Raw genomic sequence first — 72089 nt, 5'->3', positions numbered from 1 at the left:
TAACAGAATACTCCATTCGACTGAATGTACAGCAATGCATGCAACCATATGACCTGTCTTTGTAATACAGTGGACCCCCGGTTAACGATATTTTTTCACTCCATAAGTATGTTCAGGTGCCAGTACTGACCGAATTTATTCCCATAAGGAATATTGTGAAGTAGATTATTCCTTTCAGACCCCCAAACATACACGTACAAACGCACTTACATAAATACACTTACATAATTGGTCGCATTTGGAGGTAATCGTTATGTGGGGGTCCACTGTACATGTACTCATTTGTGCTTTATTGTTATCTGTTTACAATAATGTTTTATCACTGATTACATCATTGCTTAGTTAATCTTAAGTTAATTTTAAGCCAGCCCATAATGCTATGCATACAAGTGGCTTTGGCATGCTGCTCTTACCTGTATTTTTTTGTACCTCTGTATGTATGCTCAAATTACTAAATAAATAAATAAATAAGCTTACCACTCTAAGTTACTGCTTTATAGTTGTTTGTGTGTTTGATAAGGGCGCCTAAAGCCCTGTCTGTTTATAGTCCATTTTATTGTCCAACGAATCCGTTTGAAACCAGTCAAGGGTTCGGAACCAGTCGGATCTGATCAGCGGATCACTTATTAAAACATATCTGGTTGGCACCTAAACTCAGTACCTGACCAGCCAGGCTGTGGTTCGTACGTCGGGTTGCATGCATCCAGCAGTAACAGCCTGATTGATCAGGCCTTGATCCACCATGAGGCTTAGTCACAGACCCGGCCGCCGGGGTGTTGACCCCTGAAACCCTCTCCAGGTATACTCCAGGTAAAATACTTAACTACTTGACAGTACACAACCCTCTCTAGAATTTTGGATATTACACTGAGTATACTAACAAGCCTACAGTTGCTGACATCAGATCTACTATTTTTCTTTTATTTATTTATTTATTTATTTATTTATTTAGTAATTTAAGCATACATACAGAGGTACAAAAAATACAGGTAAGAGCAGCATGCCAAAGCCACTTATATGCATAGCATTACGGGCTGGCTTAAAATTAACTTAAGATTAACTAAGCAATGATGAAATCAGTGATAAAACATTATTGTAAACAGATAACTATAAAGCACAAATGAGTATTACAAAGACAGGTCATATGGTTGCTTGCATTGCTGAAGATAGGAGTAACTCTGGCCTCCTTGAACCCCTCTGGTACAGTATTAGTGGTGATGGATGTTACGTTGGTTTGTCCCTTATTACTTTGATTGTAAGGTTCTCACTACATGTTCTAGTGTGGGGGGTAGCTTTTACTTAATGGCCTTATTTGTCTAGGGGTAATACTTACATCATGGCTGATCATCTTGAGTGTCTCTGATACCCTTTCACCAGCCCTCTTCACAGGTTATGTAAACTACTACTATAAAAATATAACTGTATTCTCAATAGATATGTACAGAATATACAATCACAGCCTCCATTTTCAAAACAAAATCTACACACTCCATGCCTGTGCTCCACATGGTGTGTTGCAACAACTCTTGTCCTTCACTCTTCCTGACATAACTCTGGGCTAACCAGTGTTTTGACACACTTTAGTCACCCTGGGTATGGTGGCCAAAACTTAAATTATAAAAACTCACCCCTGGAGCACACATGATGCCCCAAAAGATAGGAGAAGGACCCAGAGATCCTGCCAGGTTGAAGGTCAGCCACAGAGAGAGAGAGTCAGTGAGAGGGAGAGAGAGAGAGCCTGGCTAAGCTCCTCCCACCAAAACAAAAGACTGTTGCCAAGCACACTTCTCCAGTTACCACAATTCTACCACCTCTTAACTTTACTTTTACAAAAAGAAATACAACTTTATAAACTACTTATTTAAATTGTGTGTTTATGTGTCTATAGTATAACCTATTATATTGAGAAAAATAGGTTTGACCCAGCTGCCTCTCAGTCATAAGGTTGATCAGTCCTTCTGACATTTAGAGCAAAGTCCCCATCAATTCAATATAATTAGGTATTATTATAGTAACTGTTACTTATAAATACATGTTGGGTCCTATAGCCCCATAACACCCCCACCTCCAGACGAAGTCTCACAAAAGCTAGCCGTGTCCCTCAGGATACGGCTAGTAAAAAGTATATTGCTTAAGTCTGAAGGCGGTAAACAAGACTACTAGAAATGCTACATATTTCCTAGCACCATAACTACTCTTCTCTTTACAATTTTAGTGGCTTTTAAACAATACACATTACAATGCAAAATTTTGCACACAATGCCCACTGTGAAAGCCCGCACCAACAGGCCTATGCCTCTGCTACGGTAATCCAGCAAGCAACTGGTACTCCAGGGTGGCATCTTCCTGATCAGGAGACGAGAGTAGAGCCAAACCCAGAGCAGTCAGGTGTACACCAGGCAGGAAACTTCACAAAACATGTCAAGGTGTCTCTCACTTGGTGGCCGAACCAAACAGTGAGACTTCCAGTCAACACTCACGATCCTTAACATGGTCAGGCACTCAAGCCCATCTTCCGAGGTCCCACTCCACACAGATCCTCCAAACTTATGAAGAGGAGGCTGACATAGAATATGGAGGGGTCCAGGGGACCACAAAGGCAAACCGTCGGGCCGTTTTGTATATAGAGCACACCAAGACACAACATCACATACCTTCCTGAACGTCTCATGTTACCGAAGGTTGTCAACCACTGCCTCAACTCACATTTAAGTACACCCTGACCCTCGTCACACTTTTGGCTCTGACTCGACTCCTTCACAGTCAGATGGCTGGTAGAGAGTACTCAGGCTCGCTGAGAGTTCACCACTGCAAAAACAACAAGGTCAGCACAAGACAAACACTATGTACAAAGTACGCACCATGCATCTACATGAAACATCTAGAGAGAGCATCAGCAACCACATTCTCTGAGCCTTTTATATATTTAACTTTCAAATTAAAAGGCTGTAGGAACAAAGCCCATTCTAAGAGTCTGATTTTAGTCACTATACACAGGAACAGGATGAAGAGATCCTGAGACATGTACAAATGCTGAATAGCCAGCCCCAAAATGAAAATTCTTTCCTGTGGTAAAATGTTGACATTTAAATTTAGAAGGTTGCTCATTGATAGTAACAGTTCTGCAACCTCTCGCAGTGCAACAACAACACCAAAGACATCTCTTTGCACCCAGGTTGGATACATTAAGTTTACACAGATACCATCACGTTCCATCTCACACACAAATTTTAAGCACACAATGAACACAATTTGCATTACACACATTAAAATGGTACTGGAACACAGACCATGGAAATCACATCTTCCATGTTTTAGCTTATTTAAAATGTTTGCATCTTTTAGTGCATAAGTATCAATCTTTCTAACCCTGTAAACCTTAGTTGTTAAATGTACTTTGTGGTAGTCAGTGTTTATGCCCAGGGTGCCATCTAATTTGGGAACCATGAAGCATGGGAATGCCCACTGACTCTCACTAAGCACTACAAACTGGCGTTGGAAGAATTTCACTTCTTCCTCCATCTCCAATTTTTCATACAGATTTTTCCCACACAAAAATTGTTGAATTGGCTCAGTTTCCTTAACAATTTCCTCATGGAGTTTCAATTTTTCCCCATTACTGACATCCCAAACTTTTATAAAGTTCCAAGGTGGCTGAGCCAACTCTCCAACATTTTTCTCATTAAAACCAAGCATGCATTTCCCAAAATCTTTTACACACATGTTATTTCTTAAATACACTTTTGGTATTTCATACAGATTATTGTTTTGCAGCCCTTTACATTCCATTAAAACATTGGTCTCTCTGAATTTTTGACATAACTTCAAACCTTTTGACCGGTTACTGTGTACATTATACTCATTCTTTTTCTGCTCAGGGGTGTGGGTTTTATATCTAACCCCTGGGAACTTCCCCCACAACATGTTCAGCTCACAGCAACTTGCCATACAGATTTTCACATGAATTGGCTCCAGTATCAGCACTTCCCCTCCAGCCTCCAGAGTATTATGGTTCACATTATGGTCCCACATCATCATCCTGGTCTGGTTGATGGGCATGTTCACTGGTACCATCCACCTCATACGAGCCAAACAGTATCTGAAACTGAGAAAAAGCTCCGAGGGGGGAGCATCACCATCCTCCCCAAGCCAATAGCTCAGAAATTCCAGAGTGCTTCCCCACTCAGCAAATACAAAGAAAGGGATCCTCTCATCCCAGTTGTTAGTATTGTCTATACCATAGGCTTGCATCATTGTCTTGAGGGCTTGATGTAATTTCTCTATTTCCCCTTGAGATGGAGGGTGATAGGCCATTGCAAAGTTAGGCTCTACTTTTAATTCCTTCAAAACATTTCTAAAAGACTTTGAGGTAAAGTTAGGCCCCTGGTCTTTTTGCACTGCTTGTGGAAAACCAACATGAAAAAAGAACTTCACCAAAGCCCTTAAGACTACATGAGCTGTTATCTTATGCAGAGGGACTGCTTCCAGGTACCTGGTAGTGGAGCAAATATTTGTGAGCAAATAATCATTTCCCAGTTTGGTCCTTGGGAATGGACCAAGTACATCTACTACCAGCTTGCTGAAGGGTTCACCTGGTGCTGAAATAGAATGAAGGGGAACAGGTTTAATACTTCGACTAGGTTTCCCTATAAACTGAGAGACATGATAGGTCTCAATATACTCTCTGACAGTCTCCCACAGCTGAGACCAGAAGAAATGCCTGGAAACCCTGGATACTGTTTTAGCAATACCTAGGTGTCCACCTAGAGGTGTGTCATGCACTAAGCTAAGAACATGGTTTCTATAAGGCTCAGGCACCACGACCTGGTGACAAAAACTTGGCTCTCCTTCTACTGGTACTGCAACCGAAGGTGCCTTCTTCATGAGTATACCTTTCCTGAAATAGAAGCATTTATTTAAACATAAAGATTCCTCCTCAGTCACAGCCGAGGCTCTGATCGACTTAAGTGTGTCATCACACCCCTGTGCAGCAATTAACTGCATCATAGTAGGCCCAATCTCCCTCACACTACTTCCTTGATCTCTGCACTGATTAGGCTCAACTCGGGTTGTGGTATCCTTTTCTTTAGTTGATTGCAGTTCAACCTCAGAAAATAGAGTTTCCAAACCTAAGTCCTCACCATCCTCATGAGAAATATAAGGATTACCCTTGGTATCCTGGTCACGAGACATACTTCTTGTGATGGCACCAACAGGGAAAAGGTCTGGCAGGGTCTCCCTAGCCTTCTTCTCCCAAACTTTGGGGCCTGGTTGCCCCCATACTAGTGGTTCTTCACTGTCTAACAAGCCCATCACATTATTCCCTAATAAGAGGTCGACCCCTTCGAAGGGAATTTCATCTGAGATACCTACAGGGAGATAGCCAACTTGGTATGTAGATTCTACCCATAATTTGTGTACCGGTGTCCTTATGGTTGAACCCGCAATACCCTTCAACAATATATCTACCCCAGTATAGGTATCCTTAGACACTGGTAGCACTCCAGCACGTAGCAAAGAGTAGGTGCTACATCCATCTCTCAAGGACAATATGTTCTCAACTCTGCCTACATTCTTTTGCAAACCAACTGTGGACCTACTAGAAAATATACACATCCTGGGGTCTAGATCCAAAGGTTCCTCCTCACCTTGCCTTGAAGACCTAATGCAGGCAACTGGATGTATCTCTGCAGTTAGAGTCCTCTGGGGTGGTTCCTCCCTTTCCTGATCTCGCCGCCTTGACCAGCAAAACTTTTGTGTGTGTCCAGTTTTGTTACAGTAATAACAGATAAAACTCTTAAAGGTATTTTTACCATTTGGTGTAGGACTGGTACTGTTTACTCGAGGATCTGAAACATCTGATTGTCTAAGTAAACTTTGAACTCCAGCTGACTTACCTTTTCCTTCTATTTTAGAGGGCACCTCAGCCTTCATTTGTCCCTGAAAATTCTTGTCCCACTTACCTTTATGACCATAGGACTTGGAATAAGGTTTAGAATGAGTGGGGAAATTTTCAGGAGCATGACTGTTTTTACTTACCAATTCCCTGCGAGCCAAGAATCGGTCACCTAGATCCAGTGCTTCTGAAAGATTTTCTGGGTTTTTGTCCTCCAAATATTCTCTGAGGTCAACAGGGATTGTATTGTACAATTCCTCATGAACCATTAGATCTACTAATTTGTTATAGTCTTTATTAACTCCTTTAGAACAAACCCATTTCTTAAAAAGGAACAGTTTCTCATTCCCAAACTCAGTTAAGGTCTGCCCATCCTGAAATTTTTGATTCCTGAACTTTTGTCTATATTTCTCAGGTATCATTTGGTAGGCAAGCAATACTTCCTCTTTAATCTTATCATAATCAGAAAAATCTTGCCCCTCCAGAGTCTCTACTCTTTGGAATCCTTTACCTACAAGTTGTGTGCGAACTAGGGTAGCCCACTTCTGTTTGGGCCATCCTTGCTCCAAAGCAGTCTTCTCAAAAAAAGAAAAATACCTATCTGGGTCACTCTCTGTAAACTTAGGGACAAAATTTGCAGCTTTAGTTATGTTAAAGTACTGCTCAGGCTCTTGTTCTGAACCTCCTAACCTTTGACGTTCTTTCTCCTTAGCTTTCATTAATTTCATTTCAGCCTCTAGTACAGCTAATTTCAGTCTCATTCTCTCCATTTCCATATCACCTGGAGTAGGTGATTCCTCATCTTCACTATTAACAGGCATGTTTACTGATGAATTATTACCTTCTTCCCTGAAGCCTAAAAAATCTGAAGACTCATCTTCTGACATAGTTTTTATCTTTAAACACTTGCTTCCCTCTTACAGTATCAGTGGACAAAGTTTTCCCACAGGCACATAAAATAACACAAATTGAATGTAAACTATGCACATAGCACTTACCATAACCACAACAAAAAATGTGTTACTCAACCTTTCTCCCACCTTAGGAGAAAAACAACCTGTAAACTAATATATGAAAACAACACTTCCACTGACACCACCTAGGTAAATCTTCTACCAGAAACATGCAACTGTTATTACCCCATACCAGCACATATAGTTCAAAGAATGTTTTGAGTTATTTTAGCAGTCAAATAACTATCCCGGTCAAGCTCCCATGTTACGTTGGTTTGTCCCTTATTACTTTGATAGTAAGGTTCTCACTACATGTTCTAGTGTGGGGTAGCTTTTACTTAATGGCCTTATTTGTCTAGGGGTAATACTTACATCATGGCTGATCATCTTGAGTGTCTCTGATACCCTTTCACCAGCCCTCTTCACAGGTTATGTAAACTACTACTATAAAAATATAACTGTATTCTCAATAGATATGTACAGAATATACAATCACAGCCTCCATTTTCAAAACAAAATCTACACACTCCATGCCTGTGCTCCACATGGTGTGTTGCAACAACTCTTGTCCTTCACTCTTCCTGACATAACTCTGGGCTAACCAGTGTTTTGACACACTTTAGTCACCCTGGGTATGGTGGCCAAAACTTAAATTATAAAAACTCACCCCTGGAGCACACATGATGCCCCAAAAGATAGGAGAAGGACCCAGAGATCCTGCCAGGTTGAAGGTCAGCCACAGAGAGAGAGAGTCAGTGAGAGGGAGAGAGAGAGAGAGAGCCTGGCTAAGCTCCTCCCACCAAAACAAAAGACTGTTGCCAAGCACAATTCTCCAGTTACCACAATTCTACCACCTCTTAATTTTACTTTTACAAAAAGAAATACAACTTTATAAACTACTTATTTAAATTGTGTGTTTATGTGTCTATAGTATAACCTATTATATTGAGAAAAATAGGTTTGACCCAGCTGCCTCTCAGTCATAAGGTTGATCAGTCCTTCTGACATTTAGAGCAAAGTCCCCATCAATTCAATATAATTAGGTATTCCAGAGTAACTGTTACTTATAAATACATGTTGGGTCCTATAGCCCCATAACAATGGACAAATTTAGTATGTGAGCAATGGGGATTGGCAATACAGAGGCACCATCTTTTAGGAGCTTAGTTTAGTTTAATATGTTTATTATGCACCCCATACCCATCCTGTGGGGCAGTAGTCAAAAGATTACAGAGGTACATAATTGGTCCAGGGACTGAACTCCAAAATTTTGATAGCTGAGCAAGTTACAAAGGTAATGAACTAGATCTGGTCACAATCGTGACCAAGTACAAAGGTAATGAACTCCAGGTAGAGATGGTCACAATCATGACAAGTTTCAAAGGTAATGAATGGTGAACACATGATTACAATCATGAACAATTTTCAGAGTAATGATCAGTTAACATTGTAGGGAATTCATCTATGGTCAACAGACGTTGCTAGGTGCCTGTCCCTCCTCGGCAGGACAGCCAGACAGCCATTGCAAACAGCAGCAGGTTGCTAACCAGAACTTCCAAATCCTTTTCACAATCAGTAGTATTAAGATCTACATTTAGTTTATATGTCGCATGGTTATGTTCTACATAATTTATTACTTCATGAATTTCACTAGTATTTTCCTGGGTAAAAACTGAAAGTAGGTATTGAAAATTTCACACATATCCTTATTACTGTCAGTGATTTGACCAGAGTTACTCTTAAGTGGGCCTATCTTATCCTTAATCTTACTTCTGTATACCTGAAAGAACCCTTTTGGGTTAGTCTTCGAATCCCTTGCGACCTTAGCCTCATAATCCCTTTTTGCTTTTCTTATTCCTTTCTTTATTTCTCTCTTTAATTGAATATATTGATTTCGTGACTGTCCATCCCCTCTTTTGATGCACCTACACGTATATATATGCCTCTCTTTTGGCCAATGAGATGTTTTAATCCATTGTTCATCCATTTGGGATCATTTTTGTTAGATTTAATTTCCCTACTCAGAACAAAAGTTGTCTGGGCAGCTAGAAGTATGCTCTGAAAAACGTCATATTGGCAACCAAGACCACCTACCTGACCCATAGTCAGGACATCCCAATTTAGCCCACCCAGATAATTTTTCAGTCCCATGAAATCAGCCAATCGAAAATCTGGGACAGATACTTGATTGCAGTTATCTGGGTAATTCCAGGATATATTGAAACTAACTGATTTGTGATCACTTTCCCCAAGCTCATCATTAACCTCAAGATTATTGATTAGTGACTCTTTTTTTGGCAAGAACCAAGTCAAGCAGATTGTTTCCTCTAGTTGGTTCTGTCACAAACTGTTTTAAAAAGCAATCCTGAACCGTATCAAAAAAGTCACTAGACTCAAGATTTCCTGTCATACTGTTCCAATCAATTTGTCTAAAGTTAAAATCTCCCATTAACACAACATTTTCATATCTAGATGCCTTATGAATTTCGTCCCATAACAGCTTACTGCACTCCCTATGAAGGTTTGGGGGCCTATAAATTACACCCAAAATTAATTTGTCACGACCCTCAAAAAACTGTAGCCAAACAGATTCTGTGTTCAATGTTTCTAATCTTATGTCTAAGACAACAATTTAAATTTTCTCTGACACACATCGCCACTCCGCCACCCTTCCTGTTGACCCTATCAGTGTGGAATAGTTTATAACCCTGTATGTTGCATTCAGAAGGCATTTCTCTATCTTTCAGGTTGAACCAGGTCTCTGTTATACCAATAATGTCTATATTACCTACACTTGCAAGTAATCTTAGCTCGTCTCTCTTATTTCTTAGACTCCTACTATTTGTATAGTAAACCTTAAGGGAGCTAGTCACTTGTTGCCCTCTACTATCTCTCTTTGTTTGTTGATCAATTGATTTGTCATTACTAGCAACTTTATTTTGAATATTGTCTTTTAAACATATCCCTAAGGTAACCCGGTAATAACTGCTGTTTTTAACCCTGATACTGCAGCCTGATTGTTTCCCACAATCACCCATACCTCTATAATCTATCAGTTTAAATTCCTAGACAAGTCATCAATTACCCTCTCAATTGAATTGACTAATGTAACCAATCCATCCCCAGAGAGATGAACCCCATCCCTTGCATACATATCACATTTGCCATAGAATAGGTCCCAGTTATCAATGAATGGGACTGCAAGTTCCTTGCAGTACCTGTCTAGCCAGCAATTTATACCAATTGCCCTAGACATCCATTCATTGCCCACTACCTTTCTAGGCAAGATGCTACATATGACTGGGATTGCTCCCTTAGACCTGACTACTTCTATGGCTGGCCTGTACTTATCCAGCAGCTCCTGTCTCCTGCCCTTCCCAGTGTCATTACCCCCAGCACTAAGACAGATAATGGGCTTGTTCCCATTACCTGACATAATATTATCCAACCTGCTATGTCACCAACACCAGCTCCTGGAAGGCACACCCTCTGTCTGACCTTTCTGTCTCTGTTACAAAAAGCACGGTCCATATATCTTATCTGAGAATCTCCTACAATTAAAATGTTCTTACCTTGATTAGCAGGGGATTCAGTGGTACCTTCAACCTCACTAACCACTGAAGTGCACTCATCCTGGAAAACAGAGAATCGATTTCCTACCTTCACATCTTCTCTGTTAACCCTCCTTATCTTCCCTCTTCCTGAACTGGGAACCACTTGCCACTTAAAGCGGCTGCCACTATCACTGCTGGTGACCATTTCCTCCTTACCAGCTAGATCCTTCTCACACATCATCTAGGCGAAGCTCGAGCCTCCTATTTTCCACCTGAAGAAGTAGAACCTCCTTCTTCAACACCTGAACCTGAGATTCTAGAACACTACAACAAGCCATGGTACAGTGGACCCCCGCATAACGATTACCTCCGAATGCGACCAATTATGTAAGTGTATTTATGTAAGTGCGTTTGTACGTGTATGTTTGGGGGTCTGAAATGGACTAATCTACTTCACAATATTTCTTATGGGAACAAATTCGGTCAGTACTGGCACCTGAACATACTTCTGGAGTGAAAAAATATCGTTAACCGGGGGTCCACTGTATTTGGTAACACCCGACGCTAACTCCCAGAGAGCTTAGGAAAGGTAAGCTCTTCATCAGGACCAACGTAACCCAACCTCTCAGACACTTCATTCAAACCTTGAGTCTTTCATGTACCACTGTAGACTGCAAACAATATTTTCTCAGCTTCATTTTACTGAATAAACACTTATCATTCTAGTGAAAGTGGCAATGTTGGTAGAATCTGAAGTGCTGTAGCCAAGGTCTTGTATGATCTAGCCCATTTATGAAATGTACTGGACCAGCATCTTTGGAGAAAAGACCTGTTTTTCCCAGGCCATGGTAGCCTGTGGTCTGGTGGCAAGACTCTCGCTTCACATGGTGAGGGTCCGTGTTTAATTCCTGACAAAGGATGGAAACACTGGGTGTGTGTCCTTACACCGACTGTCCATGTTCACCCATCAATAAAAATGGGTACCTGGGTGGGTCGCATCCTGGGACAAAAGTGACTTAAGTTGCCCCAAATGCTCTACATAACAAGCAGCTTTCTATATTACCTGGAGTTTACCTGGAGAGAGTTCCAGGGGTCAGTGCCCCCATGGCCCGGTCTGTGACCAGGCCTCATGGTGGATCAGAGCCTGATCAACCAGGCTGTTACTGCTGGCTGCACGCAATCCAACATACGAGCCACAGCCCGGCTGGTCAGGTACCGGCTTTAGGTGCTTGTCCAGTTCCTGCACCTAAAGTCAGTACCTGACCAGCCGGGCTGTGGCTCATACGTTGGATTGCGTGCAGCCAGCAGTATATACAGTAGATCGTCGATTAAAATGGTTTCCTTGAAAACGTTTTCTCCATTACACTATTGTCAAATTGCAACATATTTTCGTTTTACACTTCGTAAAATTAAATTTAAGTGGTTCTGCTTCTTGATAGAGAAAAAAAATTCAGCGCTGCAAGCTGGCCGGCATGGATCTTCCCCTCTGTAGTGAGCACTAGGCAGTCTGCCTGTGCGTCAATCCATTGTCTTTTACGGGGGAGGCCCCAGTTTCCTACCCTGCAACCTACGTACCAGTGCTCAGTATACACACATCCAGTGTGGTACCCAGCATTGTCTATGGATTGGGTTCTGGTCTTTTTCATTACCATACATTACATCTACCAAGGAACCATGGCACACAGGAGGCATGCAAGTGATGCAGGAAGTGGCAAGACAAAGTAAAACAAGTTCTAGTCTTAGAATTATGAAGAAAATCAAAGATATTAGATAACCTTAAATGTGGTGCCTGTGTGGTGGAAATGGCAAGGGCTTATGGCCTTAATGAAGTGTTGGTTCGTATGATTAAAAAGAGTGAAGCAAATATATGGGCTTGTGCAATGAATAACCTGGGATGTTGTCAGATTTACTGACTTGACTGGCCTACTGACTTGATTGATTTACTGAATGACTTGACTGATTTACTGAATGACTGACCTGATTTACTGATTTGACTGACCTATTGACTGATTTATTGACAACTGATTTACTGAGTTACTGACTGGTCTACTGACAACTGATTTACTGAATGACCTGACTGATTTACTAAATTGACTGGCTTACTGACTTGACTGACCAACTTGACTGATTTACTGAATCACTTTACTGATTGATTTACTGAATGACTTTATTGACTTGACTGACCAACTTGACTGATTTACTGAATCACTTTATTGATTGATTTACTGAATGACTTTACTGATTGATTTACTGAATGACTTGAATGAGTGACCTACTGACTTGAATTAGTGACCTACTAAACTGAATAACTGTAGTGACATGACTGGCTGACCTACTAATTCACCTGGCTGGACAACCATCCACCTTAGCCTAGATGAGCCTAAGCATGTCTCTCCACTCCGTCCTTCACAACCATTGACAAACACCAGCAACCACAATTTAAGATAAGAAATATTATTTCTGTTGCATTTTTAGCCTTGAACAAAAAAAAAATAACGACAATGAACAACAATTGCATTATCATTTTTATTTGCATAAGATTTGGAGACCTAAAAAAAATTGTTTGGCTTTCTTGGAGGTCACAGGAACGTTACCCTATTTTTCCCATAAGTCCTTCAGTTCTTTTAACAGATTCGTTTAACACTGCATTTTCAGGAATGTAACTGCCATCTTAATCGACAGTCTACTATAGTAATATGTCATTAATGTCAGCTAGGCCTGTATACCTTATACAGTGGAACCTCAAAAATCGAACTGCTTCCAACACAACCAATTATGTAAGTGTATTTTTGTAGGTGCTTTTGTAAGTGTATTTTTGAGGGTCTGAAATGGACTAATCTAATTTACATTATTCCTGATGGGAATAAATTCATTCGGTAAAGGCACTCGAACAGCCTTCTGGACCGAAGAAAGTTCGATATTTGAGGTTCCACTGTACATGTACTTGTAGAAATAAAGATATTATTCTGTTTTGCCTTTTTGAGAGATGCAACGATGCTCTTGTAGTTATACATTTCCACTTCATTCAGATCTGAATACTGCTGTAATAGATTAGTACATTTATCTCAGAGTTCATTAAGTTGCTCTTGATTCTGAAGATCAGATTGATTTACAGAAAACTCAGCATTACAGTGAAACCACAGGTTTCGGCCATAATCCGCTCCAGGAGCTAGGCCTAAACGCTAAATGGCCGAAAGGCAAAGCAATATTTCCCATAAGAAATAATGTAAATAAAATTAATTTGTTCCAGACCCACAAAAATATTCACAAAAAATACATTTTTTAAAGAATAACTATATAGTTTTGCATACACACAACACAGGTAAATACATATATATTATACAATACATAAATTACAATTTAAATAAACATTTAAAATATCATTTACTTACCTTTACTGAAGAGACTTGCTGCCATCTGGAAGACAGGGGAAGGAGAGAGAGGGAGGACTTATTGTTTGAAAGGGGAATCCCCTTCCATAAAGACTTCAGGTAACAAGTCCTGATCTGAGATTTCTTCCCTACTTTGTCTTTTAAGGCCACTAGGATCAGCTTGAGTCACTGGACACCTGTCACACAAAATAACTGTCAAGAGTGCTCTGTCCCTGAAGTGGGACAAGGTTTTGTCACTGAACATGTTGCAAATATGGCTTGTTTCAGCTTGGTCAGGGTGGTACTTTTCAGCAAAAGTTTGCAACTCATTCCACTTTGCACACTTTTCATAGTCACAATGGCTGGCTGGCTGGACGGCTGGCTGGCTGGATGGCTGGCTGGCTGGACGGCTGGCTGGCTGAACAACTGGCTGGCTGGATGCCTGACTGGCTGACTGGTTGGCAGGCTAGATGGTTGGCTGGCTGGATGGCTGCCTGGCAGGATGAGAGCATAGGGTAATGCTCACTCAAGGATAAACAATTCTAGACTGGCTCACGACGCCTGCGTGGGAAGGCACAGAAGCGCAGGCAGGCAGACAGGTCTGATATGCTGGCCATAACGTGGGACAAAATTTGGCTAAAAAAAGCGGGTGAAACCCCAAGCGGTTGATTCCCAAGGCGGCCAAAACCTGGGATTTCACTGTATAATGAAAGCTATAACTATCCTCTCATCCACACATTATTATAATCAAAATCAAAAAGAAGCGCTAAGCCACAAGGGCTATACAGCGCTGCAGGGTAGGGAAGGAAGCAAGGGTATTGGGTGGTAGAAGGGGGGAGGGATGATCAGTAGGTTACAGAAAACAGCGGGGCAGGGGATAGTGCGGTGGTAGAGGGTAGCAAGAGATTGAGGTAGAAAGGGCTGAAGGGATCAGAGTTTGTGAAGTAAGTCAGTTGTTGTCAAAAAGTCAATGAGAGAGTCCGGATGAAAGGTGGATCCATCAGCGAGAAGGGAAGGTAAAGAGAGAGCAGCGGAGCGAAGACGACGATGGAGGTAAATTCTGCGTGCTCATTGATAAAGTGGGCAGTCTAACAGAATGTGGCTGACTGATAATGGAACCTGACAATTCTCACAGAGAGGAGCAGGGCACCTCTCCATGAGATATCCATGAGTAAGACGAGTATGGCCAATGCGAAGACGGGAGAGAGTAGTCTCCCAACCTCGACACTGGTGACAAGAAGATGGCCAGTAACCTATACTCGGTTTAATAGATTGAAGTTTGTTACTGAGCAGAGTAGACCAATGTTGTTGCCAACGGGTGTGAAGGTGGGTAGCTATTGCAGCAAAATAGTCTGTAAATGGAATACCTCTATATGAAACTGGTAGGTCATGTACTGCTGACCTCGCAGCAGTGTCTGCTTGTTCATTGCCCTGTACGTCAACATGACCAGGGACCCAACAAAAAACAATATCTTTATGCTTGGTAAAGATGCGGCGTAGCCAAAGTTGGATACAGAGGACTAAGGGGTGAGGTGTATCAAATTTCTGTATAGCCTGTAAAGCACTAAGGGAGTCTGAGACAACCACAAATGATGACACAGGCATAGATGCAATACGGATAAGTGCTGCAAGAATGGCATACAACTCAGCAGTAAAAATACTAGCCGAAGATAGTAAATGCCCTCGTACGACGCTGTCCGGAAACACTACTGCGAATCCTATGCCGTCAGAGGACTTAGAGCCATCTGTGTACACTGCAATGGCATGAGAAAGAGAGTGAAAGTGGTCAAGAACTCATCCACACAAATGTGCAAAATAATCAGAAATTTCAATACCAATTTTATCCAGAATTTCTCCAAGGTAATGGTGCATTTCTTCCAGAGTGGTCAATCTCACATCGAGTTCCTTTTTACCAGATATTTTTGCTCCTGATTCACAGACTCACTGCCAAGCCCAGGGCTGCATTTTGCTTAAGTTTGCCCGAAATGTTCTACATATAAAGGGATTTTGGGCATGTTCACCAAATTGTTACACTGCTTTGCACAAATGTGTATCATGCTAAAATAAACTTGTCTTTGTCATAAACTAATGAGGCCTCAACTTAGGTTCACAGTCAGTAATCCGGCATTAATTTCAGCTAGCATAATTTGAAATTTCCAGGGTTGCCACACAAACCAGCTGCTACTGTTTGGTGGTGCTATTTGCTGCATAAGTCATTCTAAATTCTTTTTCATTTATTGTTATAACCTGCTTACTTTTAGCCCTAGCCATGGTTCCAATCAATAAAAGAAATGCTTTTCGTGTAAAGCACATACACTGCACATTGTCAATAAAAGATAAGGTGGCTTTGAAGCCACTGTGGGTCACCATGAGCTCAGCTTACTCAGATAAGCTGACTGGTAAATTTGGGCCAACATATGAGAGAATAGGTCTGTGTGGCAAGTGTGCACTATATAAAAAAATCCTGCAGCATGCAATGCATGAGAAAAAACCACAACCATGGTGTAAAACAGACTTTGCGGTGTATTTTCGTATGGTTTTTTTTATTGTATTCTCATTGTTTTTGGTCTCATTTGATAGAATGGAAGATATGTTATAGAAATAGATATGATTTTTGATTGGTTTCACAATGAAAAGTACCTTGAAATTGGGTTCAAAGTATTGGAAATGTTCGATTTTTGCCAATATTCAAGAGTAAACAAATGATGTCACCATCCAAAATGTGTCCAACTGCCAGTCTGATATGTAATCACAAACAGGTTGACATTATTTATACAATTATTACAATAATGCAGTAGTCTGCATAACAGTAAATCTTCTATTTTTTTGTGTGAATAAAAATTCAAATTGGAAAGGAAGAGTAATATATGGGGGACCTGGAGACGTGATTAATGAACAGAGAAAATGTTATTTTAGTGCCAGGAATGTCTGCATTGTTTATTCCAGACCCTATTTTGAAATTGGCATTGTTTGATATTTGTGTGAAATTGGTCAAATTACTAATTTCTGACCATTTTAACCACTTAATTGTCCAAACGTAGATCTACATTCTTACCGCTAGCGCTCTGAACGTAGATCTACATTTTATTTTTTCAGCCCTCAAATTTGGCGCTATAGGCCTGAGCGGCCTAGACATGAAAGAATGGGTGTGCGCACTCAGTGTGCGCTTATGAAAAAAATTGGGGACCACATAGTACCACATGGGAGCACCAGTTACTTTCAGCTCCATCCTGGGTCAGCAGCATGGCAAACCCTCGTGATACACTCACGTCTCAGTGTATTAGCACTCTCTTATTCGAGGAGTAATATAGAACGTCAGTTTAATGGATTTGAGACTGATGTGGCCACGAATGATCAAAGAATTAGTGAAAATATTGACGATAACCCAGATGACCCTCAGCCCATCACCTCTGGAGTGGCCAGTGGGGCCACGGAAGATCCTCAGCCAAGCACCTCTGAGGTCACCAGTGTTACAACTCAGAGGCTATTACGCAAGAGGAAATTATCATATTCTGTGATTTTTGGTGAAGATGAGAGTGAAAGTGATATAAGTGATGACAAGGTTGATTTTATGCCCATAGATGAATGATCAAGTGATAATGATGTACATTATTCCCCAGTGAAGCGTACTTTTAGGTGTCGTTGCCTTCCTTCAGGTAGTGCCATATGCAGTGCCCAAGGGTCGTGGGAGGTCATAGTCGGAAACCCCAGCAACTAATAGTGATAGTGATCACGAAGGTGAATATGCAGGCATGGAGGATAAGGTGGTGGTGGGTGGCATGGTGCCTGGCCCACATGGTGCGTTGGGTAGGCAGACAAAGGACCACCTGGCACCCCCTCAGCCATGTGCTGCCTCCATTCCCATCCTTCCTCCTGCTCCCCCACGCCCCATGCCTCAGGGCCACCCTGCACCATGTGACCGTGAGTGGAACTGGGCACAAAGTACAACATTTGTGCCACATCCTTTGGATTTTGATACCAGTGGAAGTGGCATCCTCCCAGAATGTCCCATTATGAATGAGTCTACAAAGTTGAACTTTTTCCAACTATACTTTGATGGGCCGCTAATGAACTTGATTGTCACCCAGACAAACAATTATTACAAGTACGTATATAATGGACAACACAGAGGTTGCAGAATCGTCACAGCTGTGTAGATGGAAAGATACAACTGTGGCCAAAATGTATTTATTCCTTGGCACTGTCATGCTTATGCCTCATACATATAAGCACAATATAGCACATTACTGGTCCACAGACTACTTCATCAGTACTCCTGTCTTCCGTGACCTCCTTCCCTGCAACAGATTCATTCTGTTGCTACGAATGTTGCACTTCTCAGACAGGAATAGGCCCAACAGAAATGACCTTTTATACAAAATCCGGGAAGTGTTTATGTATCTGAAGCAGAAATTCAGTGCCTATTTTTATCCATTCAAGAACACAGCTGTTGACTAATCCTTGATTCTGTTCAAGGGATGCCTGTCATTCAAGCAATATATACAGAGCAAACATAATTGCTTTGGTATAAAACTGTTTATTATGTGTAACTGTGAGAGTGGCATGGTGTTGGATGTCATTGTCTACACCGGGAGAAACACATTCGATGATGACAGGCAAATGTTGGGCATTTTGGGCCATACATTGTACACAGACAACTGGTATACAAGCCCTATGCTCGCTGATTCCTACGTGTGAACAATACTGATATATATGGAACAGTGAGAAGAAACAGAAAGCATATTCCAGGGTTCAGTGGAGGCAGTGGTGAAGGTGCAGTGCAAGCATTTCATGCCAGTGACATCATGACACTGACATGGCATGACAAACAAGACATGACATTGCTGTCAACCATCCACAGAAATGAGATGGTACAAACAAAGTGAACAGGGAGACCAATGAACGCATTGTAAAGCCAGCTGCTGTTGTGGACTATACGAACTATATGCGACTAGTCGACAAGTGTGACATGATGATAGGGTTCGTTGACTGTGTAAGTAGAAGTTGCAAGTGGTATATGAAAAGTGTTTTTCCACCTTGTAGACATTACAATGCTCAGTGCCTTCAATATGTATGAAAAAAACTGGAAAACGAATTCATTACGCAGAATTCAGCCTAAATGTCATCAAGCAGATAGCAAAAAAGTATGGTACCACACCTATACCTGCCCCTCAACAGCAACCTGTCACACCACAATCTGTCCCCCAGCCACAACTAGAGGGGGAAATGCCAGACTTGAATCCTTGCTAACTGTCACTACCTGGTACCAACACAGCCTACCCCAAAAAAAGAAGTATTCTCAGAAAAAGTGTGTTGTGTGTGCTACCACCTCATGGCGACCCCAACAGTGGAAGGACACACGATTCCTGTGTTAGCAATGTGGGGTGGCATTCTGTATGAATTCATGTTTCATGGAGTATTATACAATCCTGGAGTACTAGAAACATAACTGGGACATGTAAATACTTGTATATAGTTGTAGGTAATAGAATGTGATTCAGTCAGGTGTACAATATCACCTGTAAGTGTGTACAAGTGTGTTTGTGATAATATGATCAATAATTTTGTACATAATATTTGTGTCTAAACAACAATTGGCTATCAGATCAAAAGATCTGCTATAAAAAATTATTATATAAAAAATGTAAAAATAAAAAAAAAAAATGGAAAAAAATCGATATGTAGGATTTCTGCAAGGGGCAGCGCCTCGTTACCGTCAAGTGAGCGACAATCACTGACTTTGCAGCCTTATATCGCCATAAGTACCGACTCAAAAGTTTTTCTTACATTACTTTATGTAAAAAAATGTCCTCTTCATTTAAAAAACAATTTGTTATTTTTCAAAATATTCAAAATTAAGGGAGGTTCCTTGGGCTCTTGATCTAGGAAACTGGATGTGTGCTCCGGTTCCCTGAATTGAGCCTGAATACCTTCCTGAATTGAGCCTGAATACCTTCCAACCACCCAGGGAGGTACTACCGTCCTGCCAAGTGAGTGTAAAACGAAAGCCTGTAATTGTTTTACATGATGGTGGGATTGCTGGTGTCTTTTGTCTGTCTCATAAACATGCAAGATTTCAGGTATGTCTTGCTACTTCTACTTACACTTTGGTCACACTACACATACATGTACAAGCATATACACCTACCATCCGACTTACGACCTGCTCGACTTACGACCACTCGACTTATGACCGTGTTTTTTATGCCAAATTTCTGGGAAATAAACAACTATTTGTGTTGTACACAGTGTTTATCCTAAACCTTGCAGCATAAAATACAGTACTAACAACATAAAAGTAAAGTAAAACATGAAATACCAAAATAAAACAATAAAATAGTCATTACAAAAATGTTTTGTTGATATTCAGTAGTAAAGTTCGACTTAAGACCATTTCGACTTACGACCGGTTTCTCGGAACCGAACTCGGTTGTAAGTCGGATGGTAGGTGTATATACACACCCCTCTGGATTTTCTTCTATTTTTTTTTTTAGTTCTTGTTCTTGTTTATTTCCTCTTATCTCCATGGGGAAGTGGAACAGAATTCTTCCTCCGTTAGCCATGCGTGTTGTAAGAGGCGACTAAAATGCCGGGAGCAAGGGGCTAGTAACCCCTTCTCCTGTATAAATTACTAAATTTAAAAAGAGAAACTTTCGTTTTTCTTTTTGGGCCACCCTGCCTTGGTGGGATACAGCCGGTTTGTTGAAAGAAGACCTTCCATTCACCCCATATGTTCTGTATAATCCTACGGGTGTAGTGCTTCTCCATGATTATAATAATCTGACCATAATAATATTGAAATACAGTGGACCTTCAGTTATCGGCCATAATCCGTTTCAGAAGGTTGGCCTAAAACCGAAATGGCCGAAAACCGAAATAATATTTCCCATACGAATTAATGTAAATACAATTAATCCGTTCCATACACCCAAAAATATTAACAAAAAAAAATACATTTTTTAAAGATTAACTATAGTTTTACATACAGAAAACAATGAGAAAATAAAATGGCTTTGTTTAAAATGAAGAGTACATTTTTCCTGGCATCCCCAAATTTTGTCATACTGTGCACACTGAGTGCACAGACTCATTCTCTCATGTCTAGGCAACTCAGGCTTACCGTGCCAAGGTTGAAAGCATGTAAAATAAAATGTAGATCCACGATCGGATCACTACGCACGTGAACATAGCTCTACATTTGGACAGTTTAAGGGTTAATTTATAAATAAGAAATATTTACACTTTATAAATAAGAAATATTTACACTTACCTTGGAGGAGATGCTGGCACTGGCTGAAGAAAACAATATGAAGTTCAACGATGAGAAATTTCAATTACTTCGATATGGTAAACATGAGGAAATTAAAATTTCATCAGAGTATAAAACAAATTTCAACCACACAATAGAGCGAAAAACTAACATCAAAGACCTGGGAGTGATCATGTCGGAAGATCTCACCTTCAAGGACCAATTGCAACTGCTAGAAAAATGACAGGATGGATAATGAGAATCTTCAAAACTAGGGATGCCAAGCCCATGATGACACTCTTCAGGTCGCTTGTTCTATCTAGGCTGGAATATTGTTGCATACTAACAGCACCTTTCAAGGCAGGTGAAATTGCTGACCTAGAAAATGTACAGAGAACCTTCACGGCACGCATAACTGAGATAAAACACCTCAATTACTGGGAGCGGTTTATGTTCCTGAACTTGTACTCCCTGGAATGCAGGCGGGAGAGATACATGATTGAGTTAATCACCCAATCTTATACTTGCCCAATTTTACCAATACCTTATTGCCCAATCTATTTTCAACTTTTATTATTGCCCTAATTATTTGTAAAGTTTATTACCCAATTTTATTATATACTTTCTTATAATTGCCTTATTCTATTGTAGACTTTATCACCCAACTTTATTTTACTTTTCTTAACCTTTGGTTACCAATTTTTAACCCTTTGAGAGTTTCGGACGTACTAGTACGTCTTACGCGCAGGGTTTTTTGACGTACTAGTACGCACAAATTCTAGCGCCATCAAATCTCGCGGGAAAAGACTGGTAGGCCTACATGTGAGAGAATGGGTCTGTGTGGTCGGTGTGCGCTGTAGAAAAAAAATCTGGGACCCAGTGGTGCATTGTGGGAATGCCATCTTAGTAAACAATATCCACCATGCCTCGTGGTAAGAAGCGCCTCACTCCTCGGCGAATTGGGACACTTTTGTTCCCCAGTGACAGTTCTAATACAGATGGAAGTGCCAGTGAAGATGAGTTTCAAGGTTTTGGTGAGGTTTTGACCGAAACTAATGACCATAATATCGGTAATAGTGAGGAAAACCCAGACGACCCTCAGCCTTCCACCTCTGGTGCTGGGCCGTCTTGTTCACATTCAGTTGTACCAGAATCCAAGAGGAAACTTCTATTTTCCCAAATCCCAGACTCAGATGAGAGCATGGGTGATGATAGTGATAATGAATATGAACTACAAGCTCTTCAAACTAGTTCCAGTAGTGATAGTGAAGTGCAATATTCCCCAGTGAAGCGTCAGTATATACGACGATATATGCACTCTGGTAGTGTGCCATATGCTATTCCAAGGGGAAGGAGTGCATCTCGGAGTACATCCCGTGGCTGTACAACAGGAACAGAGAGTGAAAATGACGATGATACTGTTGCAATTGGGATGGAAAATGTGCGTGGTGGTAGTGGTGCCGGCGGTGAGGCACCAGCAGTGGGCCATGCTGCCACCCACGCCGCTGCCTCAGCTGATCTACAACAAAGGCCACCATCCCCCACCCACCCACCACACCAGCCTCCACAACCACAACCTCCACAACCACAACCACCTGTCATTGTCCAGTACCCACCAGCAGACCACACCTGGGATTGGCAGGAAGCTGTCAATTTTGTTCCAAATGCCCGCCAGTTTGATGACAGCGAAAGTGGAATATGGCCATCTTGTACACTTGGGAACAATGCCACTGAACTGGAATGTTTCGAGTTATTCTTTGACGAACCACTGACGGAAAGTATTGTCATGGAAAGCAACACATACTACGAGTACACCATGGCAAACACATTACTTTCACCAAAATCACGTCTACACCAGTGGAAGGAGGCAACTGTGGCTGAGATGTATCTTTTCTTTGCCACAATAATGCTTATGCCACATGTGTATAAGCACAAAGTGAAATCATACTGGTCAACAGACCGCCTGATTGCAACCCCAGGTTTCAGTGATATAATGCCAGTGAATCGATTTGTGCTAATGTTACGTATGCTTCACTTCTCAGACAAAACCAGGCCTGACAGAAACGACAGGTTATATAAGATTAGGAATGTGTTTGTGTATCTGAAAGAGAAATTCAGTACGCATTTTTATCCCTTCAGGAAGCTTGTAATTGACGAGTCTTTGATTCTGTTCAAAGGAAGACTTTCTTTCAAGCAGTACATACCAAGCAAGAGGAAACGCTTTTGTATAAAGTTGTTTGTGCTTTGTGATTGTTACAGTGGTCTGGTATTGGATATTATTGTGTACACTGGAAGTTATACATTGCAAAATACCAGGAAGTTATTGGGCATCTCAGGTGATGTGGTTAGAACAATGATAGAACCATACCTTGGTAAGGGGCATATATTATATACAGATAACTGGTACACAAGCCCCTCACTCAGTGATTTTTTGCGAGTGAACATGACAGATGTGTGTGGCACAGTGCGTGCAAATCGGAAACATATGCCCAGGTTTGACACTGGCACTCGTAGAGGCGTTTGCTGCCAATGACATCATGGCATTTCGGTGGCATGACAAACGAGATGTCACAGTGTTGTCATCAGTTCACCCTAATGAAATGGCAGACAGTGGCAGGCAGCATAGAGAGAGCAATGAACCCATTCTAAAACCTGCAGCTGTGATTGATTACACCTTCAACATGCGTTCAGTGGACAAATGTGACATGCAGACTGGGTTTGCTGATTGTGTTCGCAAGAGTTATAAGTGGTACATAAAACTCTTTTTCCATCTTCTGGACATTTCCATGCTCAATGCTTATAATATTTATAAGATGAGGACCAGAAACAAACCACAGTACGGCGAATTCTGTTTGTCTGTCATCAGACAAATAGTATTCAAGTACCAAGGAACAGCACCTGCAATTGACCGCCCACCAAATTATCAACACCTACCTGCTCGTCTGAAGCATGGTGATCACTTCTTGGTAAAAGTGCCTGCTACTGTTTTCAAGAAAAAGGCTCAGAAGAGGTGTTACGTCTGTGCACATCCAAAAACCGCCCACAACAACGCAGAGACACTCGTTTTATGTGTGAGGAGTGTAAAACTCCACTGTGCATGACACCATGTTTCAAAGAGTTCCACAGGCTGCAGAACTTCTAGAAACATTCCCTGTGACTGTATATGTGTATATAAAATATAGAAAAATAGTAATAAACAACATTTCATATCGTTTGTTTGTGTAAATATTTTCTATAAACAAAATAATGACAACAGTGTTTACGCCCTTATTGTGTAGTATTGAAAAAGAAATAACTTACAAAATACTGATCATGTTGGCCTCAGAGGCCATAAAAGTTACTCAGAAGAAGAAAAATTGAAAAATAATTGAAAATAGTACATAAAAAAGTAAATAGAAAAATACCGGGTGACGTCAGTCGGCGATGTTACCAGATGTTGTTCAATTTTGGCAAACTTCACGCCTCCATATCTTGGCAAGTATTGACAGTAAAATTTTTTTGTTTAGCCTATAATGTTTAGAAAAAAAACTATTTTTTCATAAGAAAAAATAATTTTTTTTTTTTTGAAATTTGGCCGACCCTGAGAACGAGTTTCGGACAGGGCCTGTCGACCCTCAAAGAGTTCAGCTTGTATATTCAATTCCAACTTTAATATTATCCTGTGTACCACCTTACCATCACATTATAACCAAGTCATTGCCATTTTTATTTTTTTATTTTTTATTTTCTTTTGCTACCTCAACTTGTGTATTTTGTCTTGTCAAATTAAATTTAGTTATACTCTAGTTCTTGTTAGCAACTTACATTAGACCTTAGTGCAATTGCAAGTGAGAGTCTTGTGCCATTTTAAACTAGTATTTTTTATATTATTAGATTAAACCTAGTTGTACTTTAGCTCATTCTAGCTCAATACATAGACAACACCAAATTCATTATATTAGACCTTAGTGCAATTACAAGTGAGAATCTGGTGCTATTTTTAATTTTTTTTTTATTATCACACTGGCCGATTCCCACCAAGGCAGGGTGGCCCGAAAAAGAAAAACTTTCACCATCATTCACTCCATCACTGTCTTGCCAGAAGGGTGCTTTACACTACAGTTTTTAAACTGCAACATTAACACCCCTCCTTCAGAGTGCAGGCACTGTACTTGTATTTTTATATTTTTAGTTTATACTTAGTTGTACTTTAGCTCATTCTAGCACAACACATAGACAATATCAACTTCATTATGTTTATTATTGACAATACTCTATATGACCAAAGTGCTTTAGCTATATACTTGTCCAAACTTCCCACTACTACAGATATTAGTATTAGAACTCACCGCACAATACAGGATATAAATAACCACTATTTAAACCTAGAAGATGAATGATCACGTCGACCCTGATATAAACCTCCATAATATAACACTCAATCAAAACCTACTGGAAAGTAACTGCCTTTATTACACAGCATCACAAGCCAGCACTATCCTAAACAGTGCTAAAAGTCTATCAGTTCTTAACTACAACATCAGGTCCTTAAGCAAACACTGTGATGACCTCCTGGCACTCCTTAAGTCGTTAAAGACACCCTTCTCCTGCATTATTCTTACTGAGACCTGGCTTAAGCAGGACACAATAGATATCTACCCACTACCAGGATACACAGCAATCCACAACTGCAGACCATACCAAGTTGGGGGTGGTATTGCAATCTATTACTCCAACCAACTATCTTCTATTAGCACCACTTGCTTTAGTGATGAATATGGGGAATACATTTTTGCTAATTTTACTGTAAAAAACCTTAAGACCCCTATAACAATCGGTGCCATTTACCGGATACCCCACACAAACATCCCAAATTTCAGTGAGAAATTAAAGGCACTAATAACAAACAGACAAATGAACAAGCACCACCTTCTCTTAGCTGGAGACTTCAATATCAACCTTGGCCTACTAGATGATCAGCCTGTAACTGATTTCATCAACAATATGAACAACACACTTCTCATACCAACAATAACTAAACCAACCAGGCTCACTGAGACAAGTGCAACCATAATAGACCACATATGGACCAATATACTAGCCCCCCTTAAATCAGAGATAATCACAGACAGCACTACAGACCACTACCTACCTTCCTCTTAACAAACATATGTAAACCACCACTGGAATACAACAAAGTTTCATTTAGACTCCATGACAAGGCCTCAATAAGGAAGTTCACAGTAGACCTAGAGACTGTTGACTGGCCTACAGAATTCTCCAAGGCCAATGGTATTGACGAGTGGACAGACATTTTTCTTAACAAATTACTTAGACTATACAACAAACATTGTCCTATAAAAACGAAACAGATCACGAATAAACGGCCCAGTTCCCCATGGCTAACCAGCAGCATTCTGAAATCCATTGATAAGAAACACCAATATAAAAAGCAATATAGACAGGGCTTAACCCTTTCATGGTCCGTCCTGTAGATCTACGGCTTCACGTTGAATGTCCAAACCGTAGATCTATGCCAAAATTCTAGCGCCGTCAAATTTAGCACGAAAGCGCTCATAGGCCTACATGTGAGAGAACGGGTGTGTGGTGGGTGTGCGCCATAAACAAAAAATCTAGGCGCCTGCATAGCTAGTTACCCTTGTTCACCATGCCTCGTCGCAAGTCAGCTCTCACTCCCTGGAAAATTGGGACTCTCCTCTTCCTATCTGATAGTTCTGACACTGATGGAAGTGGAAATGAAGACGAATTCTATGGCTTTGATAAGTTAGTGACCGAAAGGAATGACCAGGATATCGATAATAGTGCAGAAAACCCTGACGATCCTCAACCTTCTACCTCTGGTGTGGGCACTCGTGACTCACGGTTGGTTGTACCTCAACGCAAGAGAAAACTAATATTTTCGCATGGCCAGGCCTCTGACTTCAGTAATGATGATGTTAGTGACGTGGATTGTGATTTTATTGCGCTTGACGATCATTCGAGTAGTGATAGTGAGGAATCATATTCACCAGTGAAGCGTCGGTATGTGCGCCGCCGCATGCGATCAGGTAGTGTACCCTATGCTGTGCCCAGGGGACGGAGTACATCCCGTGGCCCTACACCAGGTTTAGATAGTGATGGTGAGGATGATGTGGCTACATTTGGCATGGATAGACCACAAGTAATGGTGGTAGTGGTGATGGTAGTGGCACCGCCATGCATGACTCACCAGCCCAGGCTGGGACCCACGCTGCTGACTCAGTTCAAGGACAAAGCGGAGTGTCAGCCACCAGCCCACCACAACCACAACCACCCGCACAACCAGCCTATGATGTCCAGTATCCACCAGCAAACCGTATCTGGGATTGGCAGCAAAATCCCAATTTTGTTCCCAAGCCCCACCACTTTGATGACTCTCAGTGGAATTCTACCTACTTGTCCCCTTGGAACCATGGCCAATGAACTGGAATTCTTTGAATTATTCTTTGACCAGCCATTGATGGAAACTATTGTCAGGGAAAGTAATAAGTATTTTGAGTACACCATGGCAAATACGATCATATCACCACAGTCAAGACTACACAGGTGGAAAGAGACGACTGTTGCAGAAATGTATTTGCTTTTTGCAACAATAATGCTTATGCCTCATGTCTATAAGCATAATATAAAAGCATACTGGTCCACAGATCGGCTAATTTCTACCCCGGTCTTCAGTGAAATCATCCCAGTGAACAGGTTTATCTTACTGTTACGTATGTTGCACTTCTCTGGCAAAACCAGGCCTGACAGAAGTGACAGGTTATACAAGATTAGAAATGTTTTTATGTATCTCAAACAAAAGTTCAGCATATACTTTTATCCATTCAAGAATCTTGTAATTGACGAGTCTTTGATTTTGTTCAAAGGTAGACTGTCATTCAAGCAGTATATACCAAGCAAGAGGAAACGCTTTGGTATAAAACTGTTTGTACTCTGTGACTGTGACAGTGGCCTGGTGTTGGATATTGTTGTATACACGGGAAGTAAAACATTGAAAGATACCAAGATGTTATTGGGTATCTCAGGTGACATAGTGAGAAACATGATGGCACCTTATCTTGGTAAGGGGCATACATTATATACCGATAACTGGTACACAAGCCCATTACTCTGATTTCATGTGAGTGAATAAGACAGATGTGTGTGGTACAGTGCGTTCTAATCGTAAACATATGCCCAGGCTCAACGCAGGTGCTCGTGGTGATGACGTGCAGGTGTTTACTGCCAATGACATCATGGCATTACGGTGGCATGAAAACGAGATGTCACAATGTTGACAACCATTCACCATAATGAAATGCTAGACAGTGGCAAAGTTGATCGAGTGACTAATGAACGTATTCGAAAACCAGTGACAGTGATTGATTATACACAAAACATGCGCTTGGTTGACAAATGTGACATGCAGACTGGTTTTGTTGATTGTGTTCGTAAGAGTTACAAGTGGTACATGAAACTTTTCTTCCATCTCATGGACATTTCAATGCTCAATGCATATAATATGTACCAAATAAAGACTTTCAACAGACTACCGTATGGTGAATTTTGTTTGTCTGTTGTCAGACAACTCATAATGAAGTACCAGGTAAGAACACCTGCTATACAACAAGGTCCTCGAATTACTCAGGATATACCCAAGCGTTTGAGGAGGGAAGGTGATCATTTCATAATACAGCTCCCTTCAACTCGGAAGAAATTTGCTCAGAAGAGATGCATCGTCTGTGCACAAACAAAACGACGGCAACAAAGACGCAAAGACACTCGGTTTATGTGTGAGGAATGTAAGGTGCCTCTGTGTATGGTGCCTTGTTTCAAGGAGTTCCACAAGCTCCAGCAGTTCTAAAACCATGTCCAGTGATTGTAAATATGTAAATATATGATAGAATGTAAGAATGACGTGCTGTTGGAGTGTGAGCAAAGTAACATTTATGAAGGGGTTCAGGGAAACCGGCAGGCGGGACTTGAGTCCTGGAGATGGGAAGTACAGTGCCTGCACTCTGAAGGAGGGGTGTTAATGTTGCAGTTTAAAAACTGTAGTGTAAAGCACCCTTCTGGCAAGACAGTGATGGAGTGAATGATGGTGAAAGTTTTTCTTTTTTGGGCCACCCTGCCTTGGTGGGAATCGGCCAGTGTGATAATAATAAAAAAATGATAGAACATTAGTATTATACAAGATTTGTGCATGTTTATTGTAATAAACAACAGTGGTAAACAATAATATGATAATAACTTTAGTGCGGTTATTGTGTTCAATACAGTGAGTTTATATATATACATTATATACAGTATTGGTCTCTCAGGCCCCAAATGTTAGTAGGAAAAGAAAAAAATTGGAAAAGAAAAGAAAAAACTACAAAAACCGCTAAATAAAGTAATGCGCATATATGGAATTCGTCGATGTTGCCGCCACCACATCATTTTGGACAAACTTCTTGGCACTGTATCTCGGTAAGTACTGATCACAAGTACTGTTCCACAAGGCACAGTACTCGCTCCCATCTTGTTCCTCATCCTCATATCCGACATAGACAAGGATGTCAGCCACAGCACCGTGTCTTCCTTTGCAGATGACACCCGAATCTGCATGACAGTGTCTTCCATTGCAGACACTGCAAAGCTCCAGGCGGACATCAACCAAATCTTTCAGTGGGCTGCAGAAAACAATATGAAGTTCAACGATGAGAAATTTCAATTACTCAGATATGGTAAACATGAGGAAATTAAATCTTCATCAGAGTACAAAACAAATTCTGGCCACAAAATAGAGCGAAACACCAACGTCAAAGACCTGGGAGTGATCATGTCGGAGGATCTCACCTTCAAGGACCATAACATTGTATCAATCGCATCTGCTAGAAAAATGACAGGATGGATAATGAGAACCTTCAAAACTAGGGAGGCCAAGCCCATGATGACACTCTTCAGGTCACTTGTTCTATCTAGGCTGGAATATTGCTGCACACTAACAGCACCTTTCAAGGCAGGTGAAATTGCCGACCTAGAAAATGTACAGAGAACTTTCACGGCGCGCATAACGGAAATAAAACACCTCAATTATTGGGAGCGCTTGAGGTTCCTAAACCTGTATTCTCTGGAATGCAGGGGGGAGAGATACATGATTATATACACCTGGAAAATCCTAGAGGGACTAGTACCGAACTTGCACACGAAAATCACTCACTATGAAAGCAAAAGACTTGGCAGACGATGCACCATCCCCCCAATGAAAAGCAGGGGTGTCACTAGCACGTTAAGAGACCATACAATAAGTGTCAGGGGCCCGAGACTGTTCAACTGCCTCCCAGCACACATAAGGGGGATTACCAACAGACCCCTGGCAGTCTTCAAGCTGGCACTGGACAAGCACCTAAAGTCAGTTCCTGATCAGCCGGGCTGTGGCTCGTATGTTGGTTTGCGTGCAGCCAGCAGCAACAGCCTGGTTGATCAGGCTCTGATCCACCAGGAGGCCTGGTCACAGACCGGGCCGCGGGGGCGTTGACCCCCGGAACTCTCTCCAGGTAAACTCCAGGTAAAACACAAAAATATGCTCTTTAATTCTGTAAGAAAAAATAATTTTTTTTTTTCAAAATTTCTTGGACACTGGAGCACCACTTCAGATTTTGGCCTTGGACACTGAAGGGGTTAATACACAAAGATATTCTCAAACACTACTCATCAGTTCTCACCAAAGTAATAAAGAAAGCCAAACAACTGTACTACTCCAGCAGATTCACTGACACATGAGGAGATATAAAAAAGACCTGGAAAACACTCTCAGATTCTGGACACCAACAAACTGAAAAAAAACAAAAATATTGTCCTAACTAAACCTAACAAAACACCACTGCATCCCACTGAAACAGCTAACAAGATTAACAACTTCTTCTCAACCATAGGATCTAATCTTGCCAGTAAAATCCCACGTACCAACGCCAATGCCGGGGACTATCTAGATGGGAATTTCCCAAATTCCTTTTATCTTGTACCAACTGAGCCCACCAAAGTCACTGAGATTATAAAGTCACTTAAAAATAACTCAGGGAACCTGTCTCATGTCCCACCATTATTGTACAAGCGAGCGGCCCATGTCCTCTCGCATGCTATTTCATTATTTTTTAACAAGTCACTAGAAACTAGCACCTTCCTGAAACTACTCAAGACAGCAAGAGTTACACCAATACATAAAGGTGGTGACACTACAGATGTAAACAACTACAGGCCAATATCAAACTTACCATTGCTATCCAAAATCTTCGAGAAACTCGTGCACAGGAGACTGTATTCATTTATAATGGCACAAAACATACTTAACCCCTGCCAATTTGGTTTCAGGAAAAATAAAAGCACTAATGATGCAATTGTAAAAATGCTAGCTCTGCTTTACACAGCATTGGAAAATAAGGAATATCCACTAGGAATTTTTATTGACCTAAGAAAAGCTTTTGACACAGTAGACCACGGCATCCTACTCCACAAACTTGACCATTATGGTATAAGAGGCCATGCGCTTGCATATTTCAAATCCTACCTTACTAATAGGTATCAGTATGTCACCATTAAAGACACAGCATCATCAACACGGCCACTTGATACTGGAGTTCCACAGGGAAGTGTCCTTGGACCCCTGCTCTTCCTCATTTACATCAATGATCTTCCAAACGTATCCCAACACCTGAAACCCATTCTCTTTGCTGACGACACGACTTATGTCATCTCTCACCCTAATCTTGCTACCCTCAACACCATTGTTAATGAGGAGCTGCTCAAAATATCAACTTGGATGACAGCCAATAAACTTACACTTAACACAGACAAAACCTACTATATTATGTTTGGTAGCAGAGCAGGTGCTGCACAACTAAACATTAAGATTGACAGCACTCTAATTGCCAGACATAATGAGGACAAATTCCTAGGCCTATACCTCGACAACAACCTGAATTTCAGCACCCATATCCAACACATATCAAAAAAAGTATCCAAAACAGTTGGGATCCTCTCCAAGATACGATACTACAAGCCACAAAATGCCCTTCTCACACTATACCATTCACTCATTTATCCATATCTCACCTATGCTATTTGTGCTTTGCTTGGGGTTCAACTGCAGCAACACACCTAAAGCCAATAATAACTCAACAAAAAGCCGCAGTAAGAATAATCACTAAATCCCATCCCTGGCAACACCCCCCCCCTCTTCATAGATCTAAACTTACTCCCTGTTCAGAACATCTACACTTACTACTGTGCAATCAACATATACAAGACCTTAAATTCCAATATTAACCCTGACCTAAAATGCTTTCTTGATAGTTGTGACAGGACCCACAAGCATAACACCAGACAAACATCTCTACGACATTCCCCGTGTCCGACTAAATCTATACAAAAATTCAATGTATGTCAAAGGCCCTCAAATCTGGAACACTCTACCTGAAAACTCTAGAACTGCACACATATTCATCACCTTCAAAACTACCATTAGAAAACATCTTATCTCCCTGATACACCCCATCAACTAACTACATAAAAACCACCTGATGGTTCACACTTACACTCACTCACTCACCCATGTGACTATAAGCACAGAAATACGTATCTTAATCTTAAAATAATGATTCCTAACTAGTCACAAGCTTGCCTGTGATACTCCAATATAGAAACTATGTATTGTGCCAAAACAAAAGCATTCACATTGCTGAACTCACAAACTAGTATTTAGTCACTTAGTATTTAGTAAACTTACTCCACAATTTGTAATAATTTAGGGTTAAGAATTAATCTAAGTTTGCCCGAAATGCCTAGCCTTGCTAGGTGTTCTAGTGGCCCCCTCTGTAATTAGTATTTTATTACATGTAAACCACACAATAACCCAAATCTGTAAACCCCACATTGAAATCCTTATAGAGAATAAACTTTGATTTGATTTCATATACACCTGGAAAATCCTAGAGGGACTACCACCAAACTTGCACACGAAAATCACTCCCTATGAAAGCAAAAGACTCGGCAGATGATGCAACATCCTCCCAGTGAAAAGCAGGGGTGTCACTAGCACATTAAGAGACAACATAATAAGTGTCAGGGGCCCAAGACTGTTCAACTGCCTTCCACCATACATAAGAGGGATTACCAATATACCCCTGGCTGTCTTCAAGCAGGCACTGGACAAGTACCTAAAGTCGGTACCTAACCAGCCGGGCTGTGGTTTGTACGTTGGATTGCTTGCAGCCAGCAGTAACAGCCTGGTTGATCAGGCCCTGATCCACCATGAGGCCTGGTCACAGACCGGGTCATGGGGGCGTTGACCCCCGGAACTCTCTCCAGGTAACACTCTCTCTCAATCCCTAGGTACCTTACCCTCTTCCATACATTTATTAAATTAAAGCACCAACCACTTCAAAACTATATCCCCACCTGCTTTTAACATTTCTTTTTTATCCCAACAATCCCACCTGCTTTACCCCCGTTTCATTCTACCCACTGCCTCACGAACTTCCCCCACACTCACAACTCGCTCCTCCTCACCCCTACAAGATGTTATTCCTCCTTGCTCTATACATGAAGGATATGTAATAATAATATCTGCTGTTTGGAGTGACATCTGAACTGTCATATCTGCATGCCTCTGCAAAGACAATGTTGTGTGTGAATGATGGTGACAGTGTTTCTTTTTTATGGGTCACCCTGCCTCAGTGGGAGATGGCCAGGGTATTGAAAAAATAATAATAATAATAAAACATATAATAATATTTTTTGTTATTTTTCAGCAATAAAGCAGTTAATTAACATAGGATAAAATTCAACAGCCATGAAATATAAAGAATTTTTAATACTGCAGTGAATGAGTAATTTCATTAAAATGATTTCTTCATAGTCTTATGAAATGTAGGCAAAAGGCAACATCAGGCTGGGTACTATTTATAAAAGGTAATAATGTTGTTAGTGCTAACATTAACAAAATTTCAGACCTTTGCACTCGTATATACAAAATAAACCATATAGAGTATTTTAATACAAGTCTATATAGCTGTCATTAATTTCTGCTAAATTTTCATATAACTAATTTAAAAATCTGAGCACTTTCTTTTTTTTTAAGTCTTGCTATACAGTGGAACCCCGGATTTCAGCCGTAATCCGTTCCAGAATGTCGGCCTAAATCCGAAAAGGCCAAAAACCGGAGCAATATTTCCCATAAGAATTAATGTAAATACAATTAATCCGTTCCAGACACCCAAAAATATTAACAAAATACATTTCTTAAAGATTAACTATAGTTTTACATACACAAAACAATGAGAAAGAAATATAAAGCAATAATTTTACTAATAAGTGAACATTACATACCTTTATTGAAGACTCTTGTTGGCATTTTGAAGAAGGCAAGGAGGGGAGAGAGAGGAGAGCTTATTGTTTGGAAGGGGAATCCCTCTCCATAAGGATTTCAGGTATCAAGTCCCTCTCTGGGGTTACTTCCCTTCTTTGTTTTTTACTGGCAATAGGACCAGCTTGAGTCACTGCACCCCTGTCGCACAAAAAAACTGTCCAGAGAGGTCTGTTTCTGGCGTCTCGCTAAGATTTGCCTGAAGTGGGACAAGGTTTTGTCACTGAACATGTTGCTGATATGGCTTGTTTCAGCTTGGTCAGGGTGATATTTCTCCACAAAACTTTGCGCCTCCCTCCACTTTGCACAAATGTCCTTAATCACTGAAGCGATGTATGTCCTCTTTGGCATTTTCTTCCAAAAGAGGCCTGTTTTGTCACAATTAAACACTTGCTGGGGGACGAATCCTTCAGCCTCTACGTAATTCTTGAATTCATGCACGAATTCTTCAGCCACACATTTGTTTGAACTTGCAGCCTCACCATGCCTTACAACACTGTGTATGACACTACACTTCTTGAATTTATCAATTCAGACTCTGCTGGCCTTAAATTCACTAACAGCAGCACTCGTTCTAGGCATTTTCTTTACAAGATCCGTATGAAACTGCCTTGCCTTTTCACAATGATCGACTCCACAACACTATCTCCTGCTAACTGTTTCTCGTTGATCTACACCAACAACAACTCCACATCTTCGATAATTGATGATCTTTGTTTCGTTAGCATATTTACCCCTTTCACAACATTAGCTTCCTTGATTTCTACTTTCTTTGCCAGGATGGAAGTGATTGTTGATTTGGATTTCCCATACATCCTAGCAAGCTCCAAGACACATACACGACTCTTGTATTTTGCTATAATTTCTTTCTCGAATTCTATCGTGTTTCTCACTTTCTTTACCAAAGGGCTGGCACTAGGAACTTTCTATAGGGCCATGGTGGCTTATTTCACAATTGCACTCAATATATAACCACAAAAAACAATGGGTTTTAATGAAATGTTTGGATGAATGCATGGAGCCTTGCTCACTCACCCAGAGACACAGCCAGACTGACTCACAAACGCATGGAGAGGCAGGCGGACGCATCCAATACAGTCGATTTCCAAATCGCTGGCAGAAATTCAGGACAGAATTTCAGCCAAAAAAGCAGGCGAATTCTGAATCAGCCGATATCCGGGGTTCCACTGTACAAGCAATTTAATTATCTAACTAAATAAAGTGCCTTAAGTCAAATTATTTCAATTAGCAGAATTATACTAGGAAAGAAACCCACACACAAAATCATAAACACAGTTTCATTCCTACAGTTTTTAAGATTTTTATTTGCTGACATAAGCCAATCATACTCTGTTGTTAAATGTTCTATGAATTCAGTACAGATTGCATCTGGAAAATAATACATCCTAACAATACACACTACCACACATGGACATAATAAGTTTTTAAAAATGTACCTCTACCTACCATAAAATCTAATCAAAAAGATACAAGTTTCCAGCCACCATAACCCTATCACTCATGGGACTCTTGAATATTACTGCAGGTATATTTACAGAAAAACATTAAACTCAAATGGGTCATAGTCATAAACGAATAGTGATGAACAGTTAAGATGGAGCCAAAGGGAAAAATAAAACAGGAAAGTAACTGCCATCACATTTCTCACACTGTTGATAAACTGTCCATCACACTGTACAAGGAAGCATGGTGATATTGTAGATGGTGAGACACTTTACATTGGACAGTTGATTATTATAAGCCCTTGATTTTACTAATAGGGGAACAGTAATGGCAGTTGTGATGGAGAAAAAAAGATTGTTTTGCTGTGATTGTAACAATAACAAACAGTTCTGTAACCAATGGACATAGTAATTTCTATGAAAACATGGGCAACAGTTGTAAGGAGACTTGCCCTTAAGTCGTGCCCATACCCTGATATCAAAATTGGGTCCTTTTGATTCCAAGCCCACTGTACCACTAACACTGAGCTACATGACAGATCCTTAATGCAGATATTAAGTGCAAATAAATTACAGTATATAGCAATCTTAAAATACACTATTAAAAGGGAATATGGGGTTGTGCACGTATTTGAGTTTTTATGACAAAATTAATATTTATACATGCGAGATATTGCAGATATATTCAAGTAAAGAAAAGAAATTAGAACTTAAGTGCCTCCTGGTGTTAGACAATGCCCCTGGTCATCCTACAGACGTGGCAGAGCGACTTTATGGGGACATGAGCTTCATTAAGGTGAAGTTTTTGCCTCCTAATACCACTCCTCTCCTGCAGCCCATGGACCAGCAGGTTATTTCCAACTTCAAGAAACTGTACACAAAAGCTCTGTTTGAAAGGTGCTTTGTAATGACCTCAGAAACTCAACTGACTCTAAGAGAGTTTTGGAGAGAGCACTTTAATATCCTCAATTGTGTAAACCTTATAGGTAAGGCTTGGGAGGAAGTGACAAAGAGGACCTTGAACTCTGCTTGGAAGAAACTGTGGCCAGAATGTGTAGACAAAAGGGATTTTGAAGGGTTTGAGGCTAACCCTGAGAATCCTGTGCCAGTTGAGGAATCCATTGTGGCATTGGGAAAGTCCTTGGGGTTGGAGGTTAGTGGGGAGGATGTGGAAGAGTTGGTGGAGGAGGACAATGAAGAACTAACCACTGATGAGCTGCTAGATCAACTTCAACAGCAAGAGGCCACACCTGAGGAAATTGCTTCGGAGGAGGGGAGAGAGAAATTGAAGAAGTTGCCTACTTCAAAGATTAAGGAAATCTGTGCAAAGTGGCTTGAAGTGCAAACCTTCATGGATGAAAATCACCCTCACACAGCTATTGCAAGCCGTGCTGGTGATTATTACACTGACAATGTTGTGAAACACTTTAGGCAAGTCATAAAGGAACGAGAGGTACAGGCCACTATGGACAGATATCTTGTGCGAAAGAAGTCCAGTGACTCTGAAGCTGGCCCTAGTGGCATTAAAAGAAGAAGGGAAGTAACCCCAGAAAAGGACTTACTACCTCAAGTCCTAATGGAAGGGGATTCCCCTTCTAAACACTAACACACTCTCTCCCCTCCTCCCATCCCATCAATCATCACCAGATCTTCAATAAAAGTAAGTGTCATTTAATTGTGCATGCCTTTTTCAGTTTGTGTGTATTAAAATTAACATTTCATGTGGTAAAAAAAAATTTTTTTCATACTTTTGGGCGTCTTGCACGGATTAATTTTATTTCCATTATTTCTTATGGGGAAAATTCATTCGCATAACGATTATTTCGCATAACGATGAGCCCTCTTGCACGGATTAAAATCGTTAACCGGGGGTCCACTGTATTCAAGTAAAGGAGGAGTATTTCCAATTCCTTCCAGCATCAAGGCACCGTCCTTGAAGAGACAAGTTGAAGAAACTAGCATGAAAAGAGCAATTAAAGCTAAATGGAAAAAAGAATAAACAAAATTTTCCAAAAGATGAGTAACAATTTTTGCTGAGAAAGGTAACAAGGCAGTAGCAGTGAAAATAAAAGATAAAAAACAAAGACATAAAGATAAATGATTCCTCAGACTAATACGAGAAAGAATTTGGAGATAAACACCGGTTAATGATTTTCTCGTGAAATTACGGCATGTACATAAACATTTTTCTATGCTGGAAAACTTTTCCGTGGGTTTGCTGATTAAGAAGACTTTTAAGTATCCTATTTATGCACCCCTTTTAACCCTTTGACTGTCGCGGTCGTATATATGTCATGGGAGATACCGTGTTTGACGTACCTATACGCATAAATTCTAGCGGCTTCAAATCAAGCGGGAGAGGGCTGGTAGGCCTACATGAGAGAGAATGGGTCTCAGTGGTCAGTGTGCACCCTGTGAAAAAAATCTGGGACTCAGCGGTGCATTGTGGGAACGCCATCTTGGTAGTCCATTTTCACCATGCCTCGCGGTAAGAAGTTCCTCACTCCTTGGCGGATTGGAGGTCTTTTGTTCCCAAGTGATAGCTCAAACAGTGATGATAGTGTCAGTGAAAGTGAATTCCCTGGTTTTGAAGCGGGTGTGACCGAAAAAATTACCCAGAATAACATAATTAGTGATGAAAACCCAGATGACCCACAACCTTCCACCTCTGGTGCTGGGCCGGCGCGTTCATGTTCACCTGTACCAGGACAAAAGAGGAAACTATTTGCCCGTGTACAAGACTCAGATGTGAGCAGTGCAAGTGACAGTGATAGTGATTTCAAGGTTATTGAAAGCAGTTCTAGTTGTGACAGTGAGGGTGAATATTCCCCAATGAAGCGGCAGTATATACGACGTCGCATGCGGTCTGGTAGTGTGCCATATGCTCTTCCAAGAGGAAGGAGTACATCTCGGAGCACATCCCATGGCCCTACACCACGTCCTGATAGTGAAGATGACGATATTGTTACGATGGGTATCAATGATGCAAGTGAGGCAGTAGGCGGTGGTGGTGATAGTGATGGTGGCACGAGTCATGTGACACCAGCAGCAGGCCACGCTACTACCCGCGCTGCTGACTCTGCACAACTACAACCAGCCTCACCCGACCCCACACTCCCACAACCACAACCACATTACAATATCCAAAACGCACCAGCTGACCAAATCTGGGATTGGCAGCAAGATGACGAGTTTGTTCCCAATCCCCATGACTTTGATGGAGGACAAAGTGGAATACGGCCATCATGTGCACTTGGGAACAATCCCACTGAACTGGAATGCTTTCAGTTGTTCTTCGATGAACCCCTGATGGACATTATTGTCAGGGAAAGCAATACATACTATGAGTACACCATGGCAAACACTATTCTGTCACCAAGATCACGCCTACACCAGTGGAAGGACACAACTGTGGCAGAGATGTATCTGTTCTTTGCCACAATAATGCTTATGCCACATGTGTATAAGCATAGTGTCAACACATACTGGGCGACAGACCGCCTGATTTCAACCCCTGCTTTCAGTGACATTATACCAGCGAATAGATTTGTGTTACTGTTACGTATGTTACACTTTTCAGACAAAACCAGGCCTGACAGAAGCGACAGGTTATATAAGATCAGACGTGTGTTTATGTACCTGAAACAAAAGTGCTGTATGTATTTTTATCCCTTCAGGAAGCTTGTTATTGACGAGTCTTTGATTTTGTTCAAAGGAAGACTCTCATTCAAGCAGTATATACCAAGCAAGAGGAAACGCTTTGGTATAAAGTTATTTGTCCTGTTTGATTGCAAAACTGGTCTGGTTTTGGATATAATTGTGTACACTGGTGGTAAAAGAATGGAAGATACCAGAAAGTTACTGGGTATCTCTGGTGATGTGGTTAGAACAATGATGGAGTCATATCTTGGTAAGGGGCATATTTTATATACTGACAACTGGTACACAAGCCCTATACTCAGTGATTTCTTGCGAGTGAACATGACAGATGTGTGTGGCACAGTGCGTGGAAATCATAAACATATGCCTAGGTTTGATGCTGGCAGTCGTAGAGGTGAAGTGCAGGTGTTTGCTGCCAATGACATCATGGCATGACAAACGTGATGTCAAACTGCTGACATCAGTTCAACACGAAATGGTAGACACTGGCAAGCAGAATAGAGAGACCAATGAACCCATTGTAAAACCTGCAGCTGTGATGGATTACAACCTCAATATGCGCTTAGTGGACAAATGTGACATGCAGATTGGGTTTGCTGACTGTGTTCGCAAGAGTTATAAGTGGTACATAAAACTGTTTTTCCATCTTCTTGACATTTCCATGCTGAATGCTTATAATATGTATAAGTTGAAGACCAAGAAGAAACCCAAATATGGTGAATTTTGTTTGTCAGTCATCAGACAAATAATATTCAAGTACCAAGAAACAACACCTGCAATAGACCAGCGCCCATGAAATTATCAACACATGTCCTTTCGTCTGAGGCCTGGTGATCACTACCCCATACCACTGCCTGCTACTACTGCCAAGAAAAATGCTCAGAAGAGGTGTTTTGTCTGTGGACATACCACAAAACGCCCACAAAAACGCAGAGACACTCGTTTTGTGTGAGGAGTGTAAGACACCATTGTGCTTATACCCATGTTTCAAAGAATTCCACAAGCTGCAGCACTTCTAGAAATGTGTCCAGTGATTGTACATATGTATATATATTATAAAACAATCGTAATAAGCATTTGTTTACATTGTTTGTTTGTGTAAACAAGTTTTAGCAACATTATAATGATACGAGTGTTTTTGCTATAATTGTGTTACATTCAACGAGTGTATATTTGAACATTGCACAATAATTTGGTCTCACAGGCCACAAAAGTTATGTGAAGAAATAAAGTAGTGAAAAAAACTAGACACCATCAAATACAAGAAAATCAAAGTTTACCGGGTGTGCGGCAGTCGCCACTGTTGCCGCTCGCAGATCAATTTCAGCAAACTTCAGGACTCTATATCTCGGTAAGTACTGATGGGAAAATTTTTTGGGGGGACTAAAACAATCAGAAAAATAATCTTAACATTTTCATAAGAAAAAATAATTTTTTTCTCTCGAATATTTTGCGACACCAGGAGACACTTCAGGATTGGGCCTTTCGACAGTCAAAGGGTTAAAAGGCCATAATTAATACATGAAGAAAAAGACTTTACTATGCCTGATCACAAAGATAAGTTTAGATATTATAAAGATCATGTACCAACTGTGTACAATTATGTACGTACTTTAAATTATCACCCAGTTTTTAGCTGCTGATGCCAATCAAATTAGCTGAGGGGTGAGAGAGACAGCTCTTGTCAGACTGGCTGGGGATGTGCTCTCTGAAAACCCTCCTTGCTGATGGCCCCACCTTTGACACAGACTCCCTCTTTGACTTTTTGACAGCAACTGATTTATTACACAAACTTTGATAATCCTTCCTTTAGCACTCCTTACAGCCTCTCCACCCTTACTTATTCTGAGATCCTGCATCAATTCCTACCCTGCAGCGCTGTATGACCTTAGTAGTTTAGCGCTTCCTTTTGATTATAATAATAAAAATCTGACTAAAAAAAAATGCCTATTACAGAACATTCAACTCCAAATTTTTCTTTCCAACCAAATGCATTCTTTATATGCATATGCTCTTAAAAACTATTTTCTGAGGCAAACCACATGAATATAGGTAAGACATTTTTAATGCCTGACATTTCTTTTATATCTCCAGACAACAACGCTATTTAAACTGACAACAAAGTGGTTATATACAGTATACAAACATACCTCATTTGTCATTCAAGGTTTGTATCAAAATCTCAGAAAATTACAGAACCAACATTAAAAATGGTTTTAAATGCTTAGGAGGGTAAACAGTTTCCAAGTTTTAAATATTTCACCATAAATTTACTTACAAATATCATACAAAATTCATTTAATGCTTACCAAGCAGCCATCAGTACATGTCACATGTTGCACTGCATGGTTTACAAGGAATTTTATGGAATTTTAACATCAACTGGTTAACAGTTTAGTGGTCCAGTGGTGATGAGTCACTATGTCTTTAACTGGGAAGGAAATTGCCCAGACTCATTTGCATATAACATGTGATATACTGCCATCGCCAATATATTGCATCAAAATAGAATGCTGGCATGAGAGAAGGAATGAGTGTGGTGCTGAGCACCAAGATATTAATACTACAGCTGTAAAACATGTATGGCAAAGAGCCTTTTTATTTCATATAATTTTGCTCTAGTTATTTATCAAGTCTATGACTTGATAAATCACTATTTAGGGTGAAACATCCTATGTGTGTTGTACATTCCTACTTTGTCAGCTACTTGCCACTCACTACTGTGATGCTATTATCAACTCATTACCAACTACTTGCCCTTCCATTGTGTTCTTCCATTATTAAAGAAAATGTTTCAGATACATCAAACACTTGCTGCCATGTGTAGCCAACATCTCTCAATAATTTCCAGAGAAATGTAAGTATGGCAATGAGTTACTTAAAAAATGAGGAAACACACACACACACACACACTAATACCACTACCACAGTCCACGCCAAAGAATGTACTAGTAACTGTTTCAGAAACAACTTGTGCTAGTGTATTGGATGGTAGGTATTGCTGACATGTATGGTAGAAGTCATATAGGTAGAGCTCTACCCAGAGCAGTAACTGATATTTACAGAGCATTTTGACTGTATAGGTCACTCAGTATTTGTACCAATATAAAAGGTAATAATATACAAATATACACAATAAAAACAGTTAAAATTAACACAATAAAATGGTTAAAATTAACACACAATACAAGCTATGAACATGAACAAAACACAACACAAATAAATATCATACCAATTTAAAATAACCAGCATCAATTAATAACCCCATTTAATTATTAATATAAAAAAATTCCCCAAAAAGTTCTCTGCTCTATCAAGAGCAAAATTTTGTTTACAATAAGGTTAGCTCTGTACTAAGGGTCTTACTACCACAAGCTGCTATGTGTAACTAGCATCTGCAAATATTTCCAGTAAACTTGAATACAGCAGTGCAAGTCTTGCCATGAGAGGAAAATGGCATGTTAAGCAATACACAATCATGTGAGAAACCCACATAGTGCAATGATGAAATTTAAAATATCCTTCAGACATATGGATGAAGAAACATAAAAAAAAAAAAAAAAAAATATGAGTTATGAAGAAAAGCCAAGAACACTAAAAATGCCTTAATTGACTATTATCAAGAAAAGAGAAGACATAATATGCACATATTGTACAAGGTCATAAAAATATGCAAATATATAAAGAGGATTTTCCAACATCAACCAATGTAGCAAGTAGCCACCTGTGTAAACTGAGAAAATTGGTTCTAAAAACATATTAGAAAGTTTTTCTTCATGATGGAATGGAATCCAAAAAAAGTTAGCAAGTGCATCAACAACGCTTGGAATATAAATTTTATTCCCAATTCCTGGAACTCTGTATTTATAGAAAAATACAAAGCACCACTGGCACAAGTATTCAATGTTTTTTGGAGAAGCTTAGAGTTGAATGAAATGCCTGAGGCCTGAAAGTGTACACGTAGCCTTACTTTATAAAACAACAGCAAAGCTATGGCCAAAAAGTAACAAATTACAAACCATTAACAACATTAGAAATCACAAAAGCCTTTGAATTGGTGCTGAGATGTCAAGTTACTAACTTCATGGACATGCATGAACTACACAAGTCAACATGGATTTAGAGAGGCAAAATAAAGCTTGTCACAACTACTAGATCATTATATCTCAATCTTATTATGTAAAATGTGCCAAAATATAATACTGTAACTTGTTAATCAATTACATACTTAATTCAATTACTGCTAAACCACTTACTACTTCTGTTGAAATATAAAAAACAATGTTCTATTAGAACCAACTATGACGTATATGCCTAGTAGTAAGCAGTCTGTTAAGCATTAGGTTTAATCTGCTCGAAATGCCCCAGCATGATAGAGGCTTTCTTTGTACTTAGCTATGCAAAGAAATAAAATCCTTAATCCTTATGACAAAATCACTGAGGCTTCTGAAAGAAAACAAACTGAGGATGTGGTTTATGCAGATCTTGCAAAGGCATTTGGCAAATGTTACCATGAAGTGATATCTCATAAAATGAGGTCAACAGATTTTTTTTTTCTTCAACAAGTCGGCCGTCTCCCACCGAGGCAGGGTGACCCAAAAAGAAAGAAAATCCCCAAAAAGAAAATACTTTCATCATCATTCAACACTTTCACCTCACTCACACATAATCACTGTTTTTGCAGAGGTGCCCGGAATGCAACAGTTTAGAAGTATATACATGTACGTATAAAAATACACAATATATCCCTCCAAACTGCCAATATCCCAAACCCCTCCTTTAAAGTGCAGGCATTGTACTTCCCATTTCCAGGACTCAAGTCCAGTTATATAAAATAACCGGTTTCCCTGAATCCCTTCACTAAATATTACCCTGCTCACACTCCAACAGCTCGTCAGGTCCCAAATACCATTCGTCTCCATTCACTCCTATCTAACACACTCACGCATTACAGTGGCACCTTGATATTTGAACTTAATCCATTCTAGGAGGCTATTCGGATGATGAGTTGTATGAATATTGAATCAATTTTTTCTATAAGAAATAATGAAGATTGGATTAATCCATTCCAAACCCCAAAACTTACTAATTGTAAAACATTTTAAGTTAAAATATTACTTATTTAAACCTGTATACTAATATTTGCTTGCATAAACTCATACTTGAAAACTATGAAAACAGTAAATACATGAAATAAATGAAAATTTAACTACACTTTACTTTTACTAAGGAGTGTTGCTGGCCTAAGAGGAAGGTGGAGAGATGTTATTGTTGGAAAGGGCATCACCTTCCATAAAAACATCAGATAACTGCCTATCTGGTGTTTTTTCTCTTTTCTGTCTCTGTGCAGTAGCACTTGATTATGGGGAATCACTAGCATTTTTTTTCTTTGCTAAAGAAACTGTTCAATGTTGCCCGACTCTAAGAAATCGTAATGACACGATTGCGAACAAACCACGGTATGGGAGGGGATTGAACCCACATCAGTCTGGAGTTTTACAACTCCCTCACTTCTGGTTCAATCCCTGCCCATACCGTGGAATGTTGTCTGCTCTGACAACTTTTCAGAAATTTTCTAAAGTGGTCAACAACATTGTCACTGAACAGGTTGATGCACCTATTCACAAAAGTAATGTTAGGATGCCATTTTCCTACCAGGTTCTGTGTTCGAGCCCAATGGTAACACATTTCCTTAATTTCTGCAATGGAAATGTTGCCCTTACTACTTCCCTCCTCTGAAGAAGAAATTTCCTCAACCACTTCTTGCTGCTCCTTGTGCAGGTCTTTAAGTTCTTCTATGGTGAGCTCATTCTTGTGATCTTCCACCAACTCCTCTACATCCTCATCATCCATTTCCTAACCCATGGACTAGCCCAGAAAACATCCTTCACTACAGGCTCTGCCTCCAAGCCTTCAAAATCTCTGAATGACACACAGTCTGGCCACAATTTCTTCCAGGCAGAGTTCATTGTCCTGAAAGAAACTACTCCCCAAGGCTTTGTCTATAATCCTTAAACACTGGAGGATATTAAAATGTTTTTTCCAAAATTCCCTAGGGGTATGCTCTGTTTCAGAGGTCATTTCAAAGCACCATTTAAACAGTGCTTTTGTGTAAAGTTACTTAAAATTAGAAATTACCTGCTGGTCCTTGGGTTGGATAAGAGTGGTGTTAGGGGGTAAGAAGCTGTATTCATCCACCAAATTTTCCTCCAAGCCTGGAGGGTGAGCAGGAGCATTGTCCATTACCAGAAGTACCCGTAATGGTAAGTTTTCTTTCTGCAAGGTACTGCTTCACACTTGGGACAAGCACTTCAATGTATCCACTCAGTGATGAACTGCCTTGTTACCCAAGCTTTACTATTAGTCCTCCTCATTACACTGAGTTTACTTTTTATCACATTGTTTTTCTTAAATACCTCTGGATTTTCAGAGTGGTAGACTAGTAATGTTGTGTGATAATGCTAGTGGGGACTAGCAGTCCTCACTAGCATTATCACACAACAAAAGTGTAAGCCTGTCTTTCATGGGCTTGTGTCCTGGTAATGATTTTTCTTCTTGTGTAATGTAGGTTCTCTTAGGCATTCTTTTCCATAAAAGGCCAGTTTCATCACAATTAAAAACTCGTTGAGGAATAAATCCCTCAATGTCCACATAGGTTTTTAAATTCCTTAAACTTTTCAGCCTCATCTCTGTTACCACTGACAGCCTCCCCATGCCTTACTACACTATGAATCCCACTCCTCTTTTTAAACCTATCAAACCAGCCCCTCCTTGCCTTAAATTCATCACTTTCAGCACTGTTTCCCGGGGGGTGTCTCGCCTAAAATCACCATACAACTGCTTTGCTTTTTCACAAATTATTGTTTCAGAAACACTGTCACTGGCCAATTGTTTTTCCTTAATCCACACTAAAAATTTTTGTTAATCCACATTAACAAAAGTTTTCTATTTTTTCAATTATCTGTGACCTTTTCACAGCAAGAATTTTTACTCCTCTTGCCACACAAACCCCTTTTATTGCCTCTGTTCTTCAATATAGACGATATGGTGGATTTGCCATACCATACTGAGTGGCCAGGTCCGACACACATGTTCGACTTTCTCACTTTGCAATGAATTCTTTTTTTTTTTTTTCACTTTAATTGTTGTTCTCACAGCTTTCCTTTAAGGTTTGTTTGGATCACTACTCTGTTTAGGGACCATGATTACTTATTTTCAATGAAAATATTTAAAAAAAAAAAACCCACAGAATAACAATGAAAGACCAAAAAGTTTCACAGAACTTGTAGGAATGACGTTTAATGAATGAAAACTGACGAGAGACTGAGTGCATGATGCTTCGTTTTCGTCGGACTTCATCCAGATGAACCGTTTTGTTTAGGTTGAATATCAGGGAAACGTCTGAATACCAAGTCAAATTTTTCTAGAAAATGTTGGGCGAATATCAATTTGTACGAATATAGGGACGTGCGAATATTGAAGTTCCACTGTACATAATCCGGATTTCTAACAGAACAGCCACCATGAGTGACATTAAACAAAACAAAATCTAGTCTTAGCAAAGTTGGGTTATTGAGGCTGGGACTTAGGGTAGTTTCAAATTTAGGTTGGATAAGTACATGAGTGGGAGGGGTTGGATTTGAGTGGGACTTTCACATCAGAGCTTATTTCTTGGGTGGCATTGAAAATTGGGTTGGGCAAATGTTTTGTTAGTGGGATGAATTGTAAAGGACCTGCCTAGTATGGGCCAACAGGCCTCCTGCAGTGTTCCTCCTTTCTTATGTTCAAGGTATAGTCATGTCATCTATACTATTTCTCACCCACATAGCAGACACAGATAATACTAACTTCAGCTTCATATCATTTTTTAATGGCAAAGCCAAACTAAGCATGAGGGAAAAAGATAAAAATTACAAACATACTGTTGCAACAAAGACTTCCAATGAGCAAGGGAAAATGATGTTCACTGTTGACAAATTCCAACTGCTTAAATACAGAATGAGTGAAAAACTCCAAATGAGCACAGGACACAAAATGCAGACAAACCATCTCACAGAATGTAAGGTACAGGCAAAAAAGACTCAGGAATAACAATGCTGGATGACATTACTTCAAGAACATATAAAGTAAATGCAGCAAAGGCCAAAAAAATAACAGGGTGGATAATGATAACCTTCAAAACAAGAAAAGTCACACTGTTAAAATCACTGGTGCTTTCACATCTTGAATATTTTTGTCCTCACATCTCCTTTCTAGGCAGGAGAGTGATCAGAGCTAAAAAACTGGGAATGCCTTAAAGCAACTGGAATGTACTTGTTGGAATGGAGAAAGATATAGTACTTGTATATACAAAAAATGGAAAAACACTTAGGGGGCCAAGTCCCATATCTGCATTCAGCCAGGTTGTGAACGTTATAAGAGCTGGTGACTAACAGCAACAGCCTTGTTGCTCAGGCCTCAGGTCAAGCTGTGAGGGCATAAGAACCCTTGAAACCAGTCACTTGTATGGTTAAATAGTGAAGACAGGGCACCAAGCACAGCTCTCTTTCTGCAGTAAATACATCGGTAGGTAGTCGAGACATTTACAAAGTACTCTGATGAGCTCACAGGTATAAAAAAAAAAAATAGGTACAGTACACACAGTACAAACAAGGCTAAAATTAGCAAACTACTACAGTAGATTTACACTAAACATTGCTAGCCATTCATAGCTATGAAGGTGCTTTCCATCTTGAATGTTTATTTTCAAATACAAAAGAAAATAACTCAGCCACTGAACACCTATGGTATAGATATTATCTCCAGATATTTGGGAGTGGTCTTGTCAGCAGATGGATCTAACAGATGAGGTGAATCGTAGAATTGATTAGAGGGAAAAAGGTAAGTGGTGTACTGAAGAGTCTGTGGAGACATAGAACATCATCCATGGAATCAAAGAGGGGAATGTATGAGAGTATAGTTATACCAATGCTCTTATATGGGTGTGAAGCATGAGCAGTGAATGTTGCAACAAGGAGGCAGTGGAGATGTGTCTGAGGGCAATATGCAGTGTAAATATAATGCAGAGAATCCATAGTTTGGAAATTAGGAGGTGGTGTGGAGGGTTACTAAAGTACAGATACTTCCCTACTTACGAACAGGTTCAGTTCAGAGCAGTCGTTCGTAAGTCCAACATATGTACACATACAGTACTGTACAGCAGTGTACATATGTACGTATGAACATCGAGTAACCTACAACTGTACAGTTTAAACATACATGTGAACACAGGAAAAATACAAAAAATACATTATATCCACTTTTGTTTCTACTGTGATGGCCTGGCACTTCTTAGCACTACCACCTGCATCACCACTGCTTTTGTGCTCAACACCAGACATATTGGGAGTATAATAATCACAAATAAGACTGAATTTGTGGAGAGAGAGCACAAGCACATGCATGAACAATGCCGCTAGAGTAATCTACTATGCATTGTTTATATCTCAACACTTCCCACAAATCGTTCATATCATCAAAAGTTTGCAACACGAATGTTCATATGTAGGGGTCTCTGTATTATTCAGGGGGCTGAGGAGGGGCTGTTGAGGTGGTTTGGACATTTAGAGAGGTTGGAACAAAACAGAATGACTTGGAGGGCATATAAATCTGTAGTGGAAGGGTTAGGGTCAGCCTAGGAATGGTTGGAGGGGTAAAGTAGGTTTTGTGTGCGAGGGGCTTGGACTTCCAGCAGGCATGCATGAATGTGTTAGATAGGAGCGAGTGGAGATGAATGGTTTTTATGACTTGACGTGCTGTTGGCATGTAAGCAGAGTAACATTTATGAAGGGATTCAGGGAGACTGGCAAAGCAGACTTGAGTCCTGGAGGTGGGAAGTACAGTGCCTGCACTCTGAAGGAGGGGGTGCTGATGATGGAGTGAGTGATGATGAAAATGATTTTTTTTTTTTCAGGGTCACCCTGTCTTGGTGGGAGATGGCCAATGTGTTAATAAAAAAAAACTTGACAAAAATAAAGCTGCACTACCTGGTATGCGAAGTGTGTACAGTATTTTATGTAGCATTGACTTCCAAAGTGCTAAACATCTCATCACAAGGAATTTCAATGATATCTTTACTGTATAGTCCTTGTGGCTTAGCACTTCTTTTTGATTATAATAATAATAATGATATCTTTAGCAGTGAAAACATATATTATACAATTTTTCATGCATAGCTGGGTTTTATCAGATATACATAAATTTCTACCTTGGGTACATTATATAACAAAAGCTTTTTCTTCTAAAAATATCCTTGAAATTACCACTATCTAGCTAAATCATCACAGCTAGTAACTGCCTACCGGTATGTCAGTACGTACCCTCCCAGCTCTCACACATATCAACTAAATTTTTCTCTTACAATTAAAAGGAAAACAATGTTCATTGCTCTTCTTAACACACTGGCCACCTCTCATGAAGGTAGGATGACTCAAAAAGAGTAAACATTCATCATCATTCATTCAATATTATTATTATTATTATTATAATCAAAAAGAAGCGCTAAGCCACAAGGGCTCATTCATTCAATAGCTCTCTTGCCAGATGTGCACAAACATCACAATTCAAATGACCCTCCAAACTGTAACATCACCACCTCTCCTTCCGAGTGCAGCGACTATACTGCCTACCTCCACTACTTAAGTCCTGCTAGCCAGTTTCCCAGAATTCCTCAGTAAATGTTATCTTGTTCCCACTCCAACAGCATGTCAAGTCATAACAATCACTTGTCTCCACTCAATCTGACCTAACATGCTTGCACAAGCCTACTAGATGCTTAAGCCCCCAGTACTCAAAACTATCTTTTCCTTTTTTCTCTCCTTTGTGATGAAAATTTCTTTATTTTCGGCAAATAACAGAAAAATGTGACAGACGTGTTTGCACCTAGAGTCATGATACAGAAAACTCAATCCAACTACCATTGAGCTGTCGGAAAAATGACAAGTAAAATCTTAAATGCTAATATGAGGCAATTATATTGCAATGCCACTAATATAATAAAACACTAGAGACAATAATAAAGGAAGTATACTGAAGTGTATTAGCAATGACAAAATATGTTTACAAGGGGCCTGTTCATTAAATGTGTATTAACAATCAACCTTTGTAACTCCATCTAATGAATATACATGTATAACTTATAAAATTTATGTGTTTACTAGTACATGACTTGTTACACAAAAAATGCCACCAGTACACATAGTCCTGACCCTGTAGTCCAAAAGTATATGGAACTACAGATTATTCTCATTTACTGAGATGTGGAAGCACAAGCATTTTCTAAGCTTTGTTGCCGTTTACTATGGCATTACAACCAGTACAGGGAATCCCGACGTACGATCGCCTGAGTCACAATCTGCACTTATGATGTTCAAACAACTCGTTCTTAAGTTGAAACACTGGGAGCACAAACTGTGAATATGTTGGAGAGCTCCTGTACTAGCTCATTCATTCAAAATTTACACACCTAAGTTGAAAGTAACCACAACATTCATATAATAGCACCATGAAATTTTGACATTCAGACTTTTCACTAGCATCAGACTAATGGATGTTGATAATACATTTCTTCGTTCTTCCATAGTTTTTTCAAAAAGGAGGTTCTATATCAGTAGCTGGATCTGCTAAAGGTTTGCTTCGAGTCTCAGAAATTGATTCTTTCTCTTGAAATATTCATTAAGCCTAGTAATAGCATACCTGCAAAAATAAAAGAATATTCTTAGAATACAAAATAATATAATACAACACATACATGCAAGATTTCAGGCCCGTCTTGCTACTTCTACTTAGGTCACACTACACATGCATGTACACGTTTATGTATACACACTCATCTGAGTGTGTATACATAACCCATTGAGGGTCGGTCATGTACATGTACGTCTTAACAGCCAGGGTTGATCACGTACTTTTTTATTTTTTAAACAAGTTGGCCATCTCCAACCAAGGCAGGGTGACCCAAAAAGAAAGAAAAAATCCCCAAAAAGAAAATACTTTCATCATCATTCAACACTTTCACCTCACACATAATCACTGTTTTTGCAGAGGTGCTCAGAATACAACAGTTTAGAAGCAGACGTATAAAGATACACAACATATCCCTCCAAACTGCCAATATCCCAAACCCCTCCTTTAACCCTTTGGCTGTTTTCGACGTATAAATACGTCTTACGAGCCAATGTTTCTGACGTATATATACTCAATAATTCTAGTGGCTTCAAATCAAGCGGGAGAAAGCTTGTAGGCCCACATGTGAGAGAATGGGTCTGTGTGGTCAGTGTGCACCACATAAAAAAAATCCTGCAGCACGCATTGCGTAATGAGAAAAAAAAAACTGATCGTTTTTTTGGAATAAAACGCCGACTTTGAGGTGTATTTTCGTATAGTATTTATCGTTGTATTCGCGTTTTCATGGGCTTAGGTGATAAAATGGAAAACATATTACAGAAATAGAGATGATTTTCATTACTTTGATGATGAAAATGACCTTGAAACTGAGCTCAAAGTAGCGGAAATGTTCGATTTTTACCAATGTTCAGGAGTAAATAAATCACACCACATGTCCAATACATGTCAACTGGGGAGTCTAATATTCTTTCACTAGTGCACTGATATTATTTATACCATTTTTACAATAATGCAGTAGTCTGCATAACAGTAAATTTTGTATTTTTTTGAATGAATAAAAAATCAAAATAGAAAGCAATAGTAATATAAGAGGGGCCCTAGAGATGTGACTAATGAACAGCGCATATGTTATTTTAGTGCCACGAATGTCTACCTTGTTTATTCTGGACCCTATTTTGAAATTGGCATCTTTTTTAGTTTGCGTGAAATTGGCCAAACTGCAAATTTCTGACCACCATATTGGGTAGTCCAAATTAGTAAATGGGAGCTTTCTTGTACTCAGCTGATAGATAAAATGGAGTTCTAAAGAAACAGCTATGAGTTTGGTCAACTGGAACAATGGAATTGGCTGAAAATAGGGCTCAAACTCGGCAAAATCGCCGATACGCATATGTCGCCGAGACCGCTAACTTCGCGGGAGCATAATTCCATGAGTTTTCGACCAAAATTCGAACTTTTGGTGTCATTACCATCGGGAAAAGACTATCATTTCATAAGAAAAAATAATTTTTTTTTTTCAAAAATTGAGCGACATAGAGTGACAGTTTCAGAAAGGGGCCTGAAACAGTCAAAGGGTTAAAGTGCAGGCATTGTACTTTCCATTTCCAGGACTCAAGTTCGGCTATATAAAAATAACCGGTTTCCCTGAATCCCTTCATCCCAAATACCATTCATCTCCATTCACTCCTATCTAACACGCTCACGCATGCCTGCTGGAAGTCCAAGCCCCTCGCCCACAAAACCTCCTTTACCCCCTCCCTCCAACCTTTTCGAGGATGATCCCTACCCTGCCTTCCTTCCCGTACAGATTTATACACTCTCCATGTCATTCTACTTTGATCCATTCTCTCTAAATGACCAAACCACCTCAACAACTCCTCTGACTAATATTTTTTTTAACTCCACACCTTCTCCTAATTTCCACACTCTGAATTTTCTGCATAATATTTACACCACACATTGCCCTTAGACAGGACATCTCCACTGCCTCCAACCGCCTCCTTGCTGCAGCATTTACAACCCAAGCTTCACACCCATATAAGTGTGTTGGTACCACTATACTTTCATACATTCCCTTCTTTGCCTCCATAGATAACGTTTTTTGACTCCACATATACATCAACACACCACTCACCTTTTTCCCCTCATCAATTCTATGCTTAACCTCATCCTTCATAAATCCATCCGCTGACACGTCAACTCCCAAGTATCTGAAAACATTCACTTCTTCCATACTCCTCTTCCCCAATTTGATATCCAATTTTTCTTTATCTAAATCATTTGATACCCTCATCACCTTACTCTTTTCTATGTTCACTTTCAACTTTCTACCTTTACACATACTCCCAAAATCATCCACTAACCTTTGCAATTTTTCTTTAGAATCTCCCATAAGCACAGTATGATCAGCAAAAAGTAACTGTGTCAATTCCCATTTTGTATTTGATTCCCCATAATTTAATCCCACCCGTCCCGAACACCCTAGCATTTACTTCTTTTACAACCCCATCTATAAATATATTAAACAACCATGGTGACATTACACATCCCTGTCTAAGACCTACTTTTACCGGGAAGTAGTCTCCCTCTCTTCTACACACCCTAACCTGAGCCTCACTATCCTCATAAAAACTCTTTACAGTATTTAGTAACTTACAACCTATTCCATATTCTTGCAACATCTGCCACATTGCTCCCCTATCCACTCTATCATATGCCTTTTCTAAATCCATAAATGCAATAAAAACTTCCCTACCTTTATCTAAATACTGTTCACATATATGCTTCAATGTAAACACTTGATCTACACATCCCCTATCCACTCTGAAACCTCCTTGCTCATCCGCAATCCTACATGCTGTCTTACCTCTAATTCTTTCAATAATAACCCTACCGTACACTTTCCCCTATAATTTTTACAGTCTCTTTTGTCCCCCTTCCCTTTATATAAAGGGACTATACATGCTCTCCTCCAATCCCTAGGTACCTTCCCCTCTTTCATACATTTATTAAACAAAAGTACCAACCACTCCAACACTATATCCCCCCTTGCTTTTAACATTTCTGTCATGATCCCATCAGTTTCAGCTGTTTAACCCCTTTCATTCTACGTAATGCCTCATGTACCTCCCCCCACACTTACATTCTGCTCTTCTTCACTCCTAAAAGATGGTATACCTCCCTGGCCAGTGCATGAAATTACCACCTCCCTTTCTTCCTCAACATTTAAAAGTTCCTCAAAATATTCTCGCCATCTACCTAATACCTCCCTCTCCCCATCTGCTAACTCCCCTACTCTGTTTTTAACTGACAAATCCATACGTTCCCTAGGCTTTCTTAACTTGTTTAACTCGCTCCAAAATTTTTTCTTATTTTCATTAAAATTTCTTGACAGTGCCTCTCCCACTCTTTCATCTGCTCTCCTTTTGCACTCTCTCACCACTCTCTTCACCTTTCTTTTACTCTCCATATACTCTGCTCTTCTTATAACACTTCTGCTTTGTAAAAACCTCTCATAAGCTACCTTTATCTCTTTTATCACACCCTTTACTTCATCATTCCACTAATCACTCCTCTTTTCTCCTGCCCCCACCCTCCTATAACCACAAACTTCTGCCCCACATTCTAATACTGCATTTTTAAAACTCATCCAACCCTTTTCACCCCCCACCCCACTACTCATCTTTGCACTAGCCCACCTTTCTGCCAATAGTCGCTTATATCTCACCCGAACTTCCTCCTCCCTTAGTTTATACACTTTCATTTCCCTCCTACTTGTTGTTGCCACCTTCCTCTTGTCCCATCTACCTCTTACTCTAACTGTAGCTACAACTAAATAATGATCCGATATATCAGTTGCCCCTCTATAAACATGTACATCCTGGAGCCTACCCATTAACCATTTATCCACCAATACATAATCTAACAAACTACTTTCATTACGTGCTACATCATACCTTGTATATTTATTTATCCTCTTTTTCATAAAATATGTATTATTTATTACCAAATCTCTTTCTACACATAGCTCAATTAAAGGCTCCCCATTTACATTTACCCCTGGCACCCCAAATTTACCTACTACTCCCTCCACAACATTTTTCCCCACTTTAGCATTGAAATCCCCAACCACAAGTACTCTCACACTTGGTTCAAAACTCCCCACACATTCACTCAACATTTCCCAAAATCTCTCTCTCTCCTCTACACTTCTCTCTTCTCCAGGTGCATATACGCTTACTATAACCCACTTTTCACATCCAACCTTTATTTTACTCCACATAATCCTTGAATTAATACATTTATAGTCCCTCTTTCCTGCCATATCTTATCCTTCAACATTATTGCTACTCCTTCTTTAGCTCTAACTATTTGAAACCCTTGACCTAGTCCCATTTATTCCTCTCCACTGAAACTCTCCCACCCATTTCAGCTTTGTTTCACTTAAAGCCAGGACATCCAGCTTCTTCTCATTCATAACATCCACAATCATCTCTTTCTTATCATTTGCACAACATTCACGCACATTCAGACTTCCCACTTTGACAATTTTCTTCTTATTCTTTTTAGTAATCTTTACAGGAAAAGGGGTTACTAGCCCATTGTTCTCGGCATTTTAGTTGACTTTTACAACACGCATGGCTTACGGAAGAAAAATTCTTATTCCACTTCCTCATGGATATAAAAGGAAATGCAATAAGACCAAGAATTATTAAGATAAAATCAAAGTAGGTTGGTAGACAGCAACCACCCAGGGAAGTACTACCGTCCTGCCAGATGACTGTGAAACAAAAACCTGTAACTGTTTTGCATGATGGTAGGATTGCTGGTTTCTTTTTCTGTCTCATAAACACGCTAAGATAACAGGGATATCTTGCTACTCCTACTTACACTTTGGTCACACTTCACAGACACGCACATGCATATATATATATACATACATCTAGGTTTTTCTCCTTTTTCTAAATAGCTCTTGTTCTTTTTTATTTCTTCTATTGTCCATGGGGAAGTGGAAAAGAATCTTTCCTCCGTAAGCCATGCGTGTCGTATGAGGCGACTAAAATGCCGGGAGCAATGGGCTAGTAACCCCTTCTCCTGTATACAATTACTAAAAAAAGAGAAGAAGAAAAACTTTATAAAACTGGGTTGCTTAAATGTGCGTGGATGTAGTGCGGATGACAAGAAACAGATGATTGCTGATGTTATGAATGAAAAGAAGTTGGATGTCCTGGCCCTAAGCGAAACAAAGCTGAAGGGGGTAGGAGAGTTTCAGTGGGGGGAAATAAATGGGATTAAATCTGGAGTATCTGAGAGAGTTAGAGCAAAGGAAGGGGTAGCAGTAATGTTAAATGATCAGTTATGGAAGGAGAAAAGAGAATATGAATGTGTAAATTCAAGAATTATGTGGATTAAAGTAAAGGTTGGATGCGAGAAGTGGGTCATAATAAGCGTGTATGCACCTGGAGAAGAGAGGAATGCAGAGGAGAGAGAGAGATTTTGGGAGATGTTAAGTGAATGTATAGGAGCCTTTGAACCAAGTGAGAGAGTAATTGTGGTAGGGGACTTGAATGCTAAAGTAGGAGAAACTTTTAGAGAGGGTGTGGTAGGTAAGTTTGGGGTGCCAGGTGTAAATGATAATGGGAGCCCTTTGATTGAACTTTGTATAGAAAGGGGTTTAGTTATAGGTAATACATATTTTAAGAAAAAGAGGATAAATAAGTATACACGATATGATGTAGGGCGAAATGACAGTAGTTTGTTGGATTATGTATTGGTAGATAAAAGACTGTTGAGTAGACTTCAGGATGTACATGTTTATAGAGGGGCCACAGATATATCAGATCACTTTCTAGTTGTAGCTACACTGAGAGTAAAAGGTAGATGGGATACAAGGAGAATAGAAGCATCAGGGAAGAGAGAGGTGAAGGTTTATAAACTAAAAGAGGAGGCAGTTAGGGTAAGATATAAACAGCTATTGGAGGATAGATGGGCTAATGAGAGCATAGGCAATGGGGTCGAAGAGGTATGGGGTAGGTTTAAAAATGTAGTGTTAGAGTGTTCAGCAGAAGTTTGTGGTTACAGGAAAGTGGGTGCAGGAGGGAAGAGGAGCGATTGGTGGAATGATGATGTAAAGAGAGTAGTAAGGGAGAAAAAGTTAGCATATGAGAAGTTTTTACAAAGTAGAAGTGATGCAAGGAGGGAAGAGTATATGGAGAAAAAGAGAGAAGTTAAGAGAGTGGTGAAGCAATGTAAAAAGAGAGCAAATGAGAGAGTGGGTGAGATGTTATCAACAAATTTTGTTGAAAATAAGAAAAAGTTTTGGAGTGAGATTAACAAGTTAAGAAAGCCTAGAGAACAAATGGATTTGTCAGTTAAAAATAGGAGAGGAGAGTTATTAAATGGAGAGTTAGAGGTATTGGGAAGATGGAGGGAATATTTTGAGGAATTGTTAAATGTTGATGAAGATAGGGAAGCTGTGATTTCGTGTATAGGGCAAGGAGGAATAACATCTTGTAGGAGTGAGGAAGAGCCAGTTGTGAGTGTGGGGGAAGTTCGTGAGGCAGTAGGTAAAATGAAAGGGGGTAAGGCAGCCGGGATTGATGGGATAAAGATAGAAATGTTAAAAGCAGGTGGGGATATAGTTTTGGAGTGGTTGGTGCAATTATTTAATAAATGTATGGAAGAGGGTAAGGTACCTAGGGATTAGCAGAGAGCATGCATAGTTCCTTTGTATAAAGGCAAAGGGGATAAAAGAGAGTGCAAAAATTATAGGGGGATAAGTCTGTTGAGTGTACCTGGTAAAGTGTATGGTAGAGTTATAATTGAAAGAATTAAGAGTAAGACGGAGAATAGGATAGCAGATGAACAAGGAGGCTTTAGGAAAGGTAGGGGGTGTGTGGACCAGGTGTTTACAGTGAAACATATAAGTGAACAGTATTTAGATAAGGCTAAAGAGGTCTTTGTGGCATTTATGGATTTGGAAAAGGCGTATGACAGGGTGGATAGGGGGGCAATGTGGCAGATGTTGCAAGTGTATGGTGTAGGAGGTAGGTTACTGAAAGCAGTGAAGAGTTTTTACGAGGATAGTGAGGCTCAAGTTAGAGTATGTAGGAAAGAGGGAAATTTTTTCCCAGTAAAAGTAGGCCTTAGACAAGGATGTGTGATGTCACCGTGGTTGTTTAATATATTTATAGATGGGGTTGTAAGAGAAGTAAATGCGAGGGTCTTGGCAAGAGGCGTGGAGTTAAAAGATAAAGAATCACACACAAAGTGGGAGTTGTCACAGCTGCTCTTTGCTGATGACACTGTGCTCTTGGGAGATTCTGAAGAGAAGTTGCAGAGACTGGTGGATGAATTTGGTAGGGTGTGCAAAAGAAGAAAATTAAAGGTGAATACAGGAAAGAGTAAGGTTATGAGGATAACAAAAAGATTAGGTGATGAAAGATTGAATATCAGATTGGAGGGAGAGAGTATGGAGGAGGTGAACGTATTCAGATATTTGGGAGTGGACGTGTCAGCGGATGGGTCTATGAAAGATGAGGTGAATCATAGAATTGATGAGGGAAAAAGAGTGAGTGGTGCACTTAGGAGTCTGTGGAGACAAAGAACTTTGTCCTAGGTTTTGTGTGCGAACTTCCAGCAGGCATCAGCGTGTTTGATAGAAAACTCAGATGAGTGTGTATAAATAAACGTGTACATGTATGTGTAGTGTGACCTAAGTGTAAGTAGAAGTAGCAAGACATACCTGTAATCTTGCATATTTATGAGACAGACAAAAGATACCAGCAATCCTACCATCATGTAAAACAATTACAGGCTTTCGTTTTACACTTACTTGGCAGGACGTAGTACCTCCCTGGGTGGTTGGTGTCTACCAACCTACTACCTACAGTTTAGAAGTATATATGTATAAAAATACACAATATATCCCTCCAAACTGCCAATATCCCAAACCCCTCCTTTAGAGTGCAGGCATTGTACTTCCTATTTCCAGCACTCAATTTATTAAACAAATTTATTAAACAAAAATACCAACCACTCCAACACAATATCCCCCCCTGCTTTTAACATTTCTGTCATGATCCCATCAGTTCCAGCTGCTTTACCCCCTTTCATTCTACATAATGCCTCACGCACCTCCCCCACACTTATATCCTACTCTTCTTCACTCCTAAAAGATGGCATACCTCCCTGGCCAGTGCATGAAATTACCACCTCCCTTTCTTCCTCAACATTTAAAAGTTCCTCAAAATATTCTCGCCATCTACCCAATACCTCCATCTTCCCATCTACTAACTCTCCTACTCTGTTTTTAACTGACAAATCCATTTGTTCCCTAGGCTGTCTTAACTTGTTAAACTCATTCCAAAATTTTTTCTTATTTTCATTAAAATTTCTTGACAGTGCCTCTCCTACTCTATCATCTGCTCTCCTTTTGCACTCTCTTACCACTCTCTTCACCTTTCTTTTACTCTCCATATACTCTACTCTTCTTATAACACTTCTGCTTTGTAAAAACCTCTCACAAGTTACCTTTTTCTCTTTTATCACACCCTTTACTTCATCATTCCACCAATCACTCCTCTTTCCTCCTGCACCCACCCTCCTATAACCACAAACTTCTGCCCTACATTCTAATACTGCATTTTTACAAGTATTCCAACCCTCTTCAACCTCCCCACTACTCATACTTGCACCAGCCCACCTTTCTGCCAGTAGTTGCTTGTATCTCACCCGAACTTCCTCCTCAGTTAGTTTCACCTCCCTCTTAATTGTTGTTGCCATTTTCCTCTTTTCCCATCTACCTCTTACTTTAACTGTAGGTACAACTAGATAATGATCCGATATATCAGTTCTCTCTATAAACATGTACATCCTGAAGCCTAACCATCAACCTTTTATCCACCAATACATAATCTAACAAACTACTTTCATTATGTGGTATATCATACCTTGTATATTTATCCTCTTTTTCATAAAATATGTATTACTTATTACCAAACCTCTTTCTACACATAGCTCAATTAAAGGCTCCCCATTTTCATTTACCCCTGGCACCCCAAATTTACCTACTACTCCCTCCACAACATTTTTCCCCACTTTAGCATTGAAATCCCCAACCACAAGTACTCTTACACTTAGTTCAAAATTCCCCATGCATTCACTCAACATTTCCCAAAATCTCTTTCTCTCTCCTCTACACTTCTCTCTTCTCCAGGTGTATATATGCTTACTATAACCCACTTTTCACATCCAACCTTTATTTTACTCCACATAATCCTTTAATTAATACATTTATAGTCCCTCTTTTCCTGCCATAGCTTATCCTTCAACATTATTGCCACTCCTTCTTTAGCTCTAACTATTTTAAACCCCTGACCGAATCCCATTTATTCCTCTCCACTAAAACTCTCCCGCCCCCTTCAGCTTTGTTTCACTTAAAGCCAGGACATCTAGCTTCTTCTCATTCATAACATCCACAATCATCTCTTTCTCATCATTCGCACAACATCCACGCACATTCAGACATCCCACTTTGAAAATTTTCTTCTTTTTAGTAATTATTACAGGAAAAGGGGTTACTAGTCCATTGTTCCCGGCATTTTAGTTGACTTTTGATGATTGAGACACTTATGCAACATATGGAAATCTTTATTCCTGAATAAAGATTCCCATATGTTGCATAAGTGTCTCAATCTTCAACTTGTCGGTTTTTCAAACCATTCATCACAACTGTCAGACACTGCAGCATCATGGGATCTTGTTACAAAGAATTCTTCAACACTTGTCCAACCTTTGGACGAAGACCTACTTCAACTAGTGGCTGGTACCACTATGACCCTGCCTCCTTCTGCTTCTGCTGAATAAAGATTCCCATATGTTGCATAAGTGTCTCAATCTTCAACTTGTCGGTTTTTCAAACCATTCATCACAACTAGCTAACTTTTACAACACGCATGGCTTACGGAGAAAAGATTCTTATTCTACTTCCTCATGGACATAAAAGGAAAAGTAATAAGAAACAAGAACTATTAAGATAAAATCAAAGAAAACTCAGATGAGTGTGTATAGATAAACGTTTACATGTATGTGTAGTGTGACCTAAGTGTAAGTAGAAGTAGCAAGACATACCTGTAATCTTGCATGTTTATGAGACAGACAAAAGACACCAGCAATCCTACCATCATGTAAAACAATTACAGGCTTTCGTTTTACACTCACTTGGCAGGACGGTAGTACCTCCCTGGGTGGTTGCTGTCTTTATAAGTGGAAAAAAATAAGAACATAAGAAAGGAGGAACACTGCAGGAGGCCTGCTGGCCCATACTAGGCAGGTCCTTTACATTTCATCTCACTAACAAAACATTTGCCCAACCCAATTTTCAATGCCACCCAAGAAATAAGCTCTGATGTGAAAGTCCCACTCAAATCCAACCCCTCCCACTCATGTACTTATCCAACCTAGATTTGAAACTACCCAAAGTCCCAGCCTCAATAACCCAACTAGGTAGACTGTTCCACTCATCAACTACCCTATTTCCAAACCAATACTTTCCTATGTCCTTTCTAAATCTAAACTTATCTAATTTAAATCCATTACTGCGGGTTCTCTCTTGGAGAGACATCCTCAAGACCCTATTAATATCCCCTTTATTAATACCTATCTTCCACTTATACACTTCGATCAGGTCTCCCCTCATTCTTCGTCTAACAAGTGAATGTAACTTAAGAGTCTTCAATCTTTCTTCATAAGGAAGATTTCTAATGCTATGTATTAATTTAGTCATCCTACGCTGAATGTTTTCTAACGAATTTATGTCCATTTTGTAATACGGAGACCAGAACTGAGCTGCATAATCTAGGTGAGGCCTTACTAATGATGTATAAAGCTGCAGTATGACCTCTGGACTTCTGTTGCTTACACTTCTTGATATAAATCCCAGTAATCTATTTGCCTTATTACGTACGCTTAGGCATTGCTGTCTTGGTTTAAGGTTGCTGCTCACCATAACCCCCAAGTCCTTTTCGCAATCTGTATGGCTAAGTTCTACATCATTTAACTTATAAGTACTAGGGTTATGGGCACTCCCAAGCTTCAGAACCTTGCATTTATCTACATTGAACTGCATCTGCCACTTTTCTGACCAAGAATAGAGTTTGTTTAAATCCTCCTGAAGTTCCATAACATCTACGTTTGAATCAATTATCCTACCTATCTTTGTGTCATCGGCGAATTTGCTCATATCACTAGTAATTCCCTCATCAAGATCATTGATATATATTATAAACAACAACGGGCCCAAGACTGATCCCTGTGGAACGCCACTTGTTACAGATCCCCACTCGGATTTAACCCCATTTATGGACACTCTCTGCTTCCTGTCAGTGAGCCATGACTCGATCCACGAGAGCACTTTTCCCCCAATGCCATGAGCTACCACTTTCTTTAACAGTCTATGGTGCGGAACTCTATCAAAAGCCTTACTAAAATCTAAGTAAATAATATCAAATTCTTTATTGTGGTCAACAGCCTCAAAAGCTTTACTGAAGAAAGTTAATAAATTAGTTAGACAAGACCGGCCTCTTGTGAATCCATGCTGAGTATCATTAATCAAGCTATGCTTATGGCGTTCTGCTTTCCGGCAATGTCTGCTTTTCGGTGGTAGTCTGGAACCTAACCTGCCATATAAGTGGGACCCTACTGTATACAATTTATAACAAAAAAGTTTTGATTGCAAGGGGCCTGGGCATGCAGCAGGCATGTATGAGTGTGTTAGATAGGAGTGAATGGAGACTAATGGTTTTGGGGACCCAGCGAGCTGTTGGAGTGTGAGCAGGGTAATATTTTGTGAAGTGATTCAGGAAAACCGGTTAGCTGAACTTGACTCCTGGAAATGGGAAAGTACAATGGCTGCACTTTAAAGGAGAGGTTTGGTATATTGGCTGTTTGGAGTGACATCTAAACTGTCATATCTGGGTACCTCTGCAAAGTCAGTGATCATATGTGAATGATGGCAAAAGTGTTGAATGATAATGAAAGTGTTTCTTTCTTTTTGGGTCACCATACACCTACACTCTTATTTGTATTTACAAGCAATTTTTCTTAGTCATTACCATATTAAACTTATGTTCTATCAAAGAGTTATATACATTCAATCAAGATTCATGTTAAAATTTATCATTTGTATAATGCATCATAATAACCATTAATTTCTTTATTTTTTTATTTGACTATAAAAGCTCTAGATATATCATGAATGATCACTATATTATATTTTCCATGTTCATCTTAATTTTAATGTTAAAACTAGTTTCTGTATTGTTACCCTCATTGTAAATCTAACAATCAGTACTGTACTTACCCAAGAAAATCAAAGTCTATAGATGAATAATAGGCCTGTATTAATGCCCATATACCCCACCACACATGTGAAGCAAGTGCAAACTTGTTCACCCAAACATACCAAACCTCCACATCAAGATTATTTACTTGGTCTTCGGGTATTTCCTGGTAATGGGAGAGGTAACTTCGCAACCACTGGTGCTGAAAATCTACACATGGATATAGACTGTAGTCCACTTCATCCACACCTGCAAGGAACAATATTAGTCTACTAATATCAATATTTTATCTTGCAAATTTTGCTTTTTGGTAAATAGAAAACAAAACAACAATAAGTACATCATTATCACGTTCCTGAGGAAACGGTAAACTCGTAGAGGTCACAGAGTGCCTGAGGAAGAGAAACTCCTACTTCTTGGATCAAGAGACCAGCATCATCAACAAGGCATGGCATTGAAGGGTAATGTAAGTACAGTATCTGTAACAGTAACTGAAGATAAGGCCATAACTTACAATTACAGAACAGTACTTGTACTTAGCTAACAATTTTTTTTGTACAGTGGAACCCCGAGTTTTGGCCGCCCTGAGTATCAGCCGCTTCGAGTTTCGACCACTTTTTTCGGCTAAATTTTGTCCCGAGTTTTGGCCGTTGCCCTGTGTTTCGGCCAGCGTACCAGACCTGCCCGCCTGCCCACGCCTGCGCATCTCCCCGCACAGGCGTCGTGAGCCAGTCTAGCTTTGTTTATCCTTGTGTGAACATTACCCTGCGCGCTCATCTGAGCATTTCACAATAAATTCATTGTGTTTGGTGCTTGCTTATTGATTGTGACTGTGAAATAAGCCACCATGGGCCCAAAGAAACTTCATAGTGGCAGCCCTTTGGTAAAGAAAGTGAGGAACACCATAGAAATGAAGAAGGAGATAGTACAAAAATACGAGTGGCTTACATGTGGGCGAGCTTGCCAGGATGTATGGCAAAACAAATCAACATTCACTTCTATCCTGGCGAAGAGAAAAGAACTCGAGGAAGCTAATGTTGCGAAACCTGTTGACACGTTAACCAAAAATAGAACACAAACAGTTGAAGAGGTTGAGAAGTTGGTGGTGGTGTGGATCAACAATAAACAGACAGCGGGTGATAGGCAAGGCAACTGCATGCCGATCTTGTAAAGAAAATGCCTGGAACCAGTGCTGTTAGTGAATTTAAGGCCAACAGAGGCTGGTTTGACAGATTTAAGAAGCATACTGGCATACAGTGTTGTAAGGCATGGTGAGGCTGCCAGTTCTGACAAATTGGCGGCTGAAAAATATGTGCGTGAATTCAAGGGGTACATAGAGACTGAAGAATTCAAACCCCAACAATCGTTAAATTATGACAAAACAGGCCTCTTTTGGAAGAAAATGCCAAAGAGGACCTACATTACTCAGGAGGAAAAGGCACTGCCAGGACACAAGCCTATGAAAGACAGGCTAACTCTTTTGTTCTGTGCTAATGCTAGTGGGGATTCTAAAGTGAAGCCTTTACTGGTGCATCACTCAGAAAATCTCAGGGTGTTCAAGAAAAACAATGTCATCAAAAGTAAATTGTGTGTTGTGGAGAGCTAATCATAAGGCATGGGTCAAGAGGCAAATTTTCAAAGAGTAGGTCCATGAAGTGTTTGGCCCAAGTGAAAAAAATGGTCCGTTACCAGGAGGCACTCGAGTGCCTCCTGGTAACGGACAATGCTCCTGTTCATCCTCCAAACTTGGTAGACCTCTTGCCTAGGGACTTCAGTTTTATAACATTGAAATTTTTGCCTCCTAACACCACTCCTCTCATCCAGCCCATGGACCAGCAGGTCATTTCCAACTTCAAAAAAGACTACACAAAAGCAGTGTTTGAAACGTGCTTTGAAGTGACCTCGGACACTGAATTGACCCTAAGAGAGTTCTGGAGGAATAACTTCAGTATCTACAACTGCATAAGCCTTATAGGTAAGGCCTAGGAGGGAGTGACTTCCAGGACTTTGAACTCTGCTTGGAGACAATTGTGGCCACAATGTGTCCTCCAGAGAGATTTTGAAGGGTTTGAGGCTGACCCTGACCCTGCCAACCCTCTGCCTGTTTTGGAAGGTATTGTGGCACTGGGCAAGTCCATGAGGTTGGATGTGAGTGGCAAGGCTATGGAAGATTTGATGGAGGACCACAGGGAAGAGCTAACCACTGATGAACTGCAAGAGCTTCAACTGGAACAGAATCAGAACTTGCTTCAGAGGAGGAGGAAGAGGGAGTGAAGGAGGTGCCTTCTTCAGTGATTAAGGACATGTGTGCAAAGTGGAATGATGTTGAAAAGTATCACCCTGACCAAGCTGAAATAAGCCATATCTGTAACATGTTCAGTGACAAAACTTTGTCCCATTTCAGGGACAAAGGAGATGCCAGAAACAGAGCACTCTTGAAAGTTATTTTGTGTGACAGGGGTCCAGTGACTCTCAAGCTGGTCCTAGTGGCATTAAAAGACAAAGAAGGGAAGTAACCTCAGATAAGAACTTGTTACCTGAAGTTTTTATGGAAGGAGATTCCCTTTCCAAATAATAAGTCCTCCCTCTCTCCTCCTCCCTATCTTCCAGATGCCAGCAAGGCTCTTCAATAAAGGTACATAAATGTGATTTTAAATGTTCATTTGTGTACTTTACTACTCATTTAGGTACTATATGTATGTTTTAAGTACTATATGCATGTTAAACTATAGTTATTTAAAAAATGTATTTTTTGTGAATATTTTTGTGGGTCTGGAACGGATTAATTGTATTTACATTATTTCTTATGGGAAATATTGCTTCGACTTTCGGCCATTTCGAGTTTAGGCCTAGGTCCTGGAATGGATTATGGCTGAAACTCGGGGTTCCACTGTACATCTGAATTTACAGGCTAAGAGCTGTTATCCTCCCTGGGACATGATCCACAACTGCAAGCTAGAACCCAGATACATACTTAACCCTTAATCAGGTATAGAGAAACATCTCCCACCGCTGGATCAAACCCAGGATTTTTGGTTGTAAGCTGAAGATGCTATCAGTGAGCTACAAGCCACTTAATGGTATTCTCAAATTATTATTATAATCAGAAAGAGTGCTAAACCACAAGGGTTATACAGCACAGCAGGGCAGGGAAGGATGCAGGGGTAATGGGTAGGAAGAAGGAAAGGATGATTATTAGGTTATGAGGTATTGCGGGGCAGTGGATAGTGCAGGGGTAGAGGGTAGCTAGAGATTAAGGTGGAAAGGGCTGAGAAGAGTGCTAGAGACATCATCATCAGAGTTTGTGTAGTAAATCAGTTGCTGTCAAAAAGGCAATGAGAAAGTCCAGATTAAAAGAGGGTCGGTCAGCAAGAAGGGAAGGTAAGGAAAGGGCAGCAGAGTGGAGACGATGGTGAAGGTAAATTCTGCATGCTCGTTGATAGAGTGGGCATTCCAACAGAATGTGGCTAACAGATACTGGAACTTGACAATTCTCACAGAGAGGAACAGGATGCCTCTCCATGAGATACCCGTGAGTAAGACGAGCGTGGCCAATGCGAAGCCGGGAGAGAGTAGTCTCCCAACCTCGACACCGATGACAAGAAGATGGCCAGAAACCTATACTTGGCTTAACAGAATGAAGTTTGTTATGGAGCAGATCAGACCAACATTGTTGCCAACGGGTGAGAAGATGGGCAGCAATTACAGCAAAATAGTCTGTGAATGGAGCACCTGTATTTGAAACTGGGAGGTCATGTACTGCTGACCACGCAGCAGTGTCTGCCTGTTCATTGCCCTGTACATGAACATGACCAGAGAACCAGCAAAAAACAATATCTCTGTGTTTGCTAGAGATACGGCGTAACCAAAGTTGGATACGAAGAACTAGGGGGTGAGGTGTATCAAATTTCCGTATAGCCTGTAAAGCACTAAGGGAGTCTGAAATGACCACAAATGGTGACACAGGCACAGATGCAATACAGATAAGTACTACAAGAATGGCATACAATTCAGTCGTAAAAATGTTAGCCGAGGGCAATAAATGCCCTCGCACAACACTGTCTGGAAACACTGCTGCGAATCCGATGCCATCAGAAGACTTAGAACTATTGGTGTAAGTGGTCCCTTGTTTATCGTCGTTAATCCGTTCCTGGAAGTACGACGATTATTGAAATAGACGATTTTCGAATCAATTTTCCCCATAAGAAATAATGTAAATACAATTAATCCGTTCCTGACACCCAGAAATATTAAAACAAAAAATTTTTTTACATGAAATATAGATGTAATACATAAACAATACAATGGGACATGATGAATGAAACATTAACAGCATAACACTTACCTTTATTGGCAATTCTTCTTAGTGTATGGAAGACTGGAGGAGAAGAGAGATTGGATTAGTTACTGTTTGGAAGGGGAATCCCCTTCCATCAACACCTCAGGTACCAAGTCCTTTTCTGGGGTTACTTCTCTTCCCTGATTCTTAATGCCACTAGGACTAGCTTGAGAGTCACTGGAGTCCTGTCTCGTAAAAAAACTGTCCAGAGAGCTCTGTTTCTGGCGTCTCTTTAAAACTTCCCTAAAATGGGCCAAGACTCTGTCACTGTACAAGTTGCCGACATGGCTTGCAACATCCTTCTCAGGGTGATGTTTCTCCATAAATCTTTCCATCCTACCCCACATTTCAAAAATCTCCTTAATTTCTGAAGAAGGCACCTTCTTCTATTTCTCTTCCTTCTCCTCTGCAGCAAGATGCTGAGCTGCGATCTGTTGCTGTTCCTGATGAAGCTCTTGCAGCTCCTCAGTGGTTAGCTCTTCGTTGTGGTCCTCCACCAACTCTTCCACAACCTCCAAACTCACATCCAACCCCATGGAACTCCCCAATGCCACAATAGAGTTCACAACTGACATAGGCTTATCAGGGTCAGCCACAAACCCTTCAAAATCCCTCTTGTCGACACAATCTGGCCACAATTTTCTCTATGCAGAGTTCAAAGCCCTGGTAGTCACTCCCTCCCAAGCCTTACCTATAAGGCTTATGCAATGGAGGATACTGAAGTGTTCTTTCCAAAAATCTCTTAGGGTCAAGTGAGTGTCTGAGGTCACATTAAAGCACCTTTGAAACACTGTCTTGGTGTAGAGTTTTTTAAAGTTTGAAATGACATGCTGGTCCATGGGCTGGAGGAGAGGAGTGGTATTCGGGGGCAAAAACTTTACTGTGATGAACCCAAACTCCTGCAGAATTAGGTCATCCAAGTTTGGAGGATGAGCAGGTGCATTGTCCATTACTAGGAGGCACTTGAGATCTAATTTCTTTTCCAGGAGGTAATTCTTCACACTGGGGCCAAACACTTCATTGAACCACTCGACGAAAATTTCCCTCGTGACCCATGCCTTATTATTAGATCTCCAAAACACACAATTTACGCTTCATAACATTGTTTTTCCTGAACACTCTGGGATTTTCAGAATGGTACACTAGTAACGGCTTCACTTTGAAATCCCCACTAGCATTAGCACAGAACACGAGCGTCAGCCTGTCTTTCATAGGCTTGTGTCCTGGCAGTCCCTTTTCCTCCTGAGTAATGTAGGTCCTCTTTGGCATTTTCTTCCAAAAGAGGCCTGTTTCATCACAAATGAACACTTGTTCAGGTTTTAGTCCTTCAGCTTCTATGTACTCCTTGAATTCACTTACGAATTTTGTAGCTGCAATTTTGTCCGAACTGGCAGCCTCACCATGCCTCATCACACTGTGTATGCCACTACGGTTCTTAAATCTCTCAAACCAACCTTTGCTGGCCTTAAATTCACAAATATCAGTACAGTGGACCCCCGGTTTACGATCAGCTCCCAATGCGACCAATTATGTAAGTGTATTTATGTAAGTGTGTTTGTATGTGTATGTTTGGGGGTCTGAAATGGACTAATCTAATTCACAATATTCCTTATGGGAATAAATTCGGTCAGTACTGACACCTGAACATACTTCTGGAATGAAATAATATTGTAAACCGGGGGTCCACTGTACTTGTTGCAGGCAATTTCTTTACCAAATCATCATGCAACTGCCTAGCCTTTTCACAAAAAATCAATGTCAGAAGACTATCTCCTGCTAATTGTTTCTCGTTTATCCACACCAATAATAACTTCTCAACATCTTCGAGTACTGGTGATCTCATTTTTATCAGCATATTTACCCCCTTTGCAACAACAGCTTCCTTGATTTCCTTTTTCTTGGCCACGATGGAAGATATGGTTGTACGGGATTTGTTATACATCCTGGCCAGTTAGGCCACACGTACACCACTTTCATATTGTTCAATGATGTTTTTCTCAAATTCAATCGTATTTCTCACCTTCTTTACCAAAGGCTTGGCACTAGGAGCTTTCTTTGGAGCCAAGGAAGTTTACTTAGCACTTGCAAGCACTAAAATGAATGGAATATTATGAAATATTTCGTATGAACAAGTGTGGGGACCGTCGCTCACTGGTAAACAATGGCACACTGGCTGGGAAGGGAGGCCGAGGTAGCTCAGAGCCCTGAGTATGTGTCCAGGACAAACGACGATTAGCGAGTCAACCGACCATTTGCGAGCCAATGTTTGGATGAAAATAACGCGATGATTTCCGAAAAGGATGACTATCGAGCCCGACGATTATCAAGGGACCACTGTACACTGCGATAGCATGAGAATGAGAGCGGAAGTGTTCAAGAAAAAGAGAGTGGGAAGCCACCATATATAGTTGGGCTTTCGCACATGGCAGTGGGAAAGAACAGATACGAACAGCCGGAACTTCCCAAGGGAGCAGGAAAAAGTGAGAGGCTACATTAACACAGAGAGGTGGTAACTGAAGAGAAGACAAGAGTGAATGTAGGCAGAGAGAAAAGGGCCGGAGTAAACAGGGGCGATGAACAAATAAAGAGCGTTTACTAACATCAGTGACTATCCTATATACGGAAGGATTGTAGAGGTCATGGGATCAAACATAATAGCGAAGGCAATGAGCATCATGGCAACCAGACAAGGATGGAAAATCCGCCTCTGTATAGAGGCTCTCAACAGGGGACAAACGAAAGGCACCAAGGCACAGGCGGAGACCTTGGTGATGAATAGAATCTAACTTAGACAGAGTTGAGGGAGAAGCTGCAGAATAGATCTGGTTACCATAATCTAGCTTGGACAAGACTAGGGTGGAATGCAAGCGGAGGAGAGTGTGAAGATCTGCTCCCCATGAATGATGTGCAAGAATCTTAAGGAGGTTTAGCCGACCATGGCAAGTTGTCTTCAACAAAGAAATGTGAGTTTTCCATGTCAGCCGGTGGTCAAAAAGCAGGCCCATAAACCTGACCGTATCACATGTCAGAATACACGAACTGTGTAAGTACAAGGGAGTATCCAGTATAAGCGGGCGTCTATTGAAGGTAATGAATCGGGTTTTCGTACTGGAAAATTTAAAGCAATGAGAAATGGTCCAATGGGATACTTGGTCTATCACTACCTGAAGGGAGGCCGCTACAAGTCGACAGTCAGCGCTCGAGTAAGCTATAGCGAAGTCATCAACATAAAGTGATGACCAAATATGCGAAGGAAGAATGGAAAGTAGGTCATTTAAAGCTAAGAAAAAAATAGTAGTACTGAGGACATACCCTTGTGGGACTCCTTCGGCTTGTACAAAGTCCGAGGAAAGCGAGGCACTAATACAGACCTGAAAATGTCTATCAGACAAGAAAGCAGCGATGAAGTTTAGTAGAGTTCTGTGGCAGCCTAAGGAGTGGGCTTGGGCTAGAATGTTATACATACCTCCAAGTGGTGTCATATGCCTTCTCTAGATCGAAAAAGACTGCTAGGACAGAGCGGTTGTTAGCAAAGGCATTTCGAATACAGTGGACCCTCGACCAACGCTGGCATCGTCTAATGTTAAATCCGACTAGCGATACATTTTAACGCAAAAATTTTGCCTCGACTAGCGCTAAAAAACTTGACCAATGCGATTCGTTCCGTCCGAGATGTGTCCGGTTGTGGCCAGTGTTTACAAGCCAGCCAACCACCGCGGTCCCATCCAAACATACAATCGGAACATTTCACATCATCACAGCGTTTGTAGTGATTGCACCTGCAAAATAAGTCACCATGGGCCCCAAGAAAGCTTCTAGTGGCAACCCTACAGCAAAAAGGGTGAGAATTACTATGGATATGAAGAAAGAGATCATTGCTGAGTATGAAAGTGGAGTGCGTGTCTCCGAGCTGGCCAGTTTGTACACAAAACCCCAATCAACCATCGCTACTATTGTGGGCAAGAAAACGGCAATCAAGGAAGCTGTTCTTGCCAAAGGTGCAACTATGTTTTCGAAACTGAGATTGCAAGTGATAGATGATGTTGAGAGACTGTTATTGGTGTGGATAAACAAAAAACAGATAGCACGAGACAGCATCTCTCAAGCGATCATACGTGAAAAGGCTAGGAAGTTGCACGATGATTTAATTACAAAAATGCCTGCAACTAGTGGTGATGTGTGCTAATGCCAGTGGTG

At 40.3% G+C, this 72089-nt stretch overlaps 1 non-coding gene across 1 annotated transcript; it reads right to left on the bottom strand.

Moving 5' to 3' along the window:
* Positions 1–41796: 41796 nt before the first annotated feature.
* On the bottom strand, positions 41797–63825 carry LOC128686841 (uncharacterized). Its single transcript, XR_011391672.1, has 2 exons — positions 63574–63825; positions 41797–51281 (listed from the first exon to the last, which is right to left on the bottom strand). It is a non-coding gene; the product is annotated as an uncharacterized protein (transcript).
* Positions 63826–72089: the final 8264 nt, after the last annotated feature.

Source organism: Cherax quadricarinatus, chromosome 7 (assembly GCF_038502225.1).
Source record: "Cherax quadricarinatus isolate ZL_2023a chromosome 7, ASM3850222v1, whole genome shotgun sequence".
Taxonomy (NCBI): Eukaryota; Metazoa; Arthropoda; class Malacostraca; order Decapoda; family Parastacidae; genus Cherax; species Cherax quadricarinatus.
This window is presented reverse-complemented; position numbering and strand designations above follow the sequence as displayed.